Raw genomic sequence first — 71015 nt, forward strand, 5'->3', positions numbered from 1 at the left:
TATATCGAACAAATAAAGACACTGCACACGTGTATTATTATTTGAAAGTCCCTCGTGATCTCTTTATTGAACAAATGGCCACACTAGACATTCAATGAGCTACACCGTCCGTCTAGCTTAATATAAAAAAGTGCCTTGACTTGCACGCTAAATTAGTAGTTTTAAATTCAAACTTTCATAGTATTTTAGTAGTATGTGTATGAGAAACTCTCATCTTCTATAATTTAAACTATTATTTATATTTTAAAAAATAATATTCAATAAGCTATAGTTAGGGATTTATTACAAAAACTTTTTCTCCATAAAAAAAAAAAAAAAGGTCCGACTAAGTTATTTTGGGATCCCGAGCCTCTACATTTAGCATTCGTGCATTTACACGCATTTAAAGGGATGTTAACAATTAGATTGATCTAATGAATTTTAATAAGTCCACATCATCATAATTGTATTATACCAAAACTCACCATTTGCACCTTATTATACTAGCCTCTTTGCATGCGTTTCCGCGCTTACAAGAGGCTTTTTTTAAAGAAAATTTTAAATTTATTTTAGAATTTAAAAAGATAATGGGTAGTTATGTTCCATAAAAAAAAAGATCTATTATCTTATTTTTCTTTTAATTTTAATTTTTTTAATATGAAAAATTGTGAATTTACCATATTATCCTCATTTAATTAATAATTTCAATTTTTAATGTTTGCATTAACTAAAGGCATTTTCTGGTATTTTAAATGTTTCACCATTCTCTATCTTTTGCTATATATATCTTTAAAATTAAAAAATTAAAAACTCCCATCAAACATCAACCACCTTCCTCCCCAACCCAGCGCTTATACTACCCACCAATTGCCGCTACCTCTCACTCTCTTTTCTTCTCTCTCAAACACACCTTCACTAGGTCCTATAGTTGGTAGGCACCTCTAGGATTTTCAATTGCTGTTTAGACAATAATTCCATGTTAGATACTACAATAGGACTATAGATGGCGTAGAGAGAGGTGGTGGCCATGGTGGATAGCAGCAACCGGTGAGAGTGGTTTAGGGTTAGGCCGGGTTGGGGCTGAGTTGGGGGCTGAGACTATTATTTTGTATTTTTAATATTTTATTTCAAAGGTATTAGATACATATAAGGTGTAAAAGAGATGCTGAGATGTGGACTTGTTAAAATTCATTAGATCAATTTAATGGTTAACATCCCTTTAAATACGTGTAAATGCACATATGCTAAATGCAGAGGCTCGGAATCTAGTATTTTTGACAAGACCCGACCCAATTTCCACTTTGGAATTCGAGCCAAGTCCTGTGCGTGTCCGACACCTGGCGAATGTCGGGCACAAAGGACCTTTTTACCCTTCTTGTTTCAAATTCTTTTTTTCTAATTTTCCCTTAGACTTCTGCCGAAAATTCGGCAGAGTCTCCCCTGTATTTTGACCAAACCCAAATTTTTCCACCTGTCAAACAATCAAATAAATCCACACCAACTGCCAGAATATCTCAAATTACAGGTCTCAATTCCAGTTTTCCACTAAAACTAGATATCATAGCATTTTCTAATGTTCACAAAGTTTCAGGGATTTTTCCGCAAAACTTTACCTTATTTGGTGGCGCGGAAGCTAGGGATGGCCCGGTGGTGGGTGCTTGCGCTCATCTATGGCCTGGGGGCGAAAAACAAGTTTAAAATTGTGAGTGGACAAAAATACAGTTCTTAGAAACAAGTTAGAACATAATAACCCCCGTTTTGAAATAGCTAAGGATATAAATCGATAATTTAACTATATTCCAATATAAGAAATTCAATAAGCATGAATAAGTATGCTGATGAATATACTTGCATAACTGATCAAATATAAAGATATCAATGCCTGAGAAATCAGAGAAGCTGGTATAAAATAACTGAAAGTCATAATTAAATAAGAGAAAACTCAAAATCCTTTGAAAATACCACCTATTTGTACCCCTGTCATATCCGTCAATTCTCCTGGGAGGTTTCGGGCGCCACGCAGTCTACCCGAGCCGCAAACTGGCGAAATCAGGGGACTATGATCAGCCTGATCCGCCGGCAGATTCCTCGATGACACCAAGTCAGCTCGAGTCGCTCTGGCAGGATGCAGGGGACCGTAGTCAGCCTGATCCGCAATCTTGGCAGGTCTCGGGGACACAGAGTCAGCCGACCGCAATCCTGGCAGGTCTCAGGACACCAAGTCTGCCGAGCCGCAAATTCTGGCACTCACAGTCCGAGCGTCCCCGAAACTCGTGAGGCAAAGTCAAGTACAGTGACGTAAACTGAAATCGGACTGGATGTCCATAGACATCGGTCCAACTCTAGGTAATCACCAAAGAAAATGGGTACTAGGTGGTTTTAAAATAAATTCCTTTAGAAAAATCTGATTAATAACTGAAATCTCAAATTGTGCTGCTATTTCATCTGCCATAAACCTCAAACTCTGTTTTCTATAACTCTTTAGCATGTGTAAGTAAGCAGCACAAAACTATGGAATTATTTCTGTACTAATCATGCTCGAAAACATAACAAAACTTATTCAGATAAACTCATTTATAAAACTTATTTATATAAAATCACGATAAAATCATTAAGTAAACTCAGTTATATAAATCATTTATATAACTCATTTAGATAAAATCATTTATAAAAGAAAGTCCACTCACAGATGGTCCGAGCTAATTGGACCCTTCGAAGGTCCCTCCTGCGGGTCAACTGGACCTCTGGTGCCTCACTCGAATGATTTGGTGGAGAAACGAAGGAGAAAATCGAGCTGGAAGATCGGTGAAACTCGGGTGAACATCCGTCGGAAATCATGACTTTCCGACCAGCTCCGGGCCGCCCAAGGGTGGAGGTCGGTCGGAAAAGGTAGGGGACTCGATGGCGGTTCCAAAGCCACCGGTCCCGCGGCCATTGGTGCTCGGAGGCGGCGCCAGCAATCTCTGGAAGGAGGCGGCGCCAGCAATCTCTAGAAGGCGGCTGCCCGTTTTTCGCGCAGAGAGAGGGAGCTGCTGGGTTTTATAGATGCAACTTTGAAATATTTACGGTTATGCCACTGAGACTATTTTGACCATAACTCTTTCGTTACAATTCCGATTTAGGTCTACTCCGTGTCTACGGACTCGTTTCGCCGTGCTCTACGCAACGGCGCAAGCGGAATTCCCAAATTCTTTCTCGATCAAAAAGTCAACTTTTTCTCTATTAAAGTATGTGAATGCAAAATTGTCTTTTTGCCAGAAGATATTAATCCTACTTTTTAGATATTTTATTTCTTTTTAGATATTTTGTTTTGGGTTATTACAATTTTGATATGAAAAATAGTAATGTTTCAATGTTGGTTTATAATTTCATAGCTTGAAAGAGTTCATACCATAATTTGCTCAAATTCATCAATATATATTTATCATAAAAACCCATCAATATTAACAACATATTAGTTCATCATCTTAACCATTACCAACACACCAAGTTTCTTTATTTTGTAAATTTGATTCTTCTCCTTCAAATTAATATTTTCTTACCTACAACCTATCGTTTTATTTTCCTATAAATAAAACCCGATTTTTATAAGAAAAACCCGATGACTAGGATCCAACTCATCAAGTTTCCTAAATAAGCTTAATGTGTTAAATGTTATATTTTTTTAAACTCCTATAATACCCTTGATTAAATTTTTAACTTGATTTGTTTAAGAAATTAGCTGCAATTCAATGCTAATTAATTGTGTTTCAATTTTGTATAGATTCCAAGGATTTAATGGGTCAGTTTTTTTCTTATTTAAAAAAAAGTAATTAAAGCTTGGTGTAATTAGTGCCGTATGGTTTGAATATACTCCCTGCTCCTATATATTAAAAAAAGAATATATTCGGTTTTTTTTTCTTTCAAATTTGACCACTTGATCATTTCATATTTTAATTTTCAAATTGAAAGCTTATTTATTTCCTTTTATTTGTACCAATTTCCAAATTCAATAATTGTTATGGTTTGAAATTAATTTGTTTTGTTCAAAGGGCATGTTATTCTCTATTTGACCCCTATGTGTTTAGGTACATGAATTTACCTACATTTTTTCTTAGCAACCTATGCCTTAGGTAGGTAAATTAATATACAACCAACTAAGGTGCTACATTTTTTTTAGCTACCTATGCCTCTAGGTAGGTAAATTAATATACAACAAACTAAGGTGCTACATTTTTTTTTTTTAGCTACCTATGCCTCTAGGTAGGTAAATTAATATACAACAAACAAGGTAAATCCTTATCAAAATTTAAAAAAAAAACTATGGATAAATAAATTACCTATATGCATTTATAGGTATTTTTACCTATGGGTCAATAATATACCTATATTTTCTATAAATTATTGTGTAACTATTTTTAATTTGTGAAAAATGTACGAAAATTTTAATTACAAAGTAACTGACATAGTTTTTTTTTTTTAAAATTTTGGTAAATAATATACCTATATTTTTATACGTATATATTTTTATTTTTATTTTTCATAGGTACATTATTGGATACGTAATTTACAAAAAAAAAAATATTTCCGGTTTCCAATTTGAAGGGGCGATATGTTAGAGGGAATGGCAACCAAAAGAAATGGGGTGATTGATATGCTATTAATAGGGAGTATTAATTATAATTATGGCAGTTAATGAAATGCTTGAAATAAATTATAAATAAAATATGAAGTCTAGTGGCAACGATGTAAAAACATAGGAATATACTATGACCTCTTATATCTTAGTGGTCATTTAAGTTTGAAATTAGATTTTACACATATATTTATAGAATGATGGGTATATGTCTAGGAAATAAAAAATGTAAGGATCTATATTGTACAAGCCTTTTTTTATTTTATGTTTTGGTCAAAAGTCTTCCAATGCTTGTGGTCGTATATGGTGGACTGACAATCACATATACTTCCATGAGAAATGAGATCCCATTGTCTGCAAAAATATGTATACAGATGGATAGATACTTTTGTTTTTTCTTTATTAAAACCTCTAAATTTGACTGAATAAATAATTATGCACGATTCCATCTTTTGCATTTTGTTACTTGGCATATAACCATCAATTTCCATGTATACAATCGACTTTCTTAACATCAATAAGTTGAGTTCACATGTAAAAAGGAAAGTTTGGGCAAATAAAAGAATTTTTTTGTTTGATAGGGACAAGTAAAGGAATTAAATGATGAGAGTCTTATAGCGAATCTCACACAAATCAACGATTTATAAACGTCTACGATCTCATTTAACAAAACTCTTTATTGATAATACAAATTACCGTCATTTTTTGTTTGATCACAAAGTCACAAACTCAATAATCTTTTAAATTTGCATGATATCATTTTTTTTTTTTTCTTGCTTAACATGTACGCCTGTTATATATTGAAACAAAAGAATAATTCAGATGCTCTATTTCAACCTTGTTTAATTAGATCATAGAAAACCAATATTGGCTTGGTGATTATAATTAATGAAGCATGCCAAAGTTGATCAAGTGAAACAAAGAAATGGACATCTTCCACAAGGATCCAAAAAAAAAGGTTTCTGTCTAAGTTGGTGGGTAGGAGGAAATTAATAAGGAACGTAGTCAGAGTGATACTGCTGCTGCTGGGAGTCTGGGACTGGTTCACATACAGTGACGACGTTGACGCAAAACCAAAACGGTTGACTTTAATGATTTGGTTGGTAAAACACGAGAGAGAGAGAGAGAGGGAGAGCTCTAAGTCCACCTTGCATTGCAAGCATATTTGAGAACAGATTGATCGCAAAAGTCATCAAATTAATTGTTTTTTTAATCCAGGTGAAGGCAATGAGTAAGCTGCAATCTCGAGCAAGTAGAGATAATGAAGGCAACTTATTATTCAGTGTTCTTTGTTGTTTGAGAACTAATAAATATAAAATAAATAATAAAAAAATCTTGAAGTATTGGGTCTGATATCTGGCAGGTTAGGCTTGAAGAATAAAACTTGAAAACTTGCACGTTTGAGATGCTTTGACTTCATCAGTGTGATATCATATCATGCTTGAAGGGTAAACAATGGAGGCTGGTCACGACTCAGTGAGTGTAGCTGACTTTAACACTAATTAATCATGTAGTTGGACTGCTACCTTTTTCTTTATTAGTCTGTCATTGGTAATATAATATTAATTCTAAAACGATTTTAGATATATATATATATATATATATATATTTAGAATAATCGATAGTAATTATTGATAATAAAAAAACAAAGTTATTAAGCAATTATGGTGTCGAATATGGGCAATCTTATATAGTAACTAAGCACAACAACAATTTAAATTGATATGAAGATAATCACACACAACATAACCCAGAAAAGACTAAAAGTACATTTTAAGATTTTATTAACCAGTGTGTATCTTAGTGAGTTTATACATAATTAGATGGTTGCTCTATTATTTTAAAGTTGTTAGAAATAATGAACAGAAACTTAAAAAATAAACTGTTTCAATTGCTCTACATGTGATTTTGGGTTCTTAGCTTATAAACAATTGGAAACGCGACAAAAACAAATGCATAATATTGCATATGGCATACCAAAACAAATTTCGACATATATCTTATTATTTAAGGCCATTTGGATACGACTATCTATGCCAGATCTGTCGTTACCCCTGAAAGTTATATAAACTAAATTAGAAATATATTTTGTCGAAAACTATGCGTAATTACTGTTATTATTTTTTGTTTATAGCCACCTAACCCTTACTGAAATCTGGTTTCCAAGTCAAAGCATGCATGCTCTCCACGATTGAGCAAATTCCTTATGAACCATAAGTAATTGCGATGATGAAATTACTTTGTAGACGTCCCAAATGACTGCCCTTTTGTTTTCTTTTTCTTGGAAAGTTAGACTAATGCCACCCGAATTATAGGCTTAGGTGAAACTTTGCGACTCTAAAACCATCTCCAACCATGAGGTTGCAAACAGAAACGGACTCAAGATTTAAAAAGAGCGTGAGTTAAATTTTTCTTATGTATAAATATATTGAAAACTCAGTGGTACCAATAAATTTTATTAAAGACCAACAACAACAACAACAACAACAACAACAAAAAAAAAAACACCAGAGACAAAATGAGCCTTACTCTTCAAAATGTTAGTACATGTAAATAAAAACATACTTAAATAGTTAAATATCTAACCAAAATTCAGAAAATGTCATTAATTGTAAATAAGAAAGTAGGCCTTTATCACATCTTCAATCAACATGTTAGCAACTAATCAATTTATCAAAATCCCTAATTGATAATTTATAGGATTTTATTTGGTTTACCTAGGCTAGGGTATTAATTTAGTCCCCAAAAAAAGGCCCTAATGGGGTTAGTTAATAGGATTTTATTTGGGTTGCCAAGGCTATGATATTAATTTAGTCTGAAAAAACAAAGTTTCTTAGGCTATAGCCTAAATTAGCTTGTTCATGGGACTGTCCCTGGTTAGAGCATCTCCAAGGGAGATGTCAAATGCCAAACATCAAATTTAAATTTGATGGTTGATGTGACAATTTGACATCTTACACAGCTTTACGCTCCACCAAATATGTCAAACTAAATTATTATTTTACTACATTTTAGTGTTGATTTATTTTTAATTAAAAAGAAAAGAAAAGAAATAATAATAAAAATTCATTTGACATCTTGCTTTTGGGATGTCAAAAATAACATCTCAACCTCCAGCCTTCATTCCACATCAGTTTTGACACATTGGTTGGAGTGATGTGAGATGTTATTTCTAGCCGTTAAATATCTATGTGTCACTTTTGACACATCGATTGAAGATGCTCTTAGAAACTGAAAATTTGACATTTGAGGTCAAATTCCATCTCCAACCCATGTAATTTAGGTGAGTGGAAATTTGGGCCAGGCAATATCTTGAGTGAAATTTCAGTCCGAATATTGCATGGACTGGTAATTTTTGTGAAGCCCAATATGCCAGCAATCAAGGCCACATGAAGGAAATGCAGAGCAAGTCCAGCGTGAAAGATTTTTGTCTGCCACTCCTCTCTTTCATTCCAACACATGGAAGGTTCACATTAAAGTTACGTTGGAATCCAACAGCTCCCCTTGAACAACTTGTTCTTTTTTTGCTTTTTGAACCAATGTTTTAATCGTTTTCTAGCTTGATTTTAACTTTAAGTGAAAAAAATACCATGCTTATGAAATTTCAAACATTGCAAATTGTTAATGACATTGATAAGATGATGAAGTTTTACAATAAATTTATCAACTACATTAATCGTCACACATATCTTCTTCTTTTTTTCTTTTTCGAATCACTTTATTGAAGACACAGGAAATCGAATACAGAGCAAAAGAAACAAACTACACCAAATTTATATTTAAAAACAAAGATTATAATCGTCACGCATATCATATATTTGTGAACGTAAAAAATAATTAAATCAACGGCAGTGAGTTGGCTATTCCCTTGGTGCATCAAAATATCATGATTCATGCTGGAGTGTAAAAGTACACAATTCATGAGCCCCACTATAAATATTGGGAGAAAAAGTTTTATGTATCACAAGTTAATATAAATATTTATTTATTTATTTATATGAAACGTCCTTTTCCTAAGATTTTCTTTTTTATTTTATTTTAATTTCTTGAACGTCGTTTTCCTAAGATTAGGTGAGGCCGGAAAGGTCACAATCGTTTCATGGTGATTAATCATAGAAGTCTTTTTATTTATTTTCGTCCAGAAAATAAATCTTAAAAGTCAAAAATAAATTTATGGTGAAAAAGTAATGTGTAAATTCAGGAATTAACTTGACCAAAAATAAAAAAATAAAAAAATTCAGGAATTAAATATGGGTTTCTGAAGTGTCCACGTGTTTTCTCATGCTTGACCCAAAAATGATAAATTTATTTACTTGGAAAATCTTTTTCCTGAGCCTAGGTCTAGACTCGGCCCAGGCCAAGTAGCTTTTCCTAAATCTAACCCAAGTAGATATATGGCCCGACCCATTTCAACCCGTCAAAATTTGAATGAACAAAAGAATTAAGTATAGTTTACTTCAAATCTCAACAGTCCTTTGATTGAGAGCCATGTATCTCCATCTCTCCTTCTCCACAAAATCTGCATCCAAAAACCTTGAAACAAATGCCCAGAGCCTATAAATATCTTCAAAGTTTGTCAAAAACCCCAATGCAGCAGTAACCACACTAATCCCAGAATGGCATCCATCTTTTCTCTTGTGCACCAGTCGATCACTTGCACATGTCTCCAACTTTGTTTCCCTCTCTTCCTCATGCTTGTCTGAGAACCAAATGTGATTCAAAATGCCATTACTCAGAGAAATATTGTTTCGATCAGCGAGCTTCTGAACGATGAATGGATCAATCTTTTCTCCTTTCCAATCAAAGACATTGAATGCCAGACTAGGCCCCCGGTCGACTTTTATCTTTGGTCCATAGATTCTGACCAATCGATGCCCATATTGTGAATGTGGATGCTGCAGGCTCATCAATGCATTCACCAGCCAGTTGATCAAGTACCTTGCTCTTCTACTAATTAGTATTAGGCCTAAAGAGTCAGCATGATCCAAGCCCCTGCATTCGATCTCTGCGCTCTTGGGTTGGCTAGACTCAAAATGATGATCTCTGTCTAGTTTCATGATTTCTGAAAGTGATGGTGCCTTTTGCTTTATGGAGACTTCTTCAATTTCATGGGACTTTGAGTTTTCAAGTTTGGACTGTTTTTTATCAGTTTCTATGTCCATAGAAATTGAGTCCTCTGAGTATTCAGATGGTTTTGATGCTGGGACAAGGCTCACAATTCCTATGCTTGAAGCAAATGTTGAATCCTTTAACACTGAAGCACTGGATTTCTTGACAAACAAGCAACCAAACCCAGATGGGTTTTCCCCAAAAACTTTGAAGAAAGAGCAAATGAGAAAATCAGGCTGAAATAGAGAGAGGCCTAAAGTGTCCATGTCCTTGGGCCCCAATGAACATGCATCAAGCAATACATGCCACCCATTTTCCTGTGCTATGCTCATCCACATATACGAATACCGGGCTCCGGTCATCCTTGACTGAAGTGGGAAAACAAACAGCCCCGGCTTCTTCCTCGTCCTCTTCATATTGCCAATCCGTTTCCTCAATTTTCTTGGCTGAATTCTCATATTAGGCCATGAGAACTCCGCGGACATGACCCGCCCTCCCTTTTTCTTGGAGCTCTCTGTCATCACATCCACTGCCTCACACTCGTAGTCATAAACAGTGAGAAGACTTGGATTTTGCTGGAAGGGATAAGAGTCTGCTAGAAGTTTGAAAGCTGATGATTGATTGGCAGTGAAGACCATGGCGTAATCACATTCAGAAATATTCATGTAACCCATGATTCTTTTCCTCATTTCAAACTCCACCTCTGATTCTTGTCCTCCATAGACAACCTGGGTATGCAAGTTTACTGACTTGTATGAAATGTCAAAAAAGAGAGGCTCAGGAGAGTGAAGCAATTGAGGAGGAGGAGGAGGAGGTGGAGAAGATGATGTTGAAGCAATTGTAGGTGTTGGGTAATAATGTTGTGTTTGTTGCTGAGAGTATGAGAAGAGGCCATGTCCGATGTAATCAAGACACACATGATTGGAGAGGGTGAGATGGTAATATTCATGGGCTCTGATGTGGTCTGCTTGGTCAGTTTGGGAGAATTGTGGGTAGGCTTGGATGAAGTAAGAATATGACTCTTGGAGTGAAGGGAGGGATTCATGATTGGTAAATTGGGTGTCTGGGCAGAGAGAGGAAGCTGTTGCAATAGTGAAGTCATACCTGAAACTGTTGACTACTGATTCTGTAGACTTGTTGGGAGTTGATGAAGGATTGGAGGTGGAGGACCCATGATTGCCAAGAAAATTAGGTGCTGGACAGCAGTCATGTAAGCAGGTCTCTGAGGCTTCTCTAATGCAAGGTGAGAGCATTTTACCTCTTTTTCCTTCCTTGCCCTTATTTGCTTCTGGTGATTGTTTTATTTCTGATGGGTTCTTCACATTCATTTCATTGGGTATTTCTCAGTGTATAAATGGGAAAAAGTCTTGCTGATTGGGTGGGCTGTGGAGGCAACTTGTCCAAGAAGGCACTCAGTGGACAAGTCATTGCATGCACTCAATTGACGTTGTCTTCCATGATTCCACTTTTGCTGCTTTGAACTTATGGCAGAGTAAGACTTTCTCTTATCTTATCACACCTATTTTGATCACCTATAAAGTTGCAATAAATGGTTTGAGATGGTAGGGTTGAATCTCAAATTCAAAGAATATAATAGCAATTCAATTCAATCCAACATGATATCTTTGTAGCTCACTTCCTGAAATTGGAAGATATTTCAAATTCAAATGTTCTGACCCTCACAAATAAAATAGCATAACAAGACATCGTTCATAAAATTTAAACTTATGATCTATTTTTAATAAAATAAAAACTAAAAGTTTGTTTGGAAGTGATTTTGAGAGGACCAAATACTTCTCTATAGAAGTGATTATTAAAAAATCTAAAATTAATTTCAAACGAGCCCTAACTATCATTAGACTAAATGCATGATTGATTGACCGTCACAATCTGGTTACACCCTTTTTTTTTTCTTCTTTCCATAATGAGCCTAAAGTTTGGGTCCCTCCTAACAAAGAATGAAGTGGCTGTGGTGGTTCCCTAAGAGATAACGGATATCCTGGCATCCATCAGCCTTCTATCCTTTGAGATTCTGAAATCCGAAAGCAAACAAGCAGAAAAGGGCAAGGGAAGATTAGCTTTGTGATTGTGGCTGGCACTGTTTGCAGGCCGGAAGCTGCTTTGAATCATTCAGAGTCAGAGCCACCTAATAGCTTATCAATACATTGTAACCAACACCACTACTAGTAGTTGTTGTACCTCTTAAATTGAGTGATATTTTTCCAATTTGTGCCATGGCATGCAATCCAATGATGCAAGTCATTTTCAAGTGTTCCCACCAGCTTGTCAAATTGTCTTCAGTTCCCATCAATAGAAGACTCTCTTTTCCAAGTCTTTGTGTATTTAGTTTTTGGATTTATTTGGGAAGGCCTATATGTTATAATGTACTAATGTACTCGACTTGATGTGTAATAAGCTAAATTGGCAGTGCTAATGGTATTACCGTGTGAGAATCTACGAATTTTCGGAAGGAAAAAAATAAAATAACTTTGAGAGAGGATATGGTAACAAGTTGAGGTTGGATTAGCAAAGTTGATTAGTTTGCTTAAGAACACTATTAAACAAGGACTTTATTGTTTAAGAAAAAATTAAAAACGATTACAAGTCTTATCACGGCATGGATCAGTAGATTTGCTTTGCTGGTCAAACTTTGATAGGAACAAGAACAATGGACGACGTACGATTGACGGGGAGGGATGGAGGTTGGGGAGGCATATTTATATTGCATTGTGTGGAGTTGTGTGTAATGCGTTATTAAATCACCCTTATTAAACTGCCTAATAAGATGAAATAGACGTCTATTTTCTGGATTTGTTATCTCAATTAGGAGACTGATGTGACCTATTTATAATTAATCCGATTCATGCTGCTATGATAGCATCAGGTCCCCGCACAATTTTTTTTAAAATTTTTTAAAATTTTTTATTTAAAAAAAAAAAAAAATCCTGTTTGTTAAAACTACTGTAATGAAAAATTGGTTGACATTTTGTTGTGGAATTGGCATTTTCGTACATTTGCTTACTTCATTTGTATAATTCTTTGGAGATGTTTTTATACGCCAATGTCAAAGCAAAGACAAAATTGGCCTTGTTGAGAGTTTTGTATTTGTTTATGCTAAAAAATGGTCAGATAATTTTGGGCCCAACTTAATGATGATGTCACTTTCGACCCTGTGTGGTCTTCCGCATAGCGATGATTCTCAAGACAAAGAGCATGTGATAAGTAGCTGAATGTCGATAGAGTGAACAGTGATCTAAACAGAATGATGGCTAAATAGTTGAATGTCGCAGTTACGTCATTCTGGAGACTTGTGCCTCTTTTTTTATTGACTTTGGGAGATGTGCATCTTGAGTTGAAATTTCGATGTGAGATTGTGGGCATTGCCTGAGGATGAGCCATGTGTCCTTACGAGAAATCTCTAATGAAGTGTGGTCTTTTGATACGATCGGCAGTCCATGGTATTGATGGCTCACATCCTGCTGATGGTACTTTGTGGGCCCCAATTGATTACCGATTTTAGCGAGTCCTCTTTGTGGGTCCCTTGTTCCACATGTTATCTCTAATTGATCGGTCAGATATGGTATAAATGATATTCAAACCCGAACCACACCCAAGAACCTAAATCTAAATCTGATTGTCACTGTAGCATGCAAATGGGCTTTCCTCAATTGTACTTATTACATATTTCTAGTATGGGCACTAAGTTTTCAAATAAGGGTTCATACCATATTTGACTGTACTGTAGATAAGTTTTTCTTTTTGAGCCTGAAAAGTAATTATTTTGGATATCGAAACATATTTAATAACGAGTGCTACAATTTTCATCATTGTCCTATTTTTTTATTCATTTTATTTTCAAAATTTTAAAGATAAATTTATCCATTTGTAAATAAGTCACACTCCCCTAATAAAGTGAAAACAAGAAACTTCGAAGAATCGAAAAGAAATCCTAAAATGAAATGAAAAAAAAAAATCAAATTTGAAAGTTTATTTGCTTTGTATGTGTCTTTATTTGGAGAGACCCAAAAAAAAAGAAGAGAATTTCAGTAGAATAGTTTGTGAAATGAAAATTAAGAACAATTTGAAATTGTTTTTAATTTTTAGTTTTAAAATAAAATTATCCCTCTTTACTTTCCTGCCACTGTTGAAAGATACCTATATAGAAGCAAGTGGATTCATTTCTCAATAAAAGTACTCAACATTATTTTGGCCTAATTTATCCAATGATGCTTTTCTTTAAGATGATTAAAGTGTTTGATGAAATGTCTCAAAGTTGAGGTATAAGAAAGAAAAAACTTCTAAATCTGCCATTATCATTCTTGAATTTGATCGTTATGTGGCAGATTAACTATATGCCTAAGTCTGCAACTCGCCCCAAAAAAACTTCTAAATCTGCCACTATCATTGCAATTAATTATATGCTTCTGCTTATTATCAACATGATTGAGTCACAGGTATTCTGTGTAAAGAATAGTAATTGCAATCAAACCTAAAGAAAGTGTTCTTGATGTCTTCAATTCTATTTACAGTGGCACACCTTATATATTTATCTTGGTTGTATTGAGATTTGCAACTAATATACTTGAAATTTGACGTACAAAATTTGTTTAATAAAGAGATTAGGATGAAATTACATGCCTATAATATTGCTGCTTACTCTTAAGTGCATGTATTTGCACATTACAATCATGTTTGCGATAAATGAAATGATATGACATTTACAGATTTATTTTTACACGGGTCATATGATTCAATCCTTCACAGCAAAGTTATGTCACAATAATGGGCTATCCAACAACTAGGTATTGTGATGTATAACAGATGATGAAAGCAATTGAAGAGGATTGGAGAGACGGGCGCACAAGGTTAAATCGGGCGAGCTGCATATTTAGGCTATGAGTTCAGAATTGGACCCATAATGTATGAGCTTTTTCAGACATCCGAGATCGTTTAGTAGTCCAAAATCCAAGTTTTATATTTTTACAATTTTTGAGAAACTTTATTATTTTCCTATTATAAATTCTTGCATTGCGTGGAGTTGTGGGTAATGCGTTATTAAATCATCCTTATTAAACTGCCTAATAAGATAAAATAGACGTCTATTATCTGAAATTGTTATCTCAATCAAGGTTTAAAATATCGGTGATATCGGAAATATCGGTAGTCCAAAAACACGGAAATTTCGATGGAAATATCGGGATATTATCGATATCGATAAAAATTGAATAAAAACCACGGAAATTGTAAGAAAAACTTAGAAATTTTTATTGGAACTTTGGAGGATGCTTATTTAATCAATTATATATTAGTTTATCACAAAAAATTGGAAGGAAATGCATTGCATGATGGATTTAACTAATTTAAGTTGATTATATAGCGAACAAACACTGTGAGTGTAGAAAATATGTAGTAATTAATGAAAGAAGATTAAACACACCACAATCATTTATATATAATAATTTACTACAATATTTTACATTTTAAAACCAGCTCGCCATTAATTATTATATATATTAGATTACATAGACAATAAACACAAACTGACGACCAGTGCAATGGTTAAGAGGCTGCCAACTTCGCAAGGGGGCTGGGTTCGAGCCCCAGCATGCGCAGGTGAGGGAGTTTTACATGTTTAATTTTTGAAATTTCATCTCGCGATATATTGACCATTTGAAAGAGAATATTGAACGAAAATATCGCAGCCGAAATATCCTCGAAAATATCGTCGAAATTATCGATATATTGACGATAAATAGAAGGTTATGTGCCAAAATATCGTCTGCCAAAAAAAACGATATTTTCGCCGAAATATCGGCGAAAATATCGGCATTTAATACTATGATCTCAATCAGGAGACTGATGTGACATGTTTCTAATTAATCCAATTCATGCTGCTATGATAGCATCAGCACCCTGCACAAATTTTTTTTTTTTCCTTCTTTTTTTTTAAAAATTAAAAAAAATCCAGTTTGTTAAAACTACTGTAATGAAAAATTGGTTGACATATTGTTGCGCAATTGGCATTTCTTGTACATTTTGTTTACTTCATTTGCATACTTCCTTGGAGATACTTTTAAATTTTGTTTACTTCATTTGCATACTTCCTTGGAGATACTCTTAGACATCAATATTGAGACAGACAAAATTGGACTTGTTGAGAGTTCTGTATTCGAACTTGAACCACACCCAGAAACCTTAATCTAACTGTCATGCAAATGGGCTTTCCTCAAATGTACTTATTACATATTTCTAATGTTTTCAAATAATGTAGATGAGTTTTTCTTCTTGGGCTTGAAAAGTGATTATTTTGGATATTGAATGTCCTATTTTCTCATTTATCTTATCATCAAAATTTTAAAGATAAATTTACCTCTTTGTAAGTAAGTCACACTCCCTCAATGAAGTGAAAAGAAGAAACTTCGAAGAATCGAAAAGAAATCCTAAAATAAAAATGAAAAAAAATTAAATTTCCAAGTTTAACCCTAAGCCCTAGAGAATTTCAGTAGAATAGTTTGTTTAACGAAAATTAAGAACCGTTTGAAATTGTTTTTAATTTTTTAGTTTCAAAATAAAACTATCCCTCCTAACTTTCCATCCAAAAGAACCATTAAGAACCATTTTGGCCTAATTTATCATTGATGTTTTTCTTAAAGAGGATTAAGGTGTTTGATGAAATGTCTCAAAGGTGAGGTATAAGGAAGAAAAACTTCTAAATCTGCCACTATCATTCTTGAATTTGATCATTATGTGTGTGTAACGTATGCAATTAACTATATGCTTTGTTTATTATCAGCATGATTGAGTCACAGGTATTCTATGTAAAGAGCAGTAATTGCAATTGAATATGAAGAAAGTGTTCTCTGATGTCTTCAATTCTATTTATAGTGGCACACCTTATATATGTAACTTGATTCTATTGAGATTTGCACCAAATATACTTGAAATTTGATGTACAAAAGTTGTTTAATAAAGAGATTAGGATGAAATTACATGCATAAAATATTGCTGCTTACTCTTAAGTGCATATATTTGCACATTACAATCAGGACTGCTATAAATGAAACGATATGATATTTACAAATTTATTTTTACATGGATCATATAATTCAATCACAGGAGATCTCCAACAACTAGGTATTAACCTTACCACAAATATGTATAGTTGTCACATTTGTGGGTCGAATCGAATATGAGTCTTTCTCCAACTGGTTATACTTAGGCATATAGTTTTCTTTAAATATCTTTGCATAAATTAATCTAGCCACAGAATGGTTAGACACCAAATCAAGTGAAAGCATCTTTTCCATCAATCAACTATATGGCATACATTAATATACAAACAAAAAAGCAAAAAAAAAATTACGAAAGTGTAACAGGCCCTTTTTTTTTTTTTTTTTTTGAGAAGATGATGGATTTCATTAGAAAATCAGAGTATTACAAGGATAAAACATGTATAGAATGGCATCGTTAATTAAAATTTCTCTTAGGAAAACCCAATGAGACAAAACCCCAGAAAAGAAAAGAGTATCACACATGCCAGGACTACAAAAGAATCAAGCAACAGTACACTCAAGAGAGTCTTGATTTAGACAATCCTGTAACCAAAGTGTAATAGACACTTGAATTGAATTGTGAGTCATGCATGATCAAAACTGTAAAATTATAGCCTTCCAGGTAAAGTTTCTGTTTGGACATGATATTGTTCCTAGTGTGTCTGGTCCCACTTTCTCCTCGGGGGTGAACAATTTCTTAAGGAACCATATGTTTGGTAAATTTCTTGCGTTAAATTCAACAATGTTAATTTAAAGCTAATGACTTTTACCACGCATTTGTTAAGATGGTTAGTATATCTCTGAGTCAAGTTTGGTGTTTATATACTCTTTCTTTTGGCATAAATTTTGCTTGAAGAATCAAGCAATTGATATATGCATATATGGCATTTTTCACAATAACAATATTATGAGAAGAAACTAATTAAGCTTTGGATGGGAATGGCGAAAATCAAGCTCTCATTGTCGTGTCTGTTTGGATAAGTTCTCTACCACTAAAATTATGAACACCACAAAAGAAGTATCTTTAATTAGGTTCAAACTCTCCTATACTAACAATCAGATAGCAGAAAACATCTCAATTTTACAAAAAAAAACTAGCTGGTGGTGGTGGAGAGACGTCTAGTGGACAAACATATATATACGTGTGTGTGTAATTCATACATAAAGTTTGCATTTTTGCATTCTTTAAACTATAATTAGGTGACTCACACATGCATGCACTCCCAATTGCCAAGGTAACAAAACAAAACAAATTCAGATAAAGAAATTAGTAATTAAACCCAAAATTCAATCACATATATTGATTCTGTTTTCTAAGCCATACCCTTCTGCATGGAACACTATCGTTGGACCGTGAGATGATCAATCACATTGAGCAGAAGCAATCGAAGGGCAACTCTCCTTTGGCGGGTCATAACTTATATAAAGAAGACAAAATCATCATTGCCTGCCAATGGAGAGACGCCCTACAACTAATCCGCTCATTTGTCTTCTTCACTAATCTGCACCAGTTGATGACTGACTAAGGGTGCAAGCTGCTTTATATACACCTCTTCTTTCCAAGCTTTTTCAGGCTTTTCAGGCTCAGGCAATGGAACAAGGGCACAAAAAATAGCATATGCCGTGGATATACTTCTGTGCGCCTCCTTTTATCTCAAAAAATCTTTTTCTTACTCATGTTTTATAGATTCTATTTGGCTCTCTCTCTCTCTCTCTCCATTATTTCATGTTTTGGAGATGGAGATGGAAATGGAGGAAGAAAAAGAAGGGTCGTCAAGAGATGCTTTCTTTTTTGTTTGTTAGGCTGAAGCTATACCTGGTCGTTGAGGTATATCCTATGTCATATTCTTTCGATATTTATTTTCTTTTCTGGTTTTTTATTTTTCCTAAAGGGTTTCCTTGGTGTTTTTTTTGTTGTTGGGGGGTTTTCCTGGTCTTTAAAAATCCATATAAGCATCCAACAGAATATAATTCCCAATAACTAATGTTATCTCTAATTGACTTTGTTGATGTATGTGTGTGATCTAATTACTATCGAATTGATTAGATATAAGCAATGGGGTTTTTTTGTTGTTGCCCAATTTTCCATTGTATGTTTAAAAAGAAATAAACCTAAATATACATTATACATAATTTCTTCATCGATATGGGAAGTCCCTTTGGTATGCCAATCATACATATATAATAAGACCCAATTGATCAATTTCCATCGCTAGCAAGTCTCTCATCCAGTATTCTTTTCCCCATGTACCTGCACCATAAAAATAAAAAAAATTACATAAATACCATCCATGTTAAGGACTGCTTTTTAAATGGTTAAAAACGTTTTCTTTTCTGACAACAAAAAGCACTTCTCATCACTGTTCTTCTAATAGAAGTGATACTCGAAAAATCACTTATAAGCAGAAGTAGTGTTTCTTTCAAAAGTAGTTTTAATCTGATTATGAACTGAAAAAAAAAAAAAAAATTTAAAATTACCTTCCAAGCATCATTACGGTGGCTTGAGGATTGGTTCCGGGGGAGTAAATAAACGTCGAACCATCGATAACACGAAGAGCATCAACGCCGAGAACCTTGTACTGATAATCAACAACCCTCCCAACTTGGCAGCCTCCATGGTAGTGCCATATGGTCATCACAGTGTCCTTGCAAAACTGATCCAAAGACCTTGAGACGTTGGCATGCTTGGGCAACAAGTTAATTGGGCTGTTTGCTGTAATGTTGAGCAGAGCTGCTAAAGACAGATAGTCATATCTGAATTTGGAGAAGGGCTTTGATTCAATTATTTTCTCTATGGTCTCAAGGCCCTGGATGCATCTCTCCAAGTCTTGGGGATCTTTGAAATAGTTGAATGTGACTGATGGGTTGTCGTTCGGGTTTCGGGTTCGAAGCTCCAAATGGCCCCTGGAAATTGGGCCCATGACTTTCTCCAGAATGAACCCTCCCCTGAAGGCTGGGGCTTCAAGACTGTTCATATATTCCACTGCCTTGGCTAGGGCTTCTGGGGTCCTTTGCTTTGGTGGCACTGTTGACAGCTGTCCAATCTGCCAAACATGAATAATAATAAATAGGGACATTTTGGAAAATTAATACACCCAAAATCTTATCAACACTACTCAACATCCAATTATGCTTTCATTGAAAATTAAAATACAATCGAAAAGAAAGGGAGTCTGTGACCTGATAAGGGACGAAAATGCAACACGGGTATAATTCAGAGACCATTACTACAATTTAGTTTTTATTTTATTTTCAAATCAATAGGCCTAGGGGTAAAATTGGAACTAAAAATTACGAGTTGGGTGTGCTGATCAAATTTTTATGCATATGCATGAGAGAGAACTTGGGCTTGGCATGGCCCAATTGAATTGAGAATTGAGAACTGAGAATTGATATTATTACCTTGGGAGAGAACATTCCAAAGTCTCTGGTTGCAGAAGAGCCAGCAAAGTTTTCACCGCTGGCAGCTTCAATATAGCTGCCAAAGTGGGTGATGCCGACCACTTGGATGAGTGACACCTCGACAGGGATGGGTGAGGGCACGAAAATTGCGTTCATCGGGTTGTCAGACATTCCTTGCCCAACCAAGGGTTGGTCCACCACCACTGTGATGTTGTGGGCCCTGAGGTGCTCTGCTGGGCCCACCCCACTCAACATTAAAAGCTGTGGGCTCCCGAGTGCCCCAGACGATACAATGATCTCGTTTGTAGGCCCACTCTTGAGATAAGCTCTGTGCTTGGTCCCTGATGCATCTCTGAACACCACCCCATGGGCCAACGGCCTTGATTTTCCTGTTCAATATTAGAGATACAAAATAAAAAATAAAAATAATAACCCATTTACCATTAGAAAATATTCCCTCCTTTGTTTGTAAGTAGGATATTCTTGTTAATAATAATATAACATGTATGTATATATTTTTCTTTTTGTGTTTATAATGAATTATTTTTGCACAAGTGTCGAGCCGTAATTTGCATGAATAATGAAATTCTTGGTAAGCAGTATCCTTTATCATTTTCCAAAAAATTGAGAAAATTAACATGATAAATTAAAAAAGGGGAAAGAGGAGGAGAAGATCACAAACCTTTTGTTCTGAAGAGGATCTTGTGGACAGTGGCATGCAAGAGCACGGTAAGTCCTCTGGGGTTAGCGTACTGTAATAAATCTGCGGCAGTGTGTCTATGTCCCTCAAGATCAAATATGGTCCCCCCAACTTTGGTCCCGTAGATATGGTCATAAGTGAACCCGTTGTAGGGCACCACCCCGGCTTGCACCAGACCGGCACGCACCGCGGACTGCCACGCCTGTATTGGTGGCTGAAACGCCACGAGCCGCTCCACCCATTGGTACGATTCGTTCACTAACCGCGTATCCCATCCTGCTTCCCTAAAGAAGGGAAAAAAGACAAGAATGGGCATCGATCTTAGTTAAATGAAGTATGTGTGAGCACACAATTAATTTCCTTTTCCTATTTAAACTAAAGGCATAACAATAAACAATGTGTCAAGAAGACAAGTGAATATAATATGTACATAGATATAATAAATTATACGTATATTTATACCTGGCGTAGTCAGTGGCGGCGCGTGAGTAAAACCCGGCATTGACGCAGCTTCCGCCACCTAACACGCGGGCCCGGGCGTTAATGACACCATCCTCGGAGATGAAGCGCTGGGAAGGGGAGGTGGGGGAGAGGTCAGAGAGTGCACGGCCAAAGGCTGACACATTAGTAATGTTGGGGTTGCCATAGGGTGTGCCGCCGCGTTCAAGTAACAAAACGCTGTAGTTTTGGGATAGAGTGGCGGCCAAGGGGCAGCCAGTAGTGCCCCCACCCACTATAATGTAGTCATAGTATGATATGTCCGGAGCTGTGGTTGCATTGTGCATGAAGCTGAAGTTTGGAGCTGTAAATTACAGATTAAAATATTTTTGTGTACTGTTCATAGAAAAATACACTTTTTTTTGAAAGCAAATATATTATTCTTGGTATTTATACACGTAAGTGCGTACATATTTTCACGACTAATACACATTTTCTCGAATATTTTGTAACAGTACATGTATTATATTCGAATTATACGTATTGTACTTGTTCTGTATTTTACTAACTATACTCATTATATTCCACAAACAATTAGTGCCAACATTTTTTAGGTACCTGCTTTGATTTCTGCTCAGTATGTGCAGATGGATCAGGTATAGGGACTCATTGTTGTAAACAACAACTGCAGAATCCATGGATCCATGGATTCTACAACTGCAGAATCCATGGATCTCTATTATCACAGTCATCACAAACTCAGAGATCACTGCTTTCATTTCATGCAATTACAAGACTCTTAATTAACTAATTAATTTCACAATATTCACAAATAATTAATAAGGAAAAAAAAACTGGTACCTGTTTCAGCTCCACAAAAGCCATGAAAGAAGAGAATCCCAACGAGGGCAGCACCAAACAATTTCCACCACCCAAAACCCATTAAGTATAATGTAATATATCCCACTTTCAAAACAACTCCTACCCAAAGAGCTTTTGTGTGTTTATGTAAATGGGCTTGCTTGCTTTGCTCTACAAACCTTAAGCAGTTCCTTATATATATTTAGTACAAGTTTCAGGGCTCAACGATCTCAGCAGCGGTAAGTACTGAAAGAAGCTCACAAACCCAATGATGTGCAGAGAAAATGGAGGAGATCAAAAAAAGATTCAAGAAAATGCACAAGATTGTGATATAGGAGCTAGAAATTAGCTCGGTCAATTTATAGACCCAAAAACTCAAAAAAGAAACAAATGTGAGCTATGTGGTAACACTAGGTGTTCAAATATATAGCTTCACGTGTTATATATTGGGCTAGAAATTTGGACTAGTGTCTGTTTGCTTTCAGCAAAATGTACTATTTGCTGAGATGTACAGTGTTTTGGGGAGAGAGAGTCAGAGAGAGAGAGAGAGAAGAAACGGGGGAGGGAGGAGGGCAGTTGGTTTGGTTTAATTGCACCAAACAACTGCTGGTGGACTCAATTCTGGGGCCTTTAGACAAGTGGAGATTGTATCGCTATCAAACTTTCTTGGTCATGATAATGTGTGATTGATGTGAGAATGTGAAGGTAAAGAGTCCCACATTGGAAAGTTGAGAAACCTAGCAAGGGCTTATAAGGAGTTGGGTTACTCTCCCTATTGCCAATTGGTTTTGGGGTGGAACCTCAACTTTCTTCATGGTATCAGAGCGGGTTACCCACGTGTGAAAGCCCAACGGCCACACGTGCTCCACGTCACCCAAAATATGTTGTCCACGTGTTAGGCTTGAAAATTTGCCACACGTGCTGGGGCGTGTGAGAATGTGAAGGTAAAGAGTCCCACATTGGAAAGTTGAGAAACCTAGCAAGGGCTTATAAAGAGTTGGGTTACTCTCTCCATTGCCAATTAATTTTGAGGTGGAACCTTAACTTCCTTCAATTGATGCATATTAGAATTGCTTACCCAAAAAAAATAAAAAATTAGAACATTAAGTTTTCCCCCAAAAAAACCCCCATTTAAATAGACATCTGTCTCGGAACAATTATGGTCTCAATGGCCCTAGTGTGAGGTGCGAAGTACATGGGCAATGACTGTTAATTAACACTTATTTATAATTGAAAATTACCTACAAATGCTCACACTGTGACTTGCTCATTTTTTTAGGTAAAAAGTCATTTATAGTCTCTATAGTTTATTGGTTTTATCACTTGTGTCTATTTAGTTTCAATTTTTGTAATTTTATCCTTATAGTTTTCAATTTTGTCAATTTTATCCTTGTAATTTTCAATTTGAAGCAATTCAAAGACATATTTCAATTTTTGTCAAAATTCCTCTCAATTATGTTAAGTTTTGATCACATGTCACTAACGAAGATGGGTATTTTGGTCAACTCGAGTCAAATTTCTCCTAAATTCCTTCAAATTTTCCCTGATTTCAACCCAAAAATGTAAATTCTTTTGAAACCCCAAAATCGTGCCTAAAGTGAATGGGAAGAGCTCCAAGTTGTGTTTTATTGTTATATGGCTCGAGTGAACCTCAACGTGAGGGGCACATGATCAAAACTTAATGAAATTTGGAGGAATTTGACATAAATTGAAACGTATATTTGAATTGCTTAAAATTGAAACTACATGAATCAAAGTGGTAAAACTGACAAACTATAGAGATCAAAAGTAAACTTTTGCCTTTTCTTATATGGTACAAGCTATAGTCTAAACAAAGGGAGAAATGGGTTTCTCACATACAAACATAACTAAGACGCCATGAGAGTTCGAACCTGAGACTTTTAGTCTACAAGTCAGGACCCTTTTCATTGAATTAGACGCTATTTTCGTGACTAGCTCATTTTTGTGTTAATGTTTGGGAGCACTATGCAAACAATGACAGTGCCATTTTAAATGTTGCCCATATTTAGTTTGACATCATTACTTAATACATTTCTCGACCAACTTCCTATTTTCATAATATTGGAAAGCAAAAGTAGCAGTAGCAGTCGCAGTTGCAATCAATGTAGAATGACTTTAAATGCCAGAGTGGCTTTTTGAAGATGATCAAATTCAAAGGGATCATGGGGACTTACTTATTAGCCTTACAAAGAAGTTGAACTACTACTTGTACACAAGTAGTTGGATCTTAATGTCTCATTTAAAAGTTTAGACCTACAACATATTGGTACACTAATACACTGATTATTTTGATTAATCATTTGAAAATAATTAGCTTTGACTCCAAAACATCGGTTTTGGAATTTATTAAAGAAAACAAGAGAATCCAACATTTGCTTCATGTAAACAAATATAGTACTAACATGCACATCAGTGGGTCTAGTCGTGTGAAATAGGATTTTGATTTACAAACTATCGGTCTCAAATTCGAATCACTTCGACACCTTAGTAATGTGTGCTTGAGAAACCCTATCTTGTATCGCTTGTATTAAAAAAACAAATACTATAGAGCTTTGGAGTGAGGGCTTCCACTAATTAACATTTTTTGAAGTGCGCATTTGCCAACGTTGAAAGGATATGGACCATATATAAAACCCTCTCCAATGGAGGTGTAAACAGGAAGTAGGTGGATATTTAATAACCACATTTTTCCTTGGTTAATTTATGCTGAAAAAAGCAGATCATGTGGTGGTTCGTTAAACATCCATCTGTCTACAAATGAAATAATGCTTGCATAAACAGAGAGTTCTATACAAGAGTTTTCCGAAACAGAAGGAAGAAGACTAAATGTCGAGAGCCTAAGAATAATTTTTTATCTTCTTTTTTTATTTTTTCAAATTTTTTAAGGGTTATTTTTAAGGGAGATTCACTATTATACCTAATACATTGGCCCAAATTATAAAAATACCATATATAAAATGGACTTTAGAAACACACCCAAAACTCATTTACAACATAACAAAAAGGCTTTAACTTCTTATAAATTGCAAAACTGCCATCAATTTCTTAAAACATGTCCAACCCCAAAATCTCATAAAAATATCCAAAACACTTAATAGGGCATCAAAATAATTTAATAATCAATATTAAATTCAATAAAACTAACTGTCATTTTTTGAATTTTTTTTGAGTTTATTTATAAAAATTCATTAGTGTAAAACTTATTTATAATATTAGTACTAAGAATGAGTATATCACAAAATTTCTCTATTTGTAATTAATTGGGTAGGTTTGGAGCCATTGACAAAATAGTTTAGAAAACATGATTGCATCATCGTCAAAGGTCACACGTATACCATATTTTCCGGTGATTATTAGCAATGTTCACTTTGGATGAGCGACAAAGAAGAAAAGAAAGTCCATTTTTTCGATGGCTCTTTTCTTCTTTTTCTTTTTCAAACATCCCTCTGAGAGAATCTTATATTAATCTTATAATATAATAGACTCTCACCACGTTTGTGTGAGAATTATTCTCATTTTCAAGATGAAAATGGCAATATAAGGGTAAATACTTACTATGGGAATGCTTTATACATTTACTCTTCATCTTTTTGGGGCTGAACCAATCATGGCCTAAAAATGTTGTACCAAGTTGATATCAAAAAAATGGGATCACCAGGAGAGGATTCTTCAATCATTTTTCATTGTTAACCCTTTTCTTTCCTAATTAAGCATTTGCCCTTTCAGACCCAAAATAAATAAATAAAATTCCCTTAAAATAGCTTGCACAAGCCGGGAGAACATCCCGTAAGCATTTCAGGTGGTTGCAAGTATAAAAATGGGGAATGCGAGTACAGTAGGACACAATGGGGTTTTATAGAAATTGGAGACCATAAACAATGACCTAGTTTTCTATCAATATACACGCGGCAAAAAAATAATAACACTTCAACGGAAAAATTGAGGGGGTTTTGAATTGGGAAGAGATCGGGCATTTTTCTTATGCCAATAAAGATGAATCAATAAAGAGTGTTGTATGTAAAGCAGGTGGCAATAATGGAAATAACGCAAATGAAGAGGGAAGGAAATAAGGTGACATTCAGGAGCTTACTCTCCCCCAAGTATCCAGCCAGAGTTATGGTGGCATCTGCAATTACTCGAGCGAGTGTCCCAGCTTCTGTTGAAAGTAATCCACCATTGTAAGTTCCGCGGGAAAGCCTCGATGACATGACCCTAGAGAGAAGCGACAAGTTGACACCTGCATAAACAATGGTCGCACGTATGAGTGTAAGAAAGAAGACTTCTTATATGCTGCATAAACCATTTTGGAAAAAAGATTTACTGATGAAATTTTGTGCATTTGATATTACTTTACATGTTCAAAGGAGTTTTCAGAAAGAATGGTTCTTCATGAAGTCGTACTGTATGAGAATCTCAAAGAAAAAGGGCATGATTAATCCCTTAAAAGGTGAGCATAAGGGGATATTGTCTGATAATAAGACAACAGCTGAATTTTATTACTACTAAAATCATGAAGGTTTTAGGCAATACTTCTCCAAGTGAGAACTGAAGAATTGTATGTGTGACTCCTGCTACATGATTGAGAACTGAAGAATTGTATGTGCGACTCCTGCTACATGATAAACGTTATACTTCAATTGCTAAGAGCTCGTTTGGTAATTACTTCAATTGCTAAGAGCTCGTTTGGTAATATCTCTGTTTTCTGTTTTCCATTTTTTGTTTAAATTCAAGAAAGAAAAAACAAATAAAGGGAGACAGAGAAGAGGAGGAGAGAGATTAGAAAGGTGAGGAAGGGAGGAGGATTTTTAAACTAAAACGTAAACAAAAAAACATCATTGTTCGGAGTTTTATCTTTTATGTAGCATTTCCCTTCATTTCTATAAACCAAAAAGTAATTGAATTGAATAAAAATATATCACCTTCCAGTACTTCGGCTGAAACAAACATGATGAGCCCTGAGCTTACATATTGTACCACAGAGTATGGATTAAACATATGGAAGCTCATAACTATGCCTATGCAAACCACTATTTCAGATGCTAATAAAATTTGCCTGCAGTCAGGTCAACGAGAACAAATCCATCAGTGAGCAGGACAAATATTTATGGAACTTTCAACTAGCAACTATAATAGAGCACTGTACGTAAAGAAAGATTGAAGGTATTCTTCCTGTGAAAAATTACCTGTCTTCAAACATGTTGCTGATGTAGCTCCCAACAAGAATATTTACCGGAAGAACGGTTAGCCCAAGACAGAAAAGAAAAATTGCGACTTTGCTAGTATTCCAGCTAAAGTAGTATGTGGTAATAACACTAGATTCTGAAAGTAAAATCTCCATTGCATACTTGAGCATGAAATATATCAACAATTGAACCTGTTGAAACCACAGAAAAGTAGAAAGGGTTTATGTCCCAAAGATTTAGCAATGCAGACAGAAGTGGAGATAAAACATTTCAAAGATTTAGCACTAAAGATAAAATAACAAAATACACGATAAGAATACAAAATTGAAAGCATCAACTAGAGTTAGGTGAAGGCAGACCTCCAACTATTTTCAGGTTAACATTGACGTCAAAGATTCAGATACATTTAAAGGAATAATTGAGCTGTGAAACTCATTGAAACTCAAAATCAGTGAGATACCTTCACAGAGGGTGTGAGTAGTCGATATGCTGATTGAATCGAAGTGGCTGGTCGACGGGTCTCCTCTGGTGCTTCTTCACTTTCATCTATATCTTGGTCACCATCTTCATCTTCTTTCTTGTCATCAGAACTAATGAGCAATGGTTGTTTAAGACCTTTCTCGAGTGCATCGTTTTCTGTTGTTCCTGTCAATTACATGACAGATAATTATTAGCTCCCACAACTGCAACTACATGGTTTGCATCCGAGAGATGCAGCAGGAAATGGCTCATCACTACTCCCATACAGCATAATTCACAATCATGGGTACGTGGAATAGACCCCCTGTAAATCACTTATGTCTCGGTAAAATTATAATTATAAGTCTCATTGACCCACCATAGATCTTGATACTGAAATCAACAAACTTGAGTTCAAAGAACTGCCAACTTATCAAGGTCTAAAAGTCTAAGTCAGAGCCACAGACCATGTCAACACCAAACTTAACTAACATTTTTTTTAAGGGTCTGAATATGTCAAGCATGTTGAAAACAGTAATGTTCAAGGATATTTATTACCCATACCAACTTATGAAAATCAGTAGCAGCAACTTTCTTTCCTATGCACTAACAATATGATTACTTTGAATTTGAAGCTTCAAAGTTTCCCTCAAAAGTCAAAAGACCTATATCCTTATTATATAAAATTTTCTTTCTAAAAGAAAAAAGACATCATTCACTAGACTTATTATTGTCAGAAGGACACAAGACTGATAACTGATAATGTGTTTGTAATAACATTCTCAATACGACAAAAGAATGCTTGCAGAAATAAAATGAGAACTATTGCAGTCAAATTAGATTAAATCTATTGCCTCCTAAGAAGATTAAGATTTATGGAAAAGACACAAAACAGCATATGTTCAAAAGATAAACCAACTACTGATATGAGTCAACATACCACGACTTGATTCCTGTTGTATCACTTCATCTTCACGAGAAGGTTCTTTGAATGAGATGCACAACCATATTAAGTATAAAAGCCAAGCTATAGCCATAACCCAGCCAGGCAAAGTGTCTTGATTGAATGTAAGCTTGAAAATCTTGAAATTAGTTTGAAGTAAGCCAGCAAGAGCAGGACCGCATGCCATTCCAAGGGCACTAGCACTAACAAAAGCTGCTGAGGCCTGCATACGGATTCTCAGTGGTACACAATCACTGATATAACGCCTGTTAACAGCTCTAGCAGAACCGAATCTGAAATATAGAAAGCACAAAATTTTCAATTTATCTGATGATGTACCAAGAAAAAAGCTTCAAAGTCTTATTGCATTACACGACTCCTAGTTCAAAGTTCAATCTGAGTCCTCAAATCATAACATAATGATCTCTCATTTTTCATCTTTGTGTCACAGAAACGAGCTTCAGGTCTCCTATAAATCAAGAAACACTGAAGACTTCTTGGCCTAGGGAACAAACAAGGTGTTGTATGTAAGATTGTCACAAACAACAATTAGCCATAGTTTGTTTGGTAACAGAAAATCCAACCCTGTCCAAAGAGCCCGCAAAATGAAAATTTGCCTGCTAGACCTCTTAATTTTATTTTGTTCCGTATTTCATGTAAAACCAAGTGTTCTTTTTGGTTTGCCGGATCAATCTACCACCTGAGATCAGTAGACAATTCAATGGGTGCACATGTCCAGGCCTTGAGTCTTAAGACATTTTATGTTTACCTTGAGCAGTTAGTACATCCAAATCTTTAAAAAAAATAAGTCACCCTTTTTATCCATCGAATCTTGCCTCAATTCCATTTGAGAGCCTTGTCTACTTCCAGAATTAAACCAAGTTCACATAACCAATAACAAATTTTTAGACATTGCACATGCTTCCAGGAAAGTCTACTTTGATCTCAAATCGAAAGATGGAATACATCAATATTTCTCCAAGTGACCAAGAAGCCAGAGGGAGAGAGTTAAAATACTAAAACCTATGTGTCAAAAGAGCAGAGCTAGAAGAAATTATACCACAAGACTAAAATCTGACCACGGGTTGTGACAATTGTCACTGAGTCAGCTAGTGTCAATTTCTACCATTGAAAATGAGTAGAGGAGTTGCAAGTTTAGGTTTTAATCAAAACTGACAATTTAAAACTTCCTAAACCACCACTTTCAATGAAATACTATTGCCATATCCAAAATAAGAATCAGAGGAAGAAGTAGAAGAATTACTTACCCACAGAAAAGACGACCAATCAAAAGAACCCATATTGAATTAAGATCATAAGCCATAGCATACAAGGTATTTCCCGCAAAGAGAACAATGCTGCTAAATACAAGAGGCTTGAAGTATGACTTATTTGACCATGCACTAAAATACACTGAAGAAAACACCTGTGCAACAGCCATCGCTCCAATCACAACACCACAAACAGTTGCTGCAGCTCCAAGGCTCAATGAGTAGTCATCTGCTGTAGGGACAATAATATATGTATTGACCATATAAAGAAACGTGTTCACTAAGTTTAAGAGAAGTGACATAAAATGGTATCTCTGATCATCAACACGTTCCTCAACAGGAGTAGGCAGCTCATCTTCCTGCACAATCAGTGCATGTTGTCCCAAAAAGCTTAGGAAGTTTGTTGAATGGGTTAACCTGTCCACAGCTGCTCTTACTGAATCAATGACAGGATCCTGCACGTGAACCCTAGTAAACATTATCACATATTACCAACATCTTGATTGCTTCCGACTCAAACAATAACATCAAGCTTCATGCATGAAAACATTAAGAAAGAGAGAAGAAATCAAGGCATCAACAATTAATGAAACCTGGAGGGGAAGAGCAGCCTGATCGTATATTGATAAGTAGCTTCCCTGTCGGTCCTGAAGTTCATGAAGATTGCGAGATATAGCTCCCACAACGGCCCCTATTCCCTGCAAGATTGTTAGACAGGGAGATATCATTTACACAGAAACTACAAGTTTGCAGTTGCTAACAATATGCTGCAAGTAAGTTTTTAGTCGCTACTTTATGTATTGTCATTCTTTCATGCCCCCAATATTCTAGAACTGCACGTAAGAACTTACATAAATGGAAATGGCAAGAACTGCATCTAGAAGCCTGTTCAAGTTTTTAAAAGTTCAAAAGGAGAAAGGGGGTGAAAAGGCCTCTGATTAAACATATTACCACATGCTTAAACACTTGCTGCAGCTGTGAGTAAGGATGATTAGCACGAGTTTTGACGTAGTAGTTAGTGAATCTATAGCCAAACCGTTTATCAAACTTCTTCAGTATCTTACGCAGACCAGTGGCATTAACGTCAACAAAAATGAGAAGCTTCAGAAGATCACGGGCCACTTGTCTATAAGCTTCTCGTAGTTCAGATATTTGGGATATATCAGGTTGCTCCTGAAGAGCGTCATGCCGTTCTCCAAGCTTGGCTATTCTGCTCGCAAGTAGCCCTTGTTGTTCCAACAGGAAAAGGACGATCGTCTCAATCTGATATTGTAATAACAAACAAGAGAAACACATTTGTTATTCACCTCTCCTGAATAACAGCAGAACTCAGATTGTCCAGAATAAAAAGACCATATAATGCAATGAACTTCCCGGTGATACATACATGTACATATCTATCGATCATCCAAAAAGAGGACTTGGATATATGTGTATATTTATAGAGAGTGCCCAAGTGGATTATAACAAGGACACAAATTATCTATAATAAAAAATAAAAATAAAAACAGATGCAGATATTGACTCTAAATGTGATTGTGAGTGCTGGGGTACATACATATATTCACTATTATAGTATTCATAAACCAACATGGATGACCCACATACCTGATTATCCAGCATTCTTGAAAAGTCCTTTAGGACATGCCTCCGGTCTAGTGTTCCATCTTGAATTTGTTGACCATAGTGTTTTACTTTCTTTTTCATAAGTTTATAATTGATGTAATACCTGGATGAAACAAGGTATGGGCAGACAACCATAGGAATTTAGCATATAAATGGAGAAATATTGTACAATGGCATTGACATGATAGGCATATCTACACATATGCATGTACAATACCAATCCTTTTTTATTAGTGATACCATATATATATATATATATGACACATATTGTTTCTTACCATATTAATGGTACCATCAATCTGGGTACTAGATAAGTGACACCATCCAAAAACACAAACCCCAATGCTCTCTAAGTTGTTTACTGTTATTAATGATGACACAGATTGTGTGTATGAGTGTGTCAACCAAAAGAATCTATATGCCCACACAGATTACTCCCATAAAATCATTTATCCTCTACACCATTGGTTATACGACAGATAATCTAATGGTCTAACAACAAGAAAATCCATAAACAAATAACATATGATGTATTAACGCTTATTTAACAGCACTGCAGGATTTTCAATTAAGAATCAGGTTATAACACAACAACATGCTTGTCATCAAAGATTGCCATCATTTAGATCCTTTCTTTTATTCCTTTACCCCTTCCACAAGAGAAAACTCAAAATTTCTGTCACAATGAATCCTATACTAATGATGCATACTTCAATAAGTGAGAATAGACCAAACATACCCCTGCCATTCTCGAATTTGTCTTTCCTTCAGCTTTTTCCCAAAGGCAACCATATCTGACTACAAATTAATAGCCGCTTGCATTAGCAAAACAAGAAGATGAAGTGAAAACTACCACTGAAGATAAAAATGCTAACAATTATAATTATTAGTCCACCCGAGAGGCCTATACAACCAGCATTTTTCTCCCAGCCTGAGGAACGCTAATGAGGATTGTATGTTAATTCTTCTGGCTCCAAACCCAAGCAATTGGCCAATAACTTATATACATCATTAAAAACAAAACAAATAAACAAAACTTTTTATATATAGTATAATTTGAAGTATCATTGTCATACATAATCTGAACGCAGTGGGGCAACTAAACTCAGCTCAGCTCAATATATGCATATAATATATATATATATATATATATGTAGATGAGTCAAGAAAGATTTGTTCCACGGAAATATAGATAAGACCACACAACATTTCCACATAATTTCACCTGACCTCTCATAGGGCTATTCTCTTTCTGTTCTATTTTTTTTCAATCATATATCCCCTCTTTCAACCGCATATCAGAGAATTCTATCGCCTTGTGCCCTGATAAGGTGCATGCATAAGCCACCCAGACATAATTTACAATAAACCTAACATTCTTAGAGTGCTTTAAGAAATTTTCATTGACTCTAGTGTAGATTATACCCTCCTCAAGCACACCATATTATCATAGACCGCCCAATTTGACTAAGACTACACTCCACACAAACAAGCCTACGACCAACTTTAAGTATCAGGACATCAGCTGATACGGATGTCACCAGCTCAACTTAACTTATCAAAATAGACAAAATAATCACAATAATCACAATAACTAATTTCCGTAAAAAAATAAAGATAATATTGAATGATTTATACTATTTCTAGCAGAAAAATTAAGCTTCTGAGTGAGGAACAAAGAAAAGAAAAGCGGCTCTTCTAAAAGAAATCTCAGAAGCAACAATTCCAACAGAATAATGAATAAAAATATAGCAGTACAAAAAAAATTCAAAAAAAAAAACCTTCCAAATAATGCTCTGTTTGATTGCCTACAAAAACTCGTAAAATAAACGAATACAGATTCGAGCTCAACTCCAGCAATCTCAGCTTCCAGGCTCCGAATAAAATCAAAGAGAAACTAATTCACCGAGCGAAGTATAACACATGGCTTCGAATCTCATTTCGCTCGTATTTTCTTCCGGATTCTCGGCACCAAACAAAGCACGAATCCAGGAATAAAAATACACATGTATACAAGCATTCATATAATACATATTGCGAGAAAATCGAATTACCGAAGGTGAATTTCGAACACCGGTTGATGAAGAAACTTAGATGACCATCAACGAACACCGCCTTGAACAGAACAAAGCGAGAGCGCCTAGCACGGCATGCTTCGAACGCAGAAAGCAAGTACAGAGCAACGAAAGCGTTTTTCGAGTGGTTCGAAATCAGAAAGATAAGAGCAATGAAAAGCAAAGTGGAGAAGATGGAGAAAGCTCGGAGCAAAAACTGAGAGAGAGAGAGAGAGAGAGATGAGTATAGGTACGGGAGAGAGTCGTGTATTACACAGAAAGATCGGATCTTTATGAATCATTTGGGGCATAATCGTAATTTTGAGAATAATAGCAATTGGGTAGAACACATGAAATAATAACAAGTGGCTGCACTTGCGCAGGGTGGTATTGGATTTCCCTTTCTATTTCTTTTCTTTGTCGGAGGGGCCAAATCAACTTAGGAATCATTGTTTGCACTCTTTTTATATTTCAATTTATAATTATGAGAGTGATTCCGATTCACTCATTGTAATATTATGTATATTATTAGTATTTTATAAAAATATATACTTTGATGTAATAAATAAAACAAATAAGATTAATGAACCGTAATACCACGTATCACATCATGTTGACGAATTCTCATATTTTATCTTTGTATGCTCTAAATGCTCTTAACCAACTGAACTAATAGCGAAACAATTCAATGCATATATAATAAGAGACCATACACATTTCATAATTATCATTGAAAAGCACATTACAAACAATTGATTCCATTTCTTTAATTGTCATGTTTTGTCCCCACTGAAAATGTGTGGCCATCAGTTATCATTTTAGAGTTAAGGGAAATGTTAGCAAATCAATTTTTTTCTGTACTTTCCCATTAATTTTGGTCTTTCTATTTCCTTGCAAGTTGCTTTAACAATAATGATATGACATTGGGTAAAAAAATAACCGTGTGACATGCTTTTCCTCGTTTTACTGTCAATATTTTCTTCGCCAAAAGGCATGATAGACATATGACATGTAGTGGATAAGATCCAAATCGATTCATGTGCATAAAACCCCCACCAATTATTTTTTATAATACATTTATTTATGTTTAAATGTCACACCATCAAATAGTGTTAATTAATATAATTATATGTCGATTTTTAGAATATCAACTTAATATATGGTCACACTTAAAAACTCATCTCGATTTGATTCATTGCAAGCCCAGAAAAGGCAAACGATATTATAAGAAAACAGCGTGGCAAAACTACAGCATTTGCTTCCCTACTACTACTTTTAGCCATTTCCTCACGTGCTCTGCATAAGACGTAACGTACAATATTTTTTATATTTTTTATTTTTTGGATGACATAACGTACAATATTTTGACAAAAAAAACAACAGACATGCAATAAAACAGTAATAAAAAAATGGTGATGATATGCTTGCCATTCCCAAAATGGAAATATAAAAAATACACATACTTACAAAGAAAATGGGATTTTATTTTTTCTTTATTTTCAAGTTTTTTATAAATAATTAATTCAAGAATAGTACAAATTGACGTTTAGCAAGTTAGTACGAAAATGACTTCTTTCTTGCGTTCGCATTGTATAGTTTACTTTATAGGTATATGAACTTTTAACTAGTCATCAGTGAACGAAAGGTTGTTCTTTTCTGGTAATTGATAAGTGGAAGTTTTTTTTTTTCAAGCAGAGATAAAGTGGAAGTTTGGCACAATTGTTTTCAAGGTAAAGTTATGATTATTACGATTATTTTGTCTTTTAAGTGGCTCATTAAGATTCTCGTAAGTATTGTCATTATGAGGGCTTTTTTTCTTGGGATTACTTTTTTTGGGTCAAAAATCTGCTTCACCTTAAAGTTAAGCATTTTAGGATGTTTGGTAAAAATATAATATTTCGATTATTTTAAAAGCAATGGCCTTTTGACAGCAGCCATTGCTTTTAAAAGCAGGCTCTGAGTTATTTTTCAAAGTTGCTTTCAAAAGAAGGAGGGATGAGCCTTTAATGAATTTTTTTATGAGATATTTAGTAATATACCCATTCTTAGCACTAATATTATAGATAAACTCTAAGCCATTGAATTTCTATAAACAAACCCAAAAAAAAAACCAAAAAATGACAGCTGGCCATATTGAATTTAAGTTTGACTATTAAATTACTTTGATACCCTATTGAGTATTTTGGGTTTTTTTTATGAGGTTTTGGGGTTGAACTTGTTTTAAGAAATTGATGGCAGTTGTGTAATTTATATGACACCACCACCACCACCACCACCACCACCACCACATGATTAGCGCATAACAATATTATGCCTATTTCAGTCATTATTCACAGTTACAACAGTTTTATACTAAAATTTACCAAATGGTTCTAATACTACTTTTTGTACTAAAAGCACTTTAAAAATATTGTTTATCAAACATGGAGCTGCTTTACTTTACAACTAATTATTTTCAAAGCACAGTAAAAGTAACTTTTTAAAAAAGTGATAGTAATCCCAAACCGACCCTTATAATTACCAACCAAACCAAACCTTTTGGTCTTTTGACAAATATGACAAAGGTTTTTTGGGTCAAAGGTCAGCCGCCTTTTGGTATAAAAGTCTCATTTGGAAAGAACTTTTTTTCGTTGAATTCAAAATTGCAAAGCTCAAGCAAGGAGGGTAATAGGTCGAATTGGGGGTGGGTATGTAATTATTATCTCCATTCCTGTTAAGTTTTTTTTCTCTATTCCCGCCTTCATTTATATCCGTAATGTTCATATTGGGGATTTCCCATCCTCACCTTCGTTGGGGAATGGGTTCCCCGATGTGCCCCAGTATAGAAGAAAAAACCAACAAAAAACTATAGGATTAATCGTTTTGTTAGTCCCTAAACTTAGACCCGATTTGCATTTGAGTACCTCAATTTTCAAAATAGTTTCGGCGGTCCTTTAACTTCACTTTTGTTATGACAAATGGTTCTACCGTTAATTTTGTTAACTTTTTTTGTTAAATGCATGGGCAAAATGGTATTTTTATGTTAAAACAAAAAAAAATGAATAAAAAATTATATCTTTAAAAACAATAAAAGAAAATCAAATAAAAAACCAACAAATTTTTTTTTGAAGTTTTGGGGAGTAGAAATTGGGATAGAAGGGAGAGTGAGAGTTTATTTAATTTTTTATTCATATTTTAATCAATTTTTGATACAAAAATACCACTTTGCCCATGCATTTAACAAAAAAGTTAATAAAATTGATGGCAGGACCATTTGTCCTAACGAAACTGAAGTTGACGGACCACGAAAACTATTTTGAAAATTGAGGTACTCAAATGCAAATCAGGTCTAAGTTCAGGGACTAATAAAATAATTAACCTTAAAACTATATAATATATATATATATATATATATTTATAATACAATATAAGAATGTTTACATATTGACTAGAACTTAACTAAATATATAAGTAGTGTGGCTTAAGATTCGTATAAATTATATAAAGATATCATATAATAATAGAAAATATAAAATTTAGTCGGCACAATCACTTTAATATCATATATATATATATATATATATATATACACACACACACACGAAGACCCTTACTTGTGGGCAAAATTGCATTATCAATATACTTTGTTTGACCTATTACACAATATGTCTTATGATATGAACCGTTTACTTTTTAGGTCATCATTGAAAAATCATTTTTGCAAATTTTCACTCAAGTTGTAAAGTGTTTAGTTATATAACTGTGGCCAAATAAATAGACGAACACGATATTTTCAATAACAAAAAAAATGATCACGGTAATAGGAATGATATTTAAATGCTGGTTTGGATTATGAAATTAGATGGTTGAGTAATTAACAATGTATTAACTAACTAGTTAGTTATATATATATATATATGTGTGTGTGTGTGTGGGGGGGATTTCTTATTAAATCAAACAAACGTTGTAAACCTAATTAAGGGTCCTCCTTTCGCTAGCATCTACACATGTTTATGTTATTTCCCTTATAGCCGCGCAATACTGAATAATGAAGAAAACCATATTATTATTGCTGCTTAAAATTCAAGATTGCTGCTTCTCAGGTTGTATATGAATTCTTGTATGGCACTTAGAGTTAATTACAAAAGAAGGTAGTTGGCGAGGATCATCTTTGTCGGGGTAAAAATCTTTGTAGGTGACAATTATTGATGATGTAGACTTAGTTCATGTTATTTAAATGTGCATCACGTGATTAATTGATAAGACATTGTTTATATGAAAGCCTTAAAATGTTTCAGATCAAGATTTGCTGCATAATTGAAATTTAAAAAATAAAAATATATAAAGCCACACAAAAGAATCCAACGTTACAACTTACAACTTACAAATATAATATATTTAATAAACTAGCCACTTGCAATTAGAAAATAGGAATGGCCATGTTGTTGTTGTTTTACAAATAGATAAATATAAAGATCTAATTAAAATATACGTATTTATTAAAGGTGCATGGGCTGGTCTATGAGTCGAAAGCTTAAGCCATTATTAATTATAATATTAATAGCACATTAGTACTAATAATAATTATTTTTTAATTAGTGAAAGCGATAATATTTTATTGAAAGAGGATAAATAACAAATACAAAAACTGCGCTATCTCAATCGTCGGACTAACTAAGTAGCCTTACGGCTAACTAAGTACTAATAATAATAATCTTAAGATAAGAAGATGCACCGATTTGTTGTTTTGCAATAGGTAAGTAGTATACGTTACGTTGTCTATTGTTGTACCTGTCAATTTTGATAGGCAGAGTGCAATTTGGTTACATTTAGAGCCAGAATGTAACGCAAGTAGGCACCATCGCTGTCCAGCCAAAGAAAAATTTACCCAAGGAAATAGGACCTTTCGCAGCCACCTTGTAGGCGGTGAGTAATTCTTGATGCGTTTTTTTTTTTTTTTAAAGTTCATGATCCTCTGGGATTTGGTAAATCATACACAAAACCCACCTACCGACTCACGAGACTGAAATTAATTAAATCAAGACATGATGACCCACAAATTGAAAGAGCATGGCAAATTGTTCATGTCATGTGGTTATCATGTGTCGTAATATAATTATTTGACATTCAACTTTGATGGCTGGAAGGACAGTGATGCGATTTTCTGAATGCTCATTTTTTTGGTTCCCCACAGCTCATCAATTTCTTGCTTCTCAAACACAAATGGTCATCAAAGCCAGAGCCAATCTCCATCCATCCCTTTTGGGCCAGAATGCGAAAAAGACCAATTAAATTATGAAATACAATTTTACGAATTATCTTGCATGATTTAGAGTTTTATTTATTTATTTAATACAAGCAATATTAGAGGAAGAGGATATTAGGAGATGGGGGAAATCAGACTTGGTACCTCGGATGTAGGGATACATGTTCTTAACTATTTGAGCTCTTTCCCCCTTTATGCATATAAAAGGAAAACCTAATCAGAAGCTTTAGCAAAATCACCATATTGAATTATCAAGAAAACTCAAAAACAAATTTATAGATGATTAATTTGTCACAACATCATTCTTTTATCAAACTACATCAAGAAAAGTGGTTGACCAATGCCAGCTTCCCCTTGCTACTTCCACTGGAGCTTTTCTGCCTGGTGTAATAAAGGCAAACAAGTTCCAGTAGAAGTAGCAAAAGGAAGCATAAAGCATTGGAGAGACTAAGCTAGGTAAGAGAAACTACAAAAGGACACTTATTGCAAGAACCCTAAAAAAAATTGGCTGACTTTGTCAAGCTCAAAATATTCTGGTTTTTTACAAGTTGTACAGCTTTGATAAGGTATGAGAACTCCAAACACTGTCTCTCTGAGATGAGTCACTGCCCGTTGTATAGTTAGAGAAGCAAACTTCATGTATACTAACTTTATCAGTCAGCTGCCCAACAACCTAACCTTGAACCAAAATTACCTAAGGTAGAAAGCAGGCTTCAGATTCTACAATCCACAGGTAAATCAAGATGACTTCACATCAAGGGTCCATTTTGAAGACCTTATTTCCCCAATCTACACCCACTGTACATGCTTGGACACCAGAAAATATACATGCATAAGAACCAGCTTACTCGGGTAAATGGTTCATCCATTTTGACCGGTAGCTTTTCGCCCTTTCAGGAGCTACAATCTCGAGAGCACCCAGTACACACTTGTGGTACGAAAAATCTTCTTCTGTCCTGTCTATTCGTACCAACATAAAGCAACGTGCATTCTCATGCTTCGGGTGTTGCCCAACCTATAAAAGATGAGAAAGAAAAGCATCATGGAACTGTATAGGGACAAAAGATAGAATAATTTATTTATATCTTATGTAGAAATTATGCTAACAACAGCCATGTATTTATCAAATAATTTCTGTCTAAGTTGCCCTCTTTTATGTCTTATCCATTGGCGCTTAAGATGCATTGCCTGGAAAATGTCAATGCTCTGAATCTTTACACTTAAGAACCGCCAACAGATAAATGTATTTGGCGAGCAATGTTCACATTATCAAGCAATTAATATCCATAAGATTGGCTAAACATACATATGGACATCTAAATCTAGTTGAACACTCAAAGCAGACCAAAAAAGAATGTTTCTTTTTCCAAGTACCTTGCACCATGAAACAAATGTATAGACAAATTCAAACTCAAGGTTCATACCAAATCAATGATACTTTTCTTTTTTCAATATAATGTACCTTTATGTCTTGAACTCCACTTCCCATCTTATCAACTTTGTGAGGATGAAAATGTAATGCCATCTTCAAGATTGACTTGTCCCCTTCAGTTAAACTTTCATTGATGTCATACCTACATCACACAAAATACATACATATGAGCAACCCCCCTTTTTTCCTTCTTTCATTTGAAACCGCTGGATTCAGTATAATTCAGTGTTAATATGAGGTATGCTCTTAAAGATTGCAAGCTGGCAAACAACTTCATGGGGGTTAACTTACTTGCGCAAAATATGCTTCAATGTCTGAGTCCACTTCTGAATATCGTTGATAGTCAAATACTTTCTTATGACTGATTTGAAGACGCTCTCTGACTTCTCAAGCCCAATAGATGTTACATCACATTTGTCTAGTGTATTGTTCCAAGCTTTAGACGTTTCAAATGCATTCTCTCTACTGGAACTAATTTGGCTGCCCAGTAGGTCGTAAGGATTCAATGGCTTTGATAGATTGAGTCCCTGATGATAAAGGAAGGGTTTGAGAACTATAAAGACAAAGTATCCATACGAAGAAATTGAAAAGATAGATTGATACAGAGAAAGTGCTAAATTAGATAGTATGTTGCTTTATCATATTAAAGCAAATCGGGGACTAAAACATAACATAAAAATGAAGATTATTAACATGAACACTCAACAAAGCATGCCATCAAGGCCTCAATAGAAGATGTTTAGCATCACTGGGAAATAGAAAATTAAGGCATCAAACTAAATTACTGAAACCCTTAATTTCAACCATAGTTAAAACTCTAGAAGTTTGGATAACTTCACAAAGTCCAAAAAAGCAATGCATAATTCATTAGTCATCATTAAAATGCGAAGAATGGACGTGAAAATAAAGCTGGTGTCACTTTAACAAGGCATATGGTTTTATAGATCAAGGATTCTGATTGGAATAATAGACAAGAAATTTAGAGATTAACAAATGGTTTTCAAGATGTGATTATACTCTGTAATAAATAGCTCAAAATTATACCCTATTATCCTCTGCTTTTCTTGAACCCAGGCCAGAAATAAAAAAATAGTTCCTCAAGACGCCTTAGTTGGCAGAGCTGCTTGATTTTTCAATTAATTATAGCATAAAAATAGTAAGAACAGTCTAAAATCTACCTCCTTAGAATATAATATGTCGAACTGTCTGCCAGTCCCTGAAGGAGGAGTATTTCCCCATGCCAATGCTTCCACACTCCCATGAAGTTCATCCACAACTCCACCCTTGGCAGCTTTTATAAAGCAAGCACCAGGACTCTACACAAAATTCCAGAATGATTCCATGAATTATATGGCTAAAAGTGGCCTTATTTAAACAAAATCAAAAATTACACAGATGAATAAAAATAAGCATGGTACTAACTGAAAAACACGCTTGTACAAATGGCGAGGATACAGATGTGTGTCCTTTCTGTTGGGCAATGCCTTTGGCATTCAACCCAACAAACTCGCCGGTTGCTGACAAACAATCAGCCACAAGAATCAAATGTTGAGGAAGTATGTCCTTTCCAATGTCATTGGCTGCGGTCTCTAAATTCTGCACTTGAAAATGCATTAAAGTAATAAATATATGAACATATCTCATTAAATATTTTCAAAGGAATGCAAATAAACAGAGGAAACTCACATTGAGAAAATATTTCCACCCAGCATCTATTCCATACGCTATGCAATAATCATGGACGTTATCTGGATGACTTCGTGACCAATCAATCAAATCCATAATCTGGAGACAGTTATCCATAAGCATACTCCAAAGCCTTCTCCTGCCAGTCTTTCCCGACATAGAAACCCTTAAGTAGAGTTCACCAGAAGAACCATGAATCTTTTTTGATTCCCTGGGGTGGTCATTCCATAAAATATCCACCTTTTTCACCTCCAGGAATCCTAAGGGACAAAAAGAATGAGCACAACCACAAGAAGGGCATGTCTGTACATAGTATGTTTAAGAAATTCTAGACTATATCCTCACCAATTTCTTCAAGATTCAACCATATAATGTCCACAAAAAATAAAAACAAAAAAAGTACTGCAGTTGCTAAAAAAAATTATACAGAACAGCTATGCTTTGAAGATAGTACTATTTTCTCCAAGAGCCTAAATGTTTCAAATATAACCCAAGCTTTAAGTGATGCATGCCCCAGAATGGCCTCAAATTTTTTTAAAAGATTTTAGATTAATTTTTTTTCCTATGAAACTTTTCTAGAGGCAAAGGCATTTCCTGTCATTTTCACCTACAAATGATGCATTTAGAGAAATTTAACTAAATTCATGCAAGTTATCAAGTATGAAAATATGTGAATGTAAAGCAGGATGAAGAGGATCCTTGGTGCACAGCCAACCTTTAACAACTGTTCCAAGAAGGAAAGGTATCACCAAGTCTCGAGCTATATCCAGCTGTTCAGAAGAATTTTTGGAGTTTTCAGGCATAGTGACAGTGATGCAAAATTTATCGTCATCTCCATTGCATGTCTGAGCTGCAGAACAACCCCTGCACCATTTATCGGCCAAGTTAAATGGGCCAGTGAAGCTCCATGAGATGGATTCAGTTTTAAGACATAGAAATTGCACTGGTATTGTTACAAATAGGTGTGGCTAATTCAACTCCAGATCATGCCTAGATTAGGTATCTTGAGAAGTATTGGTTTCTGCCTAATGTGAGGCAAGATGGAGAGGGCACGTTGCTTACGGCCAATGGATAATGATGGGACAACATTGTGCACACCATAAATTGATGTTCCATGATAGGATCTTAATCTCCATTGAAGGTTACTTTAATTGAATGCCTTTATTTGGGGACATTACTAAAGAATCCTTTCAAGGTTCCAGTAGTGCTAGATGTGTGAGCATATGTTCAGATCACTTATTGTCATACACTATTGTATAAAACAGCTTAGATAGCATTAAACTTTATGGTACTTGGCAGAAAAATGTTATCTTAACAAATTTCAGAACATGCATGAAGAAAAATAAAGAAAACACAATAATGCAATTTGGGATGAGCTTATATCACATATCTTTCTTTTAATATCAAATAAATTACCTCTTTGAAAATGGCAAAAAGAAGTTATCCTAACTGAAATTTAGAATCATTCATAATTCTATTTAGTGGTTTCAGCTAGTTAGAGGATTTTCAGGGGCTTGCATCCTCTGAAGATATCATTGATTGGTACAAAAGTCATACAACCATTAAATCAGGACGGCATTGTCTTCAGGAAACGTGTGCATCCTAGTATCTCAAATCTAAGCAGTAACACAGAAGGAATCCATACAAAAACTGTAAATGCCACCCTGTTGTAAAAGCAAGTAAAAGACCTAGAAAATCAACAGCTTACTTGCTTGTAATCAGCAAACTGCGAAGAACAATTTTTAATTCAGGTCTGGCTGAATTGCACCTTGCATAAAGGGAATCAACAACGGAATGCACCTTCAGCCTCCTTTTCCTCACAATTTCCTGAATGGAAACAATGTTATACCATATAATGGAGCAAGTAAAAACTGAACAATGTTACGCATTACAGTTTATACTACCTTGCATATATGAAAGTGGGTAACCCATGGGCTGAAACGCTTTTGGCTATTACTTTGTGAGGAGAAGCTGATATCCACATAATACAGCATTTAAAAAATGTAAAATATTATATATAAACAAAACCAAACAGAAAAGGAGAATAATAAAAAAAATAGCAGATGGAAATGAGTGGTATCTAACATTATCATGACAGTAGAAACAATGTTGGAAAATGTCAGTCCCACCAAATGATTCTTAACTTCTAAGGCTCCATACTCAAAACCATGCCTCCGTCTTCCAAGCTTCTCGGATAAAAATAGAGACATAGTTTGCTTAGCACTACTTTTCTTTGAACCACATTCCAAGATGTTCTGTACAATTAAATCAGCTCAGAAAAGTCAGGTATTTCCAATGACAGTGCAGTTGAATCAGAGTTGTTAAACTGTCATTTTCTAGGTTGTCATATGTAACTAAAATAACATACTCTGGGAAAAAAAGAAAAAAAAAAAGCAATTAATAAACTAACTGTTGAAAACAAAAAGGGATATAATAATTTGCTTCAGAAAAGGAGACCTAACTGTTGTCTTTCCCCTAGTGTATGCAGATCATTTATTTGTTCACTGTCCAGTAGCTTATAATTGTGGTTTTTATTATTCAAAGAGACTGGAAGGAGTTTGGGTAATTTCAGAAGTCCCATTCATTGCTTAGTGAATGTTTTGTTGCTTTTGGTAGAGGTAAGAAGGCTAGTGTGTTGTGGGGTTGCTGCAGGATGGCTGTTTTGTGGGTGATACGGATGGAGAAGAACAGGAGGATTTTTATTTTTTTTTGGTGACAAATTTAAGGGGGAAGGGGGTAGAAGAGCTTTGGGAGAGAGCAAGGTTGTTGTCGTCTCTTTGTTCTTCAGTGTCATCAGAGTTCAGGGATCTAACATTCTTTTCTATTTTGCTAAACTGGAAGGGCTGCTATAGGATAACTTGGTTGTTTTAGTTTTTGGTTGTCATTCTCTTGTATAGAGCTGCTCTTTGATTCTTGGTGGATTTCTTGTTCACCCACTTTATGTACTTTTGTTTGAATAAATTTTGTTTATTCTCAAAAGAAAAAAAGGGATACACATACGCATAAGGGGGGAGGAAGCACCTTCAGATTTAGCAGTGGAGAAGTTTCAAGAAGACTAACTGGTTGATCTAAAGCACTGTATGCAGCTTCAGATAGGGCACAAGCAGACAATGAGCCGACAGGTTGGCCACCTATACCATCACAAGCAGTAGTACTCTTGGCATGTGAGGTACTGGTGCTATCTGATTTGTCCATATCAATATCATAGGAGAACTGAACAAGCTGGTTCCCATATGCATTTCTCACCGTTCCATCATAAGCAGTGTACAAATCCCGCATTAAAAACATTAGCTTTCGAGTCAAAGTCCCTGGAAGATCAGCATTACCACTAAAAGAACTATCTCGACTTGTTACGGAATGAACAAAACATTCTAACGGATTTAAGCCTGTCAAGAAAGAGCTTTTAACCACGGCAGATGGGATGTAGGACTCAACACATTCATAAGTTCCCTCAACCTTCTGAATTAAACTGCATGCCTTTTGATTATTCCATGCAGCACATGAGAGCTGGTTGGGAATTCTGAATGATAATGGAATCAGTGAGTGTTGCAAACCAAGGCACATACTGTGCTGAACTAATTTCTGCAAATTACCCTTGCTTCCAGCCTTAAGCATAGTCAGCAAAGAGTTGTCCTTACCAGCATATTTGTGTGCTAAACTTTGAATATCCCGAAAAATGTGCTTGAAAGCATCATGAACAACCTGACTAAGGGCAGCAGATTTCTGCTTCTCATGACAAAAGTATTCTGCATCAAAAGTCAGAGGACTTCGATTCTCTTCTGCACATCCCATGAGAAAGTCCTGACAATTATCCACCAACAACTGTTTAAATATACACGCCTGTTCCGCTTCTTGCAACCCACATAAAATTTCCTCCATCAAATTATTCCTTGAACCTGAGTCAGAAGCGAGGTACAGGTCCGCGAGAGAGACACTCAAGCCCCTCATCGACAACCACTCACAAAGAACCTCCTGAGCAGCAAACAAGAAGTCAAGTACCTGACCCTGGAAATGATTAACAAGGCTCTGAAAAAGATTGCCGCCTGTGTCTCGCAACCAAGAAGAACCTTCAGAAGATAACAGCTCCCCATTTTTAATATAAATACCATCTGAAGCAAAATCGTAATCAAAATCTGAAGGTAGGAGCATGCTGAATACTTGCTTTCCAGTCCAAGCATGGCTATTAAGTGAGGGTGCTTTAATAACTGCTGGTGATGGCAGTACATCCCAGCAGAACATTTCCAACTGTTGCATTTCAAGTAGATTCAAGAGAGTGCCATCCTCCATGATCAAATGGGCCGCAGTTAAGCTATCCTGACTAAGTGAGAGCAGGTTCCTACCACTCTGCCCATTAATCAATTGCTTATCTAAAGCAACAAGCTCTCGAAGCTCAACTCTGGCATCATTTGATTGAGGAATATAACCATGAAGGCAATCACCATCAAAATCACCACGAAAAGGAGAGCAACAAAGTGGGTTTATTGATACAACAGAAGTTATTGGAAGGATCTTGACAGATAAAGCTATCAGGGAGTGTTGATGTATTGATGGAGGCCTATTTATGAGCACAATATCTCCATCACTCAAAGGCCGGTAAATAGTATCTCCCATCTGCAATTCATCTGTTTGGCGTACCCAAACCAGACTACCTTTTCTACGCACATGCATCTCGCCTTTCACCATAAGGCGTAGATTGCAGGAGGCATCCAACTTTTCGATGTTCCATCTGTTCAGATTCTCAGAAATCTGCAACCTCTCTGCAATTTGACATGGTATGCCAATTTCACTGAGCTTGATGTTTGGATCACCAACAACAACTGTGCGGAAACAGTGGTCACTTCGCTTCCCTAGAACAACATCTTTGATCCATCTCAAGCCAGATGTTTTTGAAGGATCGTCTTTAATATTTTTTTGCTGAGCAGAAATAAAATCTTTGCTTGGTTTTTCTGAGTTTAGCTGCATGTTAGAAGTATGACCATAAGCAAGAACAGTATTGCCTTATCTACACAAACACAGGGAAAGAAAGAAAAAAACTGAGTTGCTTGCCTTGGAAATTTTCAGGCAGTCCAAAACACGAGAACCCAACTCATTAGCTACACCTTTGAAATCAACAAGCTTTCTATAAGCCCTGGTCCGTTCATCCTACAAATTCGTACAAGCAGACATAAGAGGAAAGCAAAAACAAAAGTCGTGAATTATTTGGTAATTTATTAACTAAATCAACAAAGACAAGTACAGAAGTGAAAAAGACTCACAAACATCAACCGCTGCCCATTAGAAAAAGAATGCATAACTTCTGTCACGCGATGACAATTTGGAGTTACAAGGAAAGAACCCATAGAAAGTGAGTTTGTCTTTGGTACAATCTTTTCAATGAATTTTGTATCAACATCCTTCAACAAATAATGAACCTGAAAGCCAGAAAGAGAGCATCATGTTTATAAAATATCTGTATAAGAACTAGAAAGTGCAGCACTAATGTTATGCCCATCTGCTTGATATTAATAAATAAAAAAAATGGTACTCTAGAGAGAGAGAGAGAGAGAGAGAAACTTGAACAAGTATGGTTTGGAAATGAATGAAGAGAAAAGGGAAAAAACTGAAATACTCTATTTGGCTTGCAACATCTTTTAACTAAATGATTAGATGCTGTGTTAATATCAAGTGCAAAGTTGAAGTCTTGAAGCAGCGTTATTGAATAACCATTAGCAACAGTGTGACCATTACAAAGAGAACAAAAATTATTTCTTGAATTTGTAAGCTGGAGATAGATTGGTATGTTTACTTCAGACGTTCATATGGTAACAATGTGTTATAACATTTAGTTAAGATGCAGATCTCCCATCAATTTGATTTTAAACCTACATTGCTTGCTTTAAGCATTCCAGAGAAAAAATGACCTCGGGTTTTTATTTCTTACAAGGAATAATATCTTAAGGAAGAGAACCTGATATAATAACAAACAAGTCAAGAACTTGATAATTCTGTATCCTAACGGTATACCTAAATGCTCTAAAATATACTCCACCAAACAAAGATGTAGGCGTGCGTGCATGCATTACATACATTTACGTAGGTTTGCACAGGTACACATCATGCAAATACATGCATCTAACTGATTTTGGAGTTTGATGAATTAAAGAAGAAAACAAAATCTGAATTATTTAAAGAAACTTTATGATTCAAACAACATAAAAATATGCACATCAATGTTATTTTATAAGGTCATCCAATTAATACATGCATATATAAAAAGGCCAAGATACCTGAGCGTGAGATAGAACTCTTTTGTTTGGTTTCATGCAACTTTCATCTTGCTGTGCATCTTTTGGAATAAAGTCCCAATAGTCAGCAGGTAATATTCCATTTGCTTCCGCAATTATTGCACTTCTTTTAAAGAGCTCTCTCGTAGAAACTTTGAATTTCATTCTTGGATAGTTTATCGAACTTCCCTATTAATGGAAAAGTTCATTGAAACTACAATGGTGCAGAAAGAAATTTAACTAAAAGAGACAAGCAAACTCACAATACAATATTTGCAACCCTTGAGCTTCCTATGACCAATTACAGAACCAGCACCCTGATACATGCATAATAGGAGATAATAAATAAGTGATTAAATAAATACTATCAACAACAAGCAGACAACAGGCACTCTTGCATAGCTTAGAGTAAATTTCATATTACAACAGCATATATCAACATTTATGATATGTAGCAATGTCACCTCTGAATGGTGTTTTCAAACGTATCATGATACATTTTCCAACATTTTTTTATTTATAAGAAATCCCCTTTAACCTTGAGTAATTTCAACAAACTCCAAAACAATATTCAAAAGTAACCAAAAAAATCGCCTTTAACCATTTATCTATTAAGGAATATAAATTGCCACAAATGTTCAATAGGGATAAATTACAAGTCACATTTATTCGAGGATCAACACGAAGAGTGCGGTAACTGACCTTGGCCCTTAGATTTTGCCTGATAGATTTACATCCTGGGCAAATCTTGTTTAAAATTTGGGCAACTTCCGAAAGATAATAGGGATGGAGAATCGTGCATGGAAACTTGATATCCCCAAAATGACCTAGAAATTAGAATAATTGATCAAAACCAATTCCAATGCTGGTAACAAAGATGATCATCAGGAACTACGTTAAATGTCCATCCACACCTTCACAGCATTTTAATTTTTCAGCACCACAAGTAGAGCACTGAAAAGATGGATTCGGAAGTCCCAACTTAGGATCAGTGACCTCAGTGACTGCATCAATTTGTTTAACAGATATATTCTCCTGTTACAGAATTACAATATTAATAAATAAAAAAATCTGATATAGCAAATGCATCAGGCTGTATTTGAACAATGAAACTAATAACCCCTTCACACTTATACTGATTGACGCATATTAATCACACGCTAAAATGTTCAAAAACAACATTCCCGAAGTAGAATCCGTACATTAAGAATGCCTATGAATATGAATAATGCTGAACAACATACAAATGGAAGGGGAAGGCATCATATAGTAAGAGTTTCACTGTCAATGCAGCTTAATGACATGATAACATAGTTCAGAGGCTTTCTCCAATGTCCTTATTGTAATTAAAGTAAAGACATACTATTTATGGGCTGTAATCCTATGATCAGAACCGTTCAGGTTTTAGCCATTTGATTATCCACTTTTTCGTTTCAGTTTTATCTAACGAACTGCTTTTGCTTGCACATTTTAGATGACCAAACAACTTCCGATCAAGTGTAGAAAGAACAAAAAAACAAGCTTATAATCTTAAAACAAAATACAATTTTTTTGGAAAAGGGTTTGTCATCGAGTCAAGTTGTATTCATACTCTTATTTGGTGTCCAAATCATGTTTGTCATCAATTTAAGTTGTATTCATACTCTTATTTAATGCCTTCAACTTTCGTTTTAATGTAGTAATCCTGCTTGTGGAAGAATAGATGTGTGTGTGCGCGTGTCAATTTTCTTCCAATATATTTTCTCTTTTCAGACCAACAAAAGAAAATACATCTGAGGAAGCACTCAAGATAGGGAAAAATGCTTACTATATCTTCCTGAGTTGAAACATTTAGATGTATTCCAGTTATGAGACCAGATGGCACTCCTTCTTCTTCATACAATTCATTGTCCATGGGGCTCTTGATTAACTTTATAATTACAAAAAAACAAAAAAAAAGTTGTGAACCTGCATAGATAGCCAAGAGCGTTAAACAAAGACAAGTAGATAAGAAAAAGAAAACGTAAATAACCATAAAAGTTTACTAATAAGGAAAAAAGGCTTAATGTGGAAATGCATAGAAACCCACCCCCCCAAAAATCCCCTTTGTCCCTAACTCTGTATTCCAATACTTCTACACGTAGTTTAGGTAATAACGGTATGTTCATTCACAAGTCAAATGTGGGGGGAAGCTTTTCGAGAAATAAAAGCTGATGTCAATAAACAGGCGCTTCAGTGGTCTACGCACTATGTATTTCACAATTTGAAAAAAGATTTTCAATGCTACTGTTTTGCACCTAGGATATATAGATATAGCAGTAATTAGAGAAAGTACAACTAGCATTCTAGGAAAATGATGATGGCACTTATCAAATTTGGAATTATCCTGTAAGAAACGTACATGTGGGAAACATATAGCAATGCTTAAAACAGGTACGAAGCGAACATCAATAAATAATTTGCTCCTATTAGGGGGGGAAACAAGTTGCACAGACAAATTAAATTGGATAGCATCCATGTCAGACACAAAATTTAATAGAATCCTATATAATGCACTGAAAAAAGAAAAAACAAGAAAAGAGAAATAACAGCTGCCATGCAAATATATTCTTTTAAAACACCATGCTTATGAGTTCATGGCTTATGAGCAGCATTTAGCATTACATCATCAATGCATAGATGCTAATTTTAAAAAAAATTGCTGGGCACTCAAACTCCTAGACATGTCCAAGTCCAGCACTACACAATGTGTCATGGAACACTCTAAAAACGAAAAATATGTGGAATTAGTAGCACACTCAGATAATCAGTTGGATAACAACCGCAACCACCAATTAACCGACACAACGCACATCCTGCTTTAGTAACCAAACCATAATAAATAAACTACTGATCAGATAAAAGACAGATCATGCATAAAATTCTATTTTTAATATGTTCCGAAGAATACATTACAAAAACCATTATACCAGTAGCATGGTAAGGATCATTGTAACCTCACAAAACATCACCCCAAAGAAAAAATAATAATTGATCAGAACATTGACCACATACGATCATTAACCTATAAGCAATAGCAGAACAGAATACCTTGCTTTCAGTAGCTTATATGTATTAGGCACCAGTGACTGTATCACAAATCCAGCAACCAGTGACTGTATCAGGCACCCTAAAATCTAGCATTCCATCAATGAATCTTAAAAAGAACCTGAACTTGGCTATCAAATAGGGTTGGTTTTCCCTACTTTTTGAATCTGACTCTGAATGTGCAGTGTCTCTCTGCTAACCCTGATCATCCTCTCAAAAGCTTGCTCATGAGATGTAGGGAGAAGATGAGAAACAATGATTGCAAGCTAAGCTACATGTACACGGAGAGAGAGAGAGAGAGAGAGAGAGAGAGAGAGAGAGAGAGAGAGAAGTTGTGTTGCTGAAAGTTTGGCCACTCTTGGCCTAAGCATGAATTTGGGATGCACTATATTGGATTCTCCTCCTAGATAAATAGGAAAACTCTTGTTTGAGGATATGTGTAGGGTGCTTAGACCAGAATAGTTGAATTTTTCTTTTGTTTGGGCTTTGGCCCTCCTTAGTACCAAACAACAACAACAATTTTTTTCCAAATAACATAAGATTTCAATCCACATTGTGCCAAGGTTCATTGTTTTCCCCCTCCCCCATGATCAAACACAACATGCAGAGCGCCAAAGGAAAATTTCCAATGCACATTGCCAAAACCATTAAATTCCACCCAAAAAACCCATAACCCATGATGTAGAAAAGGCAAGAGAGCACCTAAATCACCCCAAAGAAAAATAATCAAACTTGTATAACAGAAGAAGAAGAAGAAAAAACCAACAAAGTTGATAAGATAAACAGACTGGCACTAAAAAACCATGAAAAAGAACATGATCATCCACAGACAAACATGTAGCAGCAATCCCGTAATAAACCATGAACACAACTCTAAAAAGTTTCAAAATTTTCACCGGCTTTTTCTGGAAAAGAATGTGGTCTTTATATTTCAGCAGAGGCGCCTCAGTTGGGGCGAGTGAAGCAGAGAGAGGGCAAGCAAAACTGAACCCAATGGTTTGCTCTGGAACTCAAGAAGGCACCAAAGAAAGCTGTGCCAACAGAGCCAAGAGCAAAAAAGGCAAGAAAGCGATGCAGGGGAGAGGACGAAAAACGCTTAGCTTTCTCTATTCAGAAACGCCGCCGGTTCGCTTCAACCAACCAAAAGACACAACGCCGAGTTCAAGAAGGAGACCGAGGCCGACTGAGAGGTTTTTGGCTTTCTGTCAGATAACAAGCCCAACGTTTTCTCAGTGAATTACCACACTGACCATGTTCTTTTATAAACCACCATGCTCCACTATCTGACAGCAAAGACCCGTGGTAAATTACCATTAAAGTCAATTTGTTTTGGGCCAAATTCCTTAAAAGGTGAGGATTTAGATTGAATAGTAAACTTGAGTTTAGTTTATTTTTAATTTGAAGTCAGGGTATTATGAATTTAAGAGTTTCTCGTAATGGCATGATTTAGGGTTTAAGGTTTATGGTTTAGTAGCATAACTCGAACTTCAAGCACGACTTTTGAATTTGTGATGCAATATTATTAGGGTTAAATTATGCTGAAATTGGAAGTGGATCACTCGCTATAGGTTTTCTTTTATTAATAATGGTTTTCCCTTTTTGATGCCGGATTTCGAATTTGGAAGTTTTCGGTTTTTGAACAAGCGTCCGACTCTTCTTGCGGAGTCTCACTGCTTTTTTCTTCTTCTTGCGAATTCAATATTGCCCTATAGGCCAAAAAGAATCTCTTATGTAGTGTGTAGTTACAAAATAAAAGATAAGAATATTTTAAGGTCTGTTGTTTGGGTAAGGCTCTGGAATTCTGTTGGGTTTGCTCCTCAGTTTGAGTCCCAACAATTGCAACACCTTGTGATCAGTGGCAGGCTCAGTTCCGAGAATGGGGATTAGTCGAGGTGCGTGCAAGCTGACACAGACACCCCATAGTACTTACCAAAAAATAATAATAATAATAACCGAGAAAAATATTGTTAATGACATTAATAACATAAATTTTATTAAGGTTAAATTGGAAAAGACACAAAATGATTATCAAGTTTTCATTTAAATGCTATTCCTCTTGTTTGGTTGAGCTTATAGTATCATGCCACTATCTAGGGCTTTTGATGCGAGGAGCAAGTTCACTTCTCAATATGCTCAATATGAGCCATCCAATTGAGCCAACGTGACTCAACTATTAGCTAGAGTTGACAATTATTATACTGTTTAATTTTGGAAAAAGTGTTGTCCTAATCCATGACAGAAAAGGCAGCACCTCACCTATCACAATTGCTATACAAAGGCACCTACAATTTACAATTGCATCCATAGTTAATATTTTCCTGGCATCATGAAATATTAATACTCAAAACATCAAAATTTGATCCATGTTGCTAAATGAAGCATGGAACCATCAATTTTTCCTTTTGCTGGTAGATAAATAAACGAATTTATATATATATATAGAATAGTGATAGTGTTTTATTGAGGGAGGATAAGTAACTAGTACAAAAATAGGGTTATGTCATCATAAATTAAGCGAGTTTCTCTACGCATGAGAGCTCAGTCGTCGATCGAACTGGATAGCTTTACCCTCTCAATCACATACGAGAGAAAGTACAGCCTGCCACGGATAGATTACCCCCATCCCCATGTTGAATAAAACAACAGTGTGTATCACAATTTCCCACCACATTTTTTATCATGACACAAGACATTCATTAATGTGAAGAATTTATTGTGTCAACATTGAATGCTCATATTGAATAGAAAATAAGTGAAATTAAATCATTTTAAACTAAATTCAATGCATTGCACCCAACTTATTGAAAAAATGTTGTTATACCAAAAAAAAAAAAAATTTAACAATATGGTATAAATAAAATAATCAGCATTTGTGTTTAAAAATAATTTAAAAATGCTTCTTATTTCATGTTATAGAAGTTAGGTAGATTTGTAATTTGCAACACAGGAAAGGGCAACTCTGGTTGATTTAGGTCGTATGCCACGGGAGTTAAAACTTAAAAGACAATTGTCAGAGGGCAAAGACGTCAATGCACGTGGGGCTAGTGAACTCTCAGTGATTCGGCAGTGAGGTTCCACGCCATCCGTGGGCCCCGGCAGCACTTTCGTCATAAATTAGAGGTTTTTTTTTAATGTTTACTTTGCGATGAAAGTTAACTGAAAGAAAGGACCCTTCGAACAATAAAAAAAGAAGAAAGAAACTGAAAGGGCCCCACACGCACGTTTTATATTGCAACTCCATGTCTTTTACGTTTTGCTAATCCTAGAAGACATTGGAAATCTAAATAATAAAAATTTAATAAAAATATTTATGGTGAAGTATTAATCACAGTGGGAAACAGATAATGACCCAACAGAAGAAGGTTGAAACGGCCAACAAGGAAAACAACGAAAGTTAGCCACGTGGCGATCATGCAGTGGTTCCAGATATAAAAGGAATCCTGAGGGCTCAGGTAGGTGCAAAGCAGATAATCTTCTCTCCTATAATTGGCAAGGCCTTTTTAGAATTTTGTCAGACAATTATAGAGGGTGGATTTTATTAGAAAAGCAAAATATAGAAAAAAGAAAGAGAAATGAGCTTGAGAGATTTATTTGTCGATACTTGTTGTATTTTTTGTGCGCAGATTTGTGCGAACTGTTGAGATGCTTGTTGTTAATTAGGTTAGTTTGAATGAATTGCACATCATATTTGGAATTTCTTTACCGTCAAATATTGTCGAATACTTTATTTCGTATACATTGCCTTACTCAAGTTAGTTAGAGTAAATGTACTCCCCATTATGCATCCGAATTTGAATTCCCTTTCTTTATAGTTTATATTATATTAAAATAGAATATCATTTGTACCAAAGAAAACAAAAAAACTTTATTTCACTTCCCTTTTTGGTTAAATTTGTCTTCTTCTTCTTTTTTTTTAATATAAACAAAGCGATAATATTTATTGAAAAAATAGTGTCAAATGAGTTATACATTCCTAATTAATCTAAGTCAACTATTTGATTCTACAAGATTATAGGCTCATAATTACATTCCTCGAATAATTTCCTAGGATCTGTATAAATATTTTTTCTATTGTTGTACATTGAAATATCAATGAAATATTACTTCACCTAATTTGAGAAATAGAACATAGTACAAAGCCACAAAAGTACTGAAATGGGTACAACATCTCCACAAAAATGAATTGATTTGGAGAGAATTACGCCAAAATTTGCCATAGTATTTCTTGGCACTAATGGTTTATAACTAAAATACGTTTCTATGTGATATTGTTAGTATGTCATGCCCCGATTCGAGAATAAAGAATATTCCTGAATTATAATGTGAATCATATCATAATTATAAGAATAAAATTCGACAACCATGATATGAAAAGAAATAGAGTCACAAATAAGACAAATTTACTTAATAAAACATAATCAGAACCGCAATACCTCGTAGTTAAATACACACTAAGATTAAGAAGACGAAGAAATTATTTTTGAAGAACGTCCCAAAATGTACCATGCATATAAACTTGAGAAGGTAGGGCCAAGGATGTCTATATATGTTTGGAAGAAAAAAAAAAAAAAAAAAAGGATGTCTATATATGTAATGTATTGTACGGTTTAGTGCTGTGGAAAGCTGTGCACGCACCAACAACAACATGGAAGACGTCAAGGATCTATTTTGTTGTTTCAAAAGTGCCAAACTTTTCTTCTTCTGCTTTTTTGGTTTTAAAAAGAAGTGCCAAACTTGGTTCGGCATACAACCCTCTCACTTACCAAGCATGCACGAGGGAACATAAAGACACAAATGTGACAAGAGACCAAATTGTGTTAGTTTGGCCTCATACAAACTATTAGTTGAATGGCACAAGTCACATGCTTACCTTATTTTGATAGGCTAATTTTTGTAATTTGCTAAGTGAATTTTGTGCCAATCAATGAGAATGACATAATATTAACATGATGCATCATATTGACTAATTAATTATGAGTTTAGCGATATTTTTCTTTCTAAAATTGAACATATCAGTTTTATATATTCTTGTGACTTGTTTTGTCCTCGTTCCAAAATTGTCATCCTAACTTATATGCCAATTGCATAATAGGAAGCCAAGTAACCCCAACTTGTAGCTTTGCTGGGTTGCCCTTTCAACATCCTTCTTTCCCTAATCTTCATATACCTCCATATTCACCAAATAAAATTGGCGATGATTAGTCATCCCCTCAAGTACCACAAAGAAATAAGGGAATCTCACTATTATGCCAATATAGGGGCCCAAATTATATATATATATAATCATACATAAAATGGACCTTTTTTTTTAAAAAAAAAATGACCTTTCCTATTGAAAGGGGCGATAGCATATTAAACTCACACACACAACACAGATGCTAGGATTCGAACCAAGAACCTTGCTTGAGGGAGTAAATACTCTAAATCACTACACTAGTGGGTCCTTTAGAAACACATACAAAGCTCATTTACAGCATAATAAAGAGGCTTCGATCTTCCTATAAATTACAAAATTGCCACCGATTTCTTAAAACAAGCTCAACTCCAAAATTTCATTAAAAACCCCAAAATACTCAATAGGACATTAAAGTAATTTAATAATAAAAATTAAATTCAACAGGGCCAGTTGCCCTTTTTTGAGTTTGTTTATAAAAATTAAATGATGTCGAATTTATCTATATCACTAGTATTAGGAATGAATCAATATATAACTATAAAAAATAAAGGAAATCTAAGAAGAATAAAAAATAACTTAATAACATGTAATAATGCCCCTCCCCGCATTATAATTTGGAGCTTGCCTTTTTGATGTGACCAAACTTCGTTAAGAAATAAAAAAAATTGCAGTCGACTTTATGTCAAATTAAATTACCTTGAATAGCATTGACTCCGAATTTATATTTGTTTATATCAATTTTATATAGTTTTATTTTCTTTGATAGTTCACTTTGACATACTTTGGCCATTTTATATGACTAATTATAGTGGTAGGTTTCTCGAGCTCTTAACTTCGGCAGAAAAGGTTGTTCACATAGACACTAAACGATTCCTCCACAGAGACACGGGACGGGAGAGATTGATTTCAATGTTTTTTTGCTTTTTTCTTTTTGCTGTTGATGTCAAGATTGACTCGGTGTTTTGGCGTATGCAAATGTGAAAAAATAGCATATATTTCAATCCTCAAATCTTGACAAAGATTTTCGTATACACAAGACCAAATTTTTATAGTTTGATGTCGGGTCAAGCTCCAAAAGTAGAATATTCATGGTAATAGTTCGACTCTTCTTACCTTCAATCACGAGTTAAAGAAAAGAAAACTATTTTTATGTCAAACACTTAACATTCCAACCCAAGTATTGTGTTATATGTACCCCACACACACATACAACATCCTTTTAATTACGATTTTCCTTTTAAGAAATTATTGCTAAGGCAGTTGAAGGTATTTATGCATAATCTTATTACAAATTTGAAGAAATCTTTCCTAGCTCTTACAACTTCTATTTCACTTTTCAACTTTTTCCTTTCCTTTCATTTTCCAAAACATTTACTTGACGGCAAGAGAATTCTTTGGAAAACATTCATACAGAGTTTCCCTCACGCTAATAATTTTGATATTCTAGATGCATTTTCTTCACTTTTGAAATTCCAAGTTCCAAACCTATTCAAAGTGAGGCTGTTTTGAAGTCTAAATTTTTTAAAAACACATTGGCCTTCGTCAACTCTTTTCTTTTTTACTTTGTTGTGATGGTATTATTATCCATTTCGAATATAAAAAAGCTACGAGCACTAACCGGTTTTGTGAAACACAATTATCATCCACAATAGTAATTAACAATTTACATAGACATATATTCATTTCAATCAACGACTATTAGTCGTAAACGACCTATCTTTATCCAAATAAAAAACCTTATAAAAATATTCATAATATGAAAAGTTCCGTTTAAGGCAAAGCCCATGTACTCGTGGCTAGACAGCTAATTCACAGCTTAGATTCTTCATTCTTCCCTTCCTTATCTACCAACATAAATTCCCCTAAATAATATGGGACCTGAAACTTAGATTTGCTAGACTCACACATACCCTACCTACCAAACCCACTTGGCCATAATCAAATGATGTATGTTATGTGGTTTGGTCTCACTGTCACCAAATGCTCCATGTTATATTGACAAGATCATTTCCATCTGGCCATTAGATCACTTGTGGGTCCCCCCAGCTGGTCCATCTGATACCTTCAAATCCAACCCTATTGCCCATTATGCCTCCTCTCCCACTAAAATATTCCAATTTCACAATCAAACTTATATAAAATAATTTTAAAAAAAAGTATCAAATTATTCAGAGAAGCTTCCTTGCATTAAAATATAGGGCAAATGCATGTAGGGTAAATGCTGTCTCCACTAAATTATAGGGCAAATGCGTGAGAGCTTATCAATTGGCACATGATAGTGTTTGCGCTGTGTAGGGACATATAGGTAATTATAATATGTCCTGGAAGGGACCAAATTGGAATTCAGGGACACGTGTCAGCTGCCTGTGGTGAAAGGTGTAAACTTTATTTTGCTAATTATTGTGGGAGCTTAGCGTAGATGCGACTGTTTGCTTTTAAAAAAGGGATTTTGCATACTATTTTACTTTACCGAAATCAAAACAGGTTTTCCCGGTTTCCGGTTACACAGAAAAAGGTGAACTTTTGAAACAAGTGAGAAGCCGAGAAACTGGTTTGGACTTTGGAGGCTTTTGCTGTAACGGGCAGTTCTACAATGGCTCTTCAACCAGGTAACTCTCTCTCTCTCTCTCTCTCTCTCTCTCTCTCAGTTGCTGCAAAATGTGAGTTCTTTCATGTGTTTTCTTTCTTTATTAGTGTTTCAGAAAAGCTTGAGCTTGAGCTTGCATGGTTGTTTTGGTGGGTTTGTTGTAGTTATGTAAAATTTTGAATCTTTGGGTTATGGGATTTATGCTTATACATGCGGTTTTGCTTTTCTTTCGTATCTTTTTTCTTGGGCTTTCAATTTTACTGGTCAATATATATTTGCTTCGTTTTGAATGGTTAAGGTATTTTGACTTTGGGTTAGAAAACATATAAGGTGGTGGATGAGCCTATGCCTGTTTGAACTGTAAATTCATTTCTGGATTTGTTTGTCAAATTTGAGAGATGGACTTGTTTCAATAGCATTGATGCTTAACACCCAACAGAAAGAAACTTCATGTGGGATTAATGCCCAGAACCAAATGGGATTTCAGAAATTTATCTGAAATTTGATCAGTTTATGTTATGCAGTAGGTGATAAATGTCGAAAGTTGCGGTTTGTGCGAAGTAAAGAGCTTATGATCTGAAACCATATCGTGCATCATGCGTATATGACTATATGACGTGGGAAGCTTCTTTTGGATGTAGATTTTGAGCATGGGTTTTTTCCAGAGGACCCTTTTGCAAATGGTCTGAACTTTGTTCTAATAACCAGGCTAATTACTATGCTGAATTGTGATATTGAGAGTTAAGGATACTATTGGGTTATGGACACAGCCAACAACAGTGATACTAGCCAGCCTTCAAACCAATTCTGCAATTCTTACAGAGTGGCAAGCCTTTTTGACACAATTCTGGAAGCATCCCAAGTGGCAGATTTGAAAGACCGGTATATTCTGGGTGAGCAATTAGGATGGGGACAGTTTGGTATCATTAGGGCATGCTCAGATAAGTTTACTGGTGAGGTTTTAGCTTGCAAATCTATTGCCAAAGATAAATTGGTCACACATGATGATGCACGCAGCATCAAGCTTGAGATTGAAATATTGTCTAGGTTGTCTAGGCATCCGAATGTTGTAAATCTCAAGGCAGTTTATGAGGAGGAAAATTATGTGCATTTATTGATGGAGTTATGTGCTGGAGGGGAGCTTTTTCACCGCCTTGAGAAGCAGGGAAGATTCTCAGAAACTGATGCTCAGGTTCTTTTTAGACATCTGATGCAAGTTGTTAAGTATTGCCATGAGAATGGCGTTGTTCATAGAGATTTGAAACCGGAAAACATTCTCTTGGCTACAACTTCTTCATCCTCACCAATTAAGTTGGCAGACTTTGGTCTTGCAACCTACATCAAACCTGGTGAATTTTTTTTAATCTCATCTTCTTACATTTTTATATTTAGGTCTTTCTACTAGACTTACATATCTATATCATTTTTATCCACCTGGATGTTTTGTATCAACAGGGAAGAAATTGCATGGGACTGTTGGAAGTCCATTTTACATAGCTCCTGAGGTGCTTACAGGAGGTTATGACCAGTCTGCTGATGTATGGAGTGCTGGAGTTATTTTGTACATTCTTCTTAGTGGGATACCTCCTTTCTGGGGTAAGACTAAGTCAAGAATATTTGATGCTGTAAGGGCTGCAGATCTATGGTTCCCTCCGGATCCTTGGGGTCATATATCTGTGTCCGCCAAGGAATTGATTGCTGAAATGCTTTGCGTCGATCCTTCCAGGAGGCTCACAGCTGCACAGGTTTTAGGTACGTCACTGTGTCATTGTTAAATTTTATAGTCTGTACCCTGTATCTGTAATAATCACTTATGGTGTGTTTGGATGAGGAAAATAAACTTGGAATTTTGATAAAAATCAGAATTTATGAAATGACATGTGCTAATTTCCTTGTTTGGGTTCATAAACATAGACATTAATAAATTCTATGTGGAAATAAACTTGGAATTTGTGGCTCATGAATTCCAACTTGAAATTCTACCTGAGAATGTGTCATTTCCAAAATCCCACAATAATGAAAGGTTTTAAAGATAAACTTTAGATTCTGTATTGAAATTCCATTACGATGCCTAATAGGTTTCCGAAACAAGAAAGTTTATGAATCTAGAACTTTGAATCTCATATTTTAAATTTCATCTTTTAAACATTCCTTAATACTCTTAAACTCCACACATCCAAACGCACCGTAAAAGACTCCATATCATTTCTCTGTATTCAGAAGCTAAACTTGTGGTTTAGGATATGATTAAATAAAATTTGCCTTATAATTTGAAATTGAATTTTTGGACAGTAGCGACACAATTATGTGCTTTGGACTCTAGTGCTTATCATTGATATTATTATTAATCAACTTTCCTGCAAGTTATTAAATTTACAAATTCATCAATCTTGAGTTGACAGTGCATTTAAGCAGTTTATTTTTCAGTTTGATTAATCCAACACAAGAATTTAATCCTCTAGAAACTGTCCATGAAAAGTCATCATCCACGCCTTCACATTGCTCTAATATTGATTCTAGACCTGTATTCCAAGTTCTGTTCTTAATAGTGTTTGGTAATGCAGCTCATCCATGGTTGCAAAGTTGTGCATGTGCGAGTAAAGAGACGTACAAGCAGGACAACCAAGTTTGCAGACAACTGGAAGTGGGTGGAGGTTCTTTCTCTACCCCATTTATTGATAGGAATCAGGACTTTAGCTTCAGTGATGGGTCACCCACAGCTGGTGATGTGGAACTGTGGCAATCACCTGCATTCACATGCAAATCATCTTTCTCTACTTTCCTAGTAGGCAATAGTAGTCTTTGCCCTGCATCTGGAGGCTTTTCTTTCAGCAGCTGCTATGAACCAAGTGCAGCTGAGTTTTCTTCACCAGTTCCTTCAATGCCAAGCTTTACCTTCTTCAGTCCAAGTTCTTCAGTAGCGAAAGGAGATATATCATTGGGATTTACAACCAATATGTCCATGTTGGATGCAAGTTATGGAGGTAAACATTTCCTTTTTCCTGGCTCATTTGTTTATTCAAGGAGGCTGGCTATAATAGCAAAATAATCGATTAATGTTTATAGCTTTTGGCATGTCTCATTGTGGTCTTAATGCAGTACTTATTCAAAAATCTGCATTATATATTTAGCTCCCTTGTTTCAGGAAACTGATATATAGCTTTCCTTAAAATCCTTCATTGGTTTCTTTCTTTTAAATATGCAGAGTCAAATGCAGAGAAGCTGTTAGTGCTGTCAGATTGCTCGCCTGTTAAGCATGACGGTGAAGAAATAGAGCGCAAAGAATTCCGGAGAGGTGGAACAAATGGGTCGTCTAGGGTTTCTGGGATCCACAGTAAGAGGAACCACACAATTGGACATGGTGAGCTTGATCAGCTAAATCTCGTTATGACCGAATCAGTCATCCGTTGGGCATCATGCACGCAAATTCCCACAGTCCCATCTCTTAGATTGTCACTTGTCTGCTAGAAGAACGGTTCAAGCGTCTAGAACAGCCAGGAGGGGCACATAATTTATAACATACTGATACGCCTAATGTAAAATGGGACATACACAAATTCGTGAAGGTATGTTTGATCATCAATCTGAAGAGCTGAACTCTCTGGTGAATGTATAGAGGCCTCGCGTTAATTTTGTTGTGCAAAAGATAGGGTGACGATGCTTTTCTAATTTTTAAAGTAATTGATTTTCTAAATGTTGTGTAGAACATTAAAATGTATGTGACAGACCATAGAAAGAAAAAGAAAGAAAAAAAAAAAAGTAAAATGGCTTCTGATTAGTAATTCAAGAATATTTATATTTAAATTTCAGTCTAAGTACATACCATTTGGTTTAGTTAAAACACAATTAAGAAAGGAGAAAAAAAAGAGATCTTGATAATTAATTTATGCTGTGCTCGTTAACAAATCAAGCAAAAAATTAAAAAAATATGCGTCTGCCGGGAGTCGAACCCGGGTCTATTGCTTGGAAGGCAATTATCCTAACCGTTGGACTACAAACGCAATACGGTAGTGGAATCCCCCGTTTGTTATATAACTGACACGGCTTAAACTTCAACAGCCCAAACAAGCTCTGAGATTTTCCAACGCTTAAAGGTAAAATACCTTGCCCAAACCTTAAGAAAATTAGTTAAACAAACAACAAAAAAGTTACAATTTTCCTGTATTTATTTTTCTTCAGTTTTATGACAAACCAAACACAGTATTAGCTTCAAAGGAGATGATGGGTTCAAGTTCAAGTGTGTCTTCTTGTTGTTGATGTACATATTGGGCTCGTTTGGTGTCTAGAATTGGATTGGATAAGTCACTTAATCTAAAGTATGTTGAAGGAAGAAATGAAGGTAGAGGTAAATGATTTTCAATTTTGGTGGAATTTTTTTTTTGGTCAAATCATTTTGGTGGGATTAAGAGTGACAAGTTATAAGGTGGTGTTATCCGGATCCAAGTTTTTTTCATGAGTAATCCATTTCTACCTTCAACTTGGTCAAAAAAGTTCATTTCTTCCTTCAACTTACTTTAAACATAGGGAATTGTCGAATCTAATATTAGGCACCAAACGAGCCCTACTAGGAACTCCTTTGCTTCCTTCTCTCTAAATACTGTGGGATATACGCGCAGTTGGCAAGTCAAAAAAACAGTTTGCAGAAAAGAAGAGCACCGACGTTGCACACGGACTTAAAACCCACAACATGCATAACAAGTATGGAGGAGGCATTCAAGGACAAAAAGTTGGCCCAGTAATTGCACATATAGTCATACAGCAATTGATAGGTAATGGGATAAAGAGCGTAAAGTACAGCTTTGCAGCAACACATAAGCACTATCATTCTTCTCTTATGGTACAAGATTGGGATCCCCTTAAAGATACACACTAACTTTATTGAGACTAACATAAAAAACGACCCTCCGCTCGATTCGGAGCCTCAAGAAAAGAGCCAGCTAACAAAGCTGCCCTAGCAAAATTCAAAAATAACAATGAATTTGTTTTTTTGAATCCTTTCTAGTAGTACACTATTACATTGTTGTAGCTCACGGGGTATGGTACTGCAACTCGCTTTCAGGATGCAGGGGCATATTCTTGGATTGCTGTGGCCAGTTTGTTTCTATCCTCCTCTGTTTTCAACCTAATCAAGAAGGTACGCGCCACAGCACTACCATCATTTCCATCACCTTCGCCCTACAGAAGCCAAGAGAAATTGCAATCATTGTTGCATTACATGAATTACAAGTTGTGCATAAGTCGGTTAAGCCCCACTACTGATCGAGACGTGATGATATCTTTTTGTTTTTAAAGATTTATTTTACATATAAGCATGTTAAAAAGAATTCAATTCTCTAAAATTCTTTAATCAGACACATACACTGGTTTTTTTTTTTTCTTCCCAAAACAAATAAAAAACATAACACTGTGATACACAAAAATAATTATTTCAAATTTCCCTATTTCTCTCAGATCTACAAGGATTAAACCTAATCAACGGATCAACTAACCACCCCGGAATCCCAAAGAAAAGCAATAAAAAATAACTCCCAATAACTACCCCCCTTTTTTCCTTTTTGCAGCCAAACAGCTTATAATGGCGTTTTTTGAGAGCCAGATGTTTAATCCAGAACCCTGTCTTACTTTTTTTCTTTGTACAGTTAAATTGACCAAACATTCTAATTGAATATCCAAATATGAGCATTGTATTACCGTAGTATGGAATATTGCAACAATGGAATTCTTCTGTAGATTCGTCTTGATGCCTGAATATAACAAAGCATTAAGCTGCACTTTCCCCACCTGCCATCGTAAATAGTATACAACATGAAACTTCAGTTGAAGATGAACTTCTAATTGCAAGGAGTTCATCATGACGCCATTAGATAAATAATATGCCATACTACAAACAATGAAAAGGGGACAAGAGAAATAGAAAAAAGGTATACTATTTACATGTGTTCAAGCAAGGAACGGGAAAGAAAGATATAGAAATGAAGATTTTCCTTGCTTTCTCAGATCAAAGAAAATCTACTAACTAAACACCACACTCACTTCCTAAAGCACAGAATAGAACTAAAAGAACAGATGTTAAAGTGTCAAACTGCATTTTAATATTTGAAACCATATATGTGTACAAGGAAACATACATCATTTCGAACAATGATTGTTGGTTTTGATTCTTTTGAACCCTTGCTGACACCCTCTTTGCATTTAATAGATAGCTGCCCTGTGCCTTTATCTTTCCAGACATCTTTATCTGCTGGATCACTTGACTGGACAAATTCAGAAGAAAAAGGGTATTGAAAAAAGTCAGCGGAAATGTGAAGTTACAAACGGTGCTTGGCACATACAATTTCAGATATGCCAGATTTTAGAAAAAATGTGTTGTGGCAATCAAGAAGATAGCCAAAACATTGAACAAAAAACCCCATCAAAGGTATCATCAGTGGAAATGTGAAGTTACAAATGGTGCTTGGCACATACAATTTCAGAATGCCAGATTTTAGAAAAAATGTGTTGCGGCAATCAAGAAGATAGCCAAAACATTGAACATGCAGAGGTGAAATAGATATAAATAGCATCACAAAAATTTCTAAAAGATGGAAGTATCTCAGACCACAAATACAGCCAGTTAAGCTTGCAAGAGAAACAAGTGACATGCATAATTATTTTATTAACTTCACATGAGTGCATACTAAAATTCCTAACACAGTACCATATACAAAAACTTACAAAACGTTCTAGGGTTGCTATGTAACTTTAATCAATCATCATGATGCATATTAGCCTGACAGGAGGAGCATCATAGTTGTTGACCCAGGCAACATAGCCTTCAATACATGAAGACAGATTCATTTTCTAAAGGCTACAACTGTTCCTCCTTTTTATTTCACAGCGACAGGTAGAACTTCATTTTGGAAAATAAGCTACGTCCTTATTCCTTTTTCTTTTGTGGGGAACACAGTAGAATACTGATGCCATAAGGCACAAATTTAGCATTGCTAATTGCAACTCAACAGTTTAAATTATTATAGCGGCCAAAAAATTAAGGATGAGATATTTCACCCAAAAATAGGGATAGCAAATACGAAATGCATAACTTAGTCCTGATGCTGCAATGCAAATGTGTAAGTCTACCAATGCGTATTGTTTAAAGGCCATATTCTGCACATATGGATGTCTTAAATGATAACACCTTCATATATACCTCATACTTGGAAAATCCGAAAGAAGTATCAATGGAATGATACCAGCACACATTATTATAAACTTTGAACAAAATAAAGACTAAATGTTAGATACAAGAAAAAAAAAAAAAAAATTCAATACCAATATTTGGAAATCACTCAAAGTAAGATGTTTAATTAGTCCCATCATACAAAATAGTTAAGATAATTCTTATCACACATACTGGGGGAAAGCATGAATAAATAGATGAATGTTATCTTAATGAATAGAGAACAATACAAAATTTCATATCCACACCTTCACATAAAGTTTGCACTTGACTTCATGGACCAGGACAACACCCTTTTCTTCAGACTTTTTCACAGATGGGCTGCTAGGTTGCTCCAAGTCATTTTCTGAACCAGAACAAGAACATTCAATACTTACACAGAATCAAGAAGACCATATCCAGATAATTCCTACAATTATCAGTGAAGGTAATCTTCACCATTAAACTTTAACAGCTATAAATGTGGCGGGTGTAGTACAATGCAAACCCTATATGTCCACAAGCTTGGACCATGAACCTGACATGAAGGCACAAATACAATCACGTCTCTCAACTTAGACCCACTAGGAGAAAACTAAAAGTCACGCAACTCTGTCTAAAGACATCCACCATAGTCATGAAAAGCTTCTTCATACTGTCAACAAAAATCCAACAGAGCAGACACAAGCATTTGAACATGATATGTAAACTCCTGACATTGCAAGTCAACGAAGTTTCCTTTGTCTGTTGATAGTCTTTAAAACCAAGAAAAAAATATGATTGTCTCAGGTTTACTAAATGAGGTGGCTATTCCTTTTCTAATTGGGTGCCCACGAAGCATGTCAGTGTTGGAGGGCTCAATGCGTCCAACCAAGACATTGACTGACCGGTCTCCAAGCTTCAAATCACAGGTGCATCAAATTAAAACATATTTTGTTTCATCTTATGTTGCTGCCCTTCAAGGTTACAAAATTAATTGACAAATTAACAACTGATTAAAATGCTGAGCCCTGGATAAAAAGGAACAAAAAATGAGGTGGCATTCAGTAATCACAAATAGTTCTAGCAAACCAAATACAAACCAAACATTGGAGGCTTAAAAGCTTCACTCAGAGAAATGTTTCTATATAACAAGTTGAGAACTTGTTCATCAAGAAAATAACTACATTTGGATACTTAAAGCATATTAAATAAAATATGTAGTGGAATCAATCATATATGAAGAGCAATTTGAGGGAAAAATAATAATAACAGAAAATAAAAGCATTAAAAGATAAAAGAGCAAAAACTTTATTGTCTCACCAACATCTGCTTCATCTGAAGCATCATGCTTTGTGGGAACCGAACTTTGAATTCCTGGTATCAAATGACCAAAAAACAGAAGTCAAATACACATCGAACTCACAGAAGTAACACTACTCTACTCAAAAAAAGGACGGCTGGTAAATATTCAAGGGTGTCAGTTTTTCCTTAACCTTTAAATTAAGATGCAATATGTTCATAATACTAGCAACAAATCAATGACAGGCAGAAATCAAGTAATGAATTCAATGATATCAAGCTACTTGCAACCATTTTCAACTGAAGACATAAAATTTCTAAATTTATTAGGCTTTGGAATCCACAAGTTTATCATAAAACTCCGGAAAATACTGAAAAATTTCAGCGTTTTCTCCAGGCAGGCATAACCTATATTACTTATACTGTGTTATTTCTATGCATAAAAATAATTCAACTGCAATTTGAACTCCTTGATTTGGTTTTCCGCTATAAATCCACATACTTTTTTAGCACTGAAACATTATTTTAGCACATAATCTCAATTTATAATTGGATCTACTACTAAAAAAATTGAGACAATTAGCACCCTAAATGAAACATGTCAATAAAACAACACCTACCAAACAAGGAAGGGGGCTGACTGTTGGAGGACAACCCAGAGCTTTGACTGTTGGAAAATAATCCAAAACTGGGAGTGCTGGAGAATGTCGCAGAACTTTGACTATTGGAGGACAATCCAGAGCTTTGACTGTTTGAGAATAACCCAAAACTGGGAGTTTTGGAGAATGCCGCAGAACTTTGACTATTGGAAAATACTCCGGAGCTTTGGGTGTTGGAAAATATTCCGGAGCTCTGAACACCGGAGAAGACTGGGGAGATCTGGCTGCTGAGTACTCCTGAAGAGCTTTGGCTGTTGGAAGATACTCCTGCAGAACTTTGGCCAGTAGCTAGTTCACCTGTAGAGCTGTGGTTGTTGGAGAAGACTCCAGTAGAACTTTGGCTGTTGGAGAACACTCCAGAACTCCATAAAGCTGGTGAGCTCTGGCTGCTGAATACTCCCGAAGAGCTTTGACTGTTGGAAGATACTCCTTCAGACCTTTGGCGGAAAGGGTATTCTCCTGTGGAGCAGTGGTTGTTGGAGAAGACTCCTGCAGAGCTTTGGTTGTCGGAGTATAATCCAGAACTTGCAAAGTTAGCAGTTGTACCAACTGGTGCGAACAGGGGTTTTGGCTGAAAATATTTATCCTTATTCGTGGACTCGGGCACCATTTTCTTTTCAGCAGTTGGAGCCCCGGCCAAATTTTCTCCTTTTGCAGCATTTACTTTAAGCCAGTTAACAACGTCACTGAATTTTTCCTGAAATGAGAGGGTGAATACACAAAAAATAAGTGGACAAAACTAACTTCGACATACATTTACTTGAAGATAGCCTTTTTTCTTCAGAACAGGAGAGGGGGAAGGGAACTGATGGTAGTACAAGAGGAAAAAAGGGACATGCAGGTGAAAACCTTTGCCAACACCACCCACCATGCCAAAGGAAAAAATTAGGAGGGAAATAGAGGTCTTGAACAAGCAATTATCAAATATGGTCCAAATGGCTTCTGTTAAACAACTCTGTTCAAAACATCATATGCTTGCTAAGAAGGTATAAGCACCTAGACTGGATACATAACCTTCCAACAGATATAAAGTTCTAAGGAAATACCATAATGTTTGAAGCATGAGTTAGGTAGTCTCGGAGACCATCTTCCCAAAGTTCATCAGGATGATTTTTTAGTTGTGATTGTACCCAACTGTACAAAATGAGGCATTTAAAAACATAAGACAACTGAGGACCATGTATCTGACTAGCAGAAATAATTTCCAAGAACAAATAGGACATTTAAAAATTGTAAAAACTTCAATATAGAACAACGCATATCAAGTCACATTGAGCTAGGGAAATGCATACGTCATATTTGATAAAGAAGAACAGTGTCAACAAAAAGAAAAGAATTTAGTTGGAACCATAACAAGAAATTTTAACATAACTACATACTACATGATGAAAGCATAGTTGTAGAAACAGAAATAAGGTGGACCTTGCAAATTGGGTGTTGAGAGCTCTCACATGCTGCCGTGATGACGCAGCCCGATGTGCATTCAATACAGGTGTATCTATCGACTGCTCTTGAGAAGGCTCTGCCCTATTAGCATCACATAAGGATCCTGCCATTATCCTTTTATTCCGGAACTGCATATTGTTGAAAGAGAAATATAATAAACACCAACGCAACAACTGATATTCCAACAGAAAGCCTAACTTATCCACTTCCAATAAATACAGATTCTAAATATTTTCCTATCGAAAGGGGAAACTTTAATATTACTCCAAGTCAAAGCCAATAAGCCTGACATCAATAAAATCTGCTCCCTGGTCCTTCTAGTTCTACCATAACATGCCATCCTTATTCCCCTCTCCAAGCCTCAACAAACAGAATGGAAGCACAGTTGTCTTTCTGAAGTCTCCATGTCTCCCACATCGTTTTCTTTTTTTCTTTGTTCGATTCAGCTTACTGTCTTCATGCTTACTTTGAGACAAAATGAAGGCAGCACGGTCGAAATTGGATGGTAATGACCTAAAGACCGCTAGGTTCTATTAAAATTCCAGCAAGGCAAGTCTCTCATATAGGTTAGCTAAATACTGCAAGCACCCCCTAACCTCCTGGTTCTGAGTCCTGAATGGTCACTGATTATCGAATTCTATTCAAAGCTAAAAGCCCGAAGGGGTACTGGAGGCAGAATATGCAACCCCAAAAACTTAACATAAAACTATTATACACCAACTAAATAGATAAATAAAATCCTAAATCAAGTGAGAAATTTAATCTGCTTTACTGTCCTGATACTGCTTAGTTTTAATTTACTATTCTTGCTTTGTCACTTTTTGTAGCCCCAAAATCCTTTGGTCAGTTCAGGAATTGACCAAAAGTGAAAATATTTAACAAATAATATCTTAAGGCAATCTGAAAAACTGATAAAAATCCCATAACTTAAACTATAATGCAAACACTATAAGCACTATAAGCTAATTCCACAGAAACTGCTCTACTTTAGTAGCTTAAAATTTAAAACCTTTGAAATTTATTGACACAAAAAGAAAAACCCAAATACACATGGCCTCCAATATGCTTCAATACGCAAAATAGAAACTCGCAATTAGGGTTTTCAGAACCTTTTAATAAAAACGAACACGAAAACAACAAAAGGTGAAAATTTTGAAAGGAAAAGTGCAACTCACCGCCGAGTCAGGATTGGAGTCCGATACGGCGAAACGTTTCGTCCCTTTCGTCATCATGATTCGGGCTTTCCAAGTTCAAAAGCGAAAT

The 71015-nt window shown here is 35.3% G+C and overlaps 6 protein-coding genes and 1 non-coding gene across 17 annotated transcripts in view; 1 reads left to right on the top strand and 6 right to left on the bottom strand.

Moving 5' to 3' along the window:
• Positions 1-8879: 8879 nt before the first annotated feature.
• On the bottom strand, positions 8880-11009 carry LOC117627095 (molybdenum cofactor sulfurase 3-like). Its single transcript, XM_034359006.1, has one exon. It carries the CDS (start codon positions 10954-10956, stop codon positions 9052-9054), a length of 1905 nt encoding a protein of 634 aa, XP_034214897.1. The 5' UTR covers positions 10957-11009; the 3' UTR covers positions 8880-9051.
• A 7796-nt stretch (positions 11010-18805) lies between these two features.
• Positions 18806-22682, bottom strand: LOC117626878 (protein HOTHEAD). The gene is made up of 6 exons (XM_034358663.1): positions 22157-22682; positions 21320-21659; positions 20840-21141; positions 20158-20546; positions 19234-19799; positions 18806-19006 (listed from the first exon to the last, which is right to left on the bottom strand). Exons 1-6 carry the CDS (start codon positions 22236-22238, stop codon positions 18955-18957), a joined length of 1731 nt encoding a protein of 576 aa, XP_034214554.1. The 5' UTR covers positions 22239-22682; the 3' UTR covers positions 18806-18954.
• A 3253-nt stretch (positions 22683-25935) lies between these two features.
• Positions 25936-34006, bottom strand: LOC117626879 (SPX domain-containing membrane protein At4g22990). 4 transcript variants are annotated; one of them, XM_034358664.1, is made up of 11 exons: positions 33714-34006; positions 32399-32457; positions 31642-31762; positions 30985-31296; positions 30627-30731; positions 30031-30488; positions 28760-29055; positions 27821-28005; positions 27361-27551; positions 27097-27230; positions 25936-26414 (listed from the first exon to the last, which is right to left on the bottom strand). In XM_034358664.1, the coding sequence occupies exons 2-11, from the start codon at positions 32449-32451 to the stop codon at positions 26176-26178; spliced, it is 2094 nt and encodes a 697-aa protein (XP_034214555.1). In that variant the 5' UTR covers positions 32452-32457; positions 33714-34006; the 3' UTR covers positions 25936-26175. The 4 variants fall into 4 exon arrangements, with proteins under 4 accessions (XP_034214555.1, XP_034214558.1, XP_034214556.1 ...); XM_034358667.1 differs by having other exon boundaries at positions 27821-28001; positions 28759-29055; positions 33714-33962; XM_034358665.1 differs by having other exon boundaries at positions 25940-26414; positions 32399-32453; positions 33714-33962.
• Positions 34007-39202: 5196 nt separating this feature from the next.
• Positions 39203-52622, bottom strand: LOC117627800 (DNA-directed RNA polymerase IV subunit 1). Of its 4 annotated transcripts, none has more exons than XM_034360047.1 (19): positions 52302-52622; positions 50147-50248; positions 49254-49374; positions 49042-49166; positions 48603-48656; positions 48343-48528; positions 47332-47487; positions 47123-47218; positions 45098-47032; positions 44162-44331; positions 43981-44047; positions 43785-43903; positions 42792-42940; positions 42077-42336; positions 41813-41986; positions 41569-41706; positions 40682-40917; positions 40421-40532; positions 39203-39973 (listed from the first exon to the last, which is right to left on the bottom strand). In XM_034360047.1, exons 2-19 carry the CDS (start codon positions 50231-50233, stop codon positions 39803-39805), a joined length of 4356 nt encoding a protein of 1451 aa, XP_034215938.1. In that variant the 5' UTR covers positions 50234-50248; positions 52302-52622; the 3' UTR covers positions 39203-39802. The 4 variants fall into 4 exon arrangements, with proteins under 4 accessions (XP_034215938.1, XP_034215937.1, XP_034215936.1 ...); XM_034360046.1 differs by having other exon boundaries at positions 50147-50286; XM_034360045.1 differs by lacking the exon at positions 52302-52622 and having other exon boundaries at positions 50147-50369.
• A 6447-nt stretch (positions 52623-59069) lies between these two features.
• On the top strand, positions 59070-62946 carry LOC117629377 (calcium-dependent protein kinase 26). Of its 3 annotated transcripts, none has more exons than XM_034361939.1 (5): positions 59070-59190; positions 59693-60517; positions 60624-60920; positions 61733-62152; positions 62374-62946. In XM_034361939.1, the coding sequence occupies exons 2-5, from the start codon at positions 59929-59931 to the stop codon at positions 62634-62636; spliced, it is 1569 nt and encodes a 522-aa protein (XP_034217830.1). In that variant the 5' UTR covers positions 59070-59190; positions 59693-59928; the 3' UTR covers positions 62637-62946. The 3 variants fall into 3 exon arrangements, with proteins under 3 accessions (XP_034217830.1, XP_034217831.1, XP_034217832.1); XM_034361940.1 differs by having other exon boundaries at positions 59075-59190; positions 59696-60517; XM_034361941.1 differs by having other exon boundaries at positions 59083-59190; positions 59679-60517.
• A 151-nt stretch (positions 62947-63097) lies between these two features.
• TRNAG-UCC lies at positions 63098-63169 on the bottom strand. Its single transcript has one exon. It is a non-coding gene; the product is annotated as a tRNA-Gly (tRNA).
• Positions 63170-63880: 711 nt separating this feature from the next.
• The window catches only part of LOC117627829 (mucin-21), a 7213-nt gene continuing 78 nt past the window's right edge, over positions 63881-71015 (bottom strand). Inside the window, exons 1-9 of one of the 3 annotated variants that reach the window (XM_034360085.1) lie at positions 70928-71015; positions 69729-69880; positions 69353-69440; positions 68268-69003; positions 67669-67722; positions 66636-66733; positions 65297-65422; positions 64860-64949; positions 63881-64343 (exon numbers count right to left, since the gene is read on the bottom strand). The exon at positions 70928-71015 is cut by the window's right edge and continues 78 nt beyond it. In XM_034360085.1, coding sequence (XP_034215976.1) covers positions 64224-64343; positions 64860-64949; positions 65297-65422; positions 66636-66733; positions 67669-67722; positions 68268-69003; positions 69353-69440; positions 69729-69880; positions 70928-70984 — 1521 coding nt within the window. In that variant the 5' untranslated portion in view covers positions 70985-71015 and the 3' untranslated portion in view covers positions 63881-64223. The remainder of the gene's footprint in view (positions 64344-64859; positions 64950-65296; positions 65423-66635; positions 66734-67668; positions 67723-68267; positions 69004-69352; positions 69441-69728; positions 69881-70927) is intronic. The other 2 variants (XM_034360087.1, XM_034360086.1) reach the window with 2 other exon arrangements.

The sequence above is a fragment of the Prunus dulcis genome, chromosome 5, assembly GCF_902201215.1.
Source record: "Prunus dulcis chromosome 5, ALMONDv2, whole genome shotgun sequence".
Taxonomy (NCBI): domain Eukaryota; kingdom Viridiplantae; phylum Streptophyta; class Magnoliopsida; order Rosales; family Rosaceae; genus Prunus; species Prunus dulcis.

Coding starts and splice junctions, on each gene's coding strand:
- LOC117627095 (XM_034359006.1), bottom strand. CDS start 10,956: ATGCTCTCACCTTGCATTAGAGAAGCCTCAGAGACCTGCTTACATGAC.
- LOC117626878 (XM_034358663.1), bottom strand. CDS start 22,238: ATGGGTTTTGGGTGGTGGAAATTGTTTGGTGCTGCCCTCGTTGGGATT. Junction 20,547..20,839: donor GATCCTCTTCAGAACAAAAG/GTTTGTGATCTT, acceptor AATATTGAACAG/GAAAATCAAGGCCGTTGGCC. Junction 19,800..20,157: donor TTGGAATGTTCTCTCCCAAG/GTAATAATATCA, acceptor CATGTTTGGCAG/ATTGGACAGCTGTCAACAGT.
- LOC117626879 (XM_034358664.1), bottom strand. CDS start 32,451: ATGGTTGCCTTTGGGAAAAAGCTGAAGGAAAGACAAATTCGAGAATGG. Junction 29,056..30,030: donor ATTGGTCGTCTTTTCTGTGG/GTAAGTAATTCT, acceptor TCTATATTTCAG/ATTCGGTTCTGCTAGAGCTG. Junction 27,231..27,360: donor AGCAACATGTTTGAAGACAG/GTAATTTTTCAC, acceptor ACCTGACTGCAG/GCAAATTTTATTAGCATCTG.
- LOC117627800 (XM_034360045.1), bottom strand. CDS start 50,353: ATGGTTATTTACGTTTTCTTTTTCTTATCTACTTGTCTTTGTTTAACG. Junction 40,918..41,568: donor ACATATTATATTCTAAGGAG/GTAGATTTTAGA, acceptor CTTTATCATCAG/GGACTCAATCTATCAAAGCC. Junction 39,974..40,420: donor GTGGAGTTCAAGACATAAAG/GTACATTATATT, acceptor CATCTTTTATAG/GTTGGGCAACACCCGAAGCA.
- LOC117629377 (XM_034361939.1), top strand. CDS start 59,929: ATGGACACAGCCAACAACAGTGATACTAGCCAGCCTTCAAACCAATTC. Junction 60,921..61,732: donor CACAGCTGCACAGGTTTTAG/GTACGTCACTGT, acceptor TTGGTAATGCAG/CTCATCCATGGTTGCAAAGT. Junction 62,153..62,373: donor GTTGGATGCAAGTTATGGAG/GTAAACATTTCC, acceptor TTAAATATGCAG/AGTCAAATGCAGAGAAGCTG.